Here is a 67848-nt window from a genome sequence, read left to right on the forward strand (position 1 = left end):
TAACCTCATATTTATAGCCTAGGCCACCCACTCCATTTGCTATCCTAAGCAATGTGGGACTAATTCAACCAAATTCTAACAGTTTTTTATTCGTTGTGCATGTATTTGATAGATTTTCTTAGGGATCTTTGGTGTATCTTTTAGCCTCAACATAGAATCACTTTTCGTTGGTGTCTGGGATTGCACTTATGGAAGTTTTCTTTGGTATAATAGACTATTAAAAAGGTAAGAGAGAGCAGTAGAGAAAGGATTTGTGTGTATTTAAGTTGTATATGGAATTATACAATATAAAAAGATATTTATAAGTGTTTGTTAAGAGAATCGAAATAATAAAGACGTAATATCTTATAATAAATATTTAGATATGTTAAATAATTCTAATGAAAGCTAATTGATCCTAATATATTTTAACATCACCCATCAACTTGAGTTTGAAACTTATTTAAAACAACGAAATAAAGAAAAAATGAATAAACTGATAGAACAGGTGCAGATAGAACTGCCAGAAGAAAGAGCAGATGGAACTGTAGGAAGGAAGCACAGAAGAAATTGCCGAAAGAAAGCGCATATTTTAAATTGAGAGTGACATTACTATCATATTTTTCAATGTGTTTTCATCATATTTTAAATTCTTGATTTTAATTTTCGCATTACTTCTCTACAACTTATATTTTCAATAAATTATTGACCGAGAGTTCGTGGGTGCCCGGACAGGGAGGTTTACCTCTCGGAGTCCAAGATCTGGCAGTTCTTCTTGGTTACCAGAGACGTTTTATTGCAACAGCGAAATTGATTGGACCTCCAACTTCCCATTTGGGTCTGTGGAACTCTTAACCTTTCGCAATCCCTAACTGTAATGCTTTCGTTCTTGCAACCCTTTTTGTTTCGGTCTTTTTCCTGTCTATTTTAAACTAGCATTTTATTGATGGGTTATTGCCTTATTGATTTTAATTTTTTTAATTGTGGTTTTATATGCTTTTAATTTGAGAGTGACTTCACTATTATATTTTTCAATATGTATTTTTAGCATGTTTTAAAATCTTGATTTGAATTTTCACGTGACTTCTCTGGAACTTATATTTCCAATAAATTATTCACTGATATTAAGTAACTCATTATTTTGGAGGCATTGTTCGGTATCTCCCTTTTGAGTTTTGATAATGGGGTTTGTCAGAGGTCTTGATTTTAGCTGTTTATGTGATCTATTCAGATTTGTGTCGTTATCGTAACCTGAGAAAGAAGAAACTGATGTCAGGACAGATCTGTATCATTATGTTGTGAATAAATGACTTTAGCTTTGCTTTGCTTAAGGATTTTATCTTAAATTTCCTTGCTGCTTGGTTTGGAAAAAAAGGGAAGAAATAATATTTTTTAAATCTGAACTGACTTGATGAGAATCTTTGGTTTAGGTCGAGTGTTTTTCCATCTGTGACGTGTTGAGCGTATAATTTTTGGTTGCTGTCATTGTTACTATCAATTTGTTTTATAGGTGCCTTTTCATCTTCTTTTAAATCTATATGGATTTACTGTTATTTTAGTTGCAATTCTTTTGGCATATGGTTGTGTATTGATCCTTTGTGTTTTCTTAGTATTTTGTTCGATGTGTTTTGAGTAAATACACATGAACTAATTGTTTTCTATTTCTTTTGCATTGCTCAAGGATTTTAACTTTAAAATAAAAATGCCTTGCTGCTTGGTTTAAAAAGAAAGGAAGAATAATATTTTTGAATTATGAACTGACTTGTTGAATATTTTGTTCGATGTGTTTTGAGTAAATACACATGAACTAATTGTTCTTTATTTTTCCCCCCTTTTATATTGAGGTCCAACTATGCTGATCCTGAAGTGTCGCTCTTGAAAAGTGGGCTGAACACAGCATAATTCAATTAAGGAGCACCACTGATATGTTTGTTGCTTTTATGCAGTGAACATGAATCAAAATTGTCAAAAATATGCTTCTGAAGTTGCTTGTGGATATGTTTTGCAGATTCCAGCTTGTGTTGCTTCTTGGCCAATGAACACATTCCAGAAAAAAAGACTAATTGCTCTCTGATTTCAAGGTCAGTTACTTAACCAAATAAATGAAAAGCAACTTTCAATATTCAAGTGCATTGTTACTTATACTTTGGTAGTTGCTTTCACTGCCCTATTCACATATTTTACCTATTTCTCTCACATTTAGTTCAAGTTATACATAGGTCTGTCTTGCATAGCTTGCTTTCCCACATTTTCTATGTTAATACACTCTTTAAGGGAAAGAAACAAAAGATTGGACAGTGTTGTTAATTGTAAGTGGCCAATGTATAATTTTAGAATTGATATTTGAATTTTAAATCATTTTTAGTTTGTTGGAAATTCAGGAAATTAGGGGCACAATTGTACAATTATTAAAATTCAGTTTAGATTCCAAATGTGAGTTTGACTGTAGATTTACTTTGCTTAAAGATTGTCTTTACAATAAAGAGATTTTGCTTCTTGATTTAAAAAAAAAAAAAAGATGAAGAATATTTTGAAATTTTAAACTTAGTTCATGAAAGTGAAGTTTTTTTGAAAGGAAAATTTAGCTTCTTTCTTTATAATAATAGCATTTTGTGTAAGGAAATTAGAAATTACTGTGCAGTGGACTTCAATGCTGAAGTACCAGAGGCTATAATGTTATAGGAGCCTTTTATATTTAATAAACTATAATAATAATAATAATCACAAGTAGGATTATCTATTGTAGGACCATGGTACGTAAATGCTTATTGTGGATGTGAGTACCTTGATTTTGGATTTGTGGGACATTGCTGGCGAGTTAGTTCACTACTTATCAAGTTTTGTTTTGGGAGGGTCTTCGTTTTTCTCATTTTTTTGGAAACAGGCCAAGAAAATTACAATAGATTAAGACCTTTAAGCTATTGTGGAGCTAATGAAAATTAAATATGATTATTATTCTTAATTATGCCTTTTAAATATTTTCTTTGATTTGGAGAATGTATCCAATTATTTTAAATATGGATAAATGAAAAAAACAATAAAAGTGACTTTGTAAATTTAGGGTTTACGATTTTTCTCTGCAGAATTTCAATTTTTGTTGGGTTATGGATTTACTTAATTGGTTATCTTTGCTGTGGGCAAGTGTTCTTTTTCTTGATAATTGATGAGGATAATATTTGATATAATCAATAACAATTGATTAAAATTGCATCTTAGGTTCTGCCAGAGCTGTTAACTAAAAGCTAAACCCTAAAAGCTATGAAGTATAATTTCATAAAGCAGTTTAGTTATAAATGATCTTAATTAGTTTATTGTTTGCTCTTGTTAGTTGTCTATCACTATGTTATTGTACTATAACTTTATTACAATTTACTTTTGTTTCAGGACTATGAATTACATATGGTGTTGATTGGATAAAAGTGGAGTTTGAGGATAATCAAGTTTATTTGGATCTCTCTGAGATGGTATTTTCTACTTATATGTTGAACCTATTTAATATTTGAGTTTTTCCTCTTGGAAAATGGGGATTTGATTTCATTCTATTCTGAACTTATTGCTCTTATAAAAAAAATGTGTTCAGGTCCTGTCCTAATATTAGGTGTTCTTCAGAATAATACCATTACATGAGTAGTGAAGCTAAATTAAAATACTTCAAATAATGAGGCTCTTTGAATAAAAGATTTTCTTTTTGTGTTTGGGATAGAGTTAAAATCGTGACAAGCTCTGAGTATTCGGAAAAAAATAATTGAATACGATTTTTGTTTACATACATGTAATTTATGAATTTGGTAGAGGTATATAAATCATCACTTTTATTTCATCTTTTTGTACAAGCATTACTTGATTTAGATCTTTCTTCCCCTTCACAAAAATGAGAAAATATAAATAAGCTTTAGTCAAAGAGAGTAGATATGTTAAGGAGAGTAGGTGAGTCAATTGGAGTGGGTGATATAAATTTCTGAAATGATCAACTCTTGACTATATTGTTGAATCCTAATATTCAAGCAAATAACTACTCTACTGTATACCAAAAATAGTCATTAATAGTTACTAGGTTATAGCCAATGTTATAAGCTTAGTTTCTTTATTTTTCAATTCATTGTCCCACTTTCTCTTTTTTATTTTCTTTCTGTTCCCTTTAGTGGGTGAGAGATTTTAGGAAGAAGTTGTGCTGTAATAGTATAGTAGGTAGAAGTATTTGATTGAGAAAAGAGTTGGACCATTGTAAATATAATCATATTTCTCAACAAATTTTTTCATTATTATTGGAACTATTCTTCCCCTTAAATTATATTTTAATATATAAATACATCTGTTTTTGTTTCAATTAGTTTTATTACCTAGCATTGCTTCTGTTCTTCACTGATCTGTACAAATTAATTTGCTTCTATTAATTGTCAACGTCATCATGTTGTGTGCAAAAGCAACAGGTTTCAATGAAATTTAAATTTGTGCCATGTAAATTAGATTGTTTAAACACTTATATCCTTATAATCCTTAATCACTGCTTCTATCTTAATTTTTATTTTATTAGCGAATTTAGCAACAGATCAAATTCAAATTTAAAATTAAACCTAAACTCTTTACATATTATTTCAGCTTGAATCAGCTTTGAAGCTACAACCTGAACATTGATATGATTCCATTGTGAAATTATAAATGAAGGGTGAAAAAGAGAAGAAAGAAATAATGCCCAAATTTCTCAAAATTTTGGGTGGGACTTATGCTCTTGACATGTTGGGACTTATGCTCTTGATCTGTACAAATTAATTTGCTTCTATTAATTGGCAACGTCATCATGTTGTGTGCAAAAGAAACAGGTTCAATGAAATTTAAATTTGTGCCATGTAAATTAGATTGTTTAAACAATTATATCCTTATAATCCTTTATCACTGCTTCTACTTAATTTTTATTTAATAAGCAAATTTAGCAATAGATCAAATTCAAATTTAAAATTAAACCTAAACTCTATATATTATTTTAGCTTGAATTAGCTTTGAAGCTCCAACCTCAACAATGATCTGATTCCATTGTGAAATTATAACTGAAGGGTGAAAAAGAGAAGAAAGAAATAATAGCCAAATTTCTCAAATTTTTTGTGGGACTTATGCTATTGACATGTTGGGTGTTAGTAGTGATAGAGGCAAAGTATTAGAAATATAAAGATCCAAAATTGTCATTAAATATTCAAATCAAGTATCTTATAAAAATGATGACTTTGGAAGAGAAAATTGGCCAAATGGTGCAGATTGAACGCATTGTTGCTTCTGTTGCATCAAGAACTATTTCATTGGCAAGATTTAACATTTGGTTTATTCTTTTGGGCTTGATTTGATTAGAAAGTATTTTTTAAATCTTTTTCTGAAAGAAATTTTTTATCACAATATAATTTTTTATTTAAATAAGACAACATATTTTATATTAATAAATAATTTATTTATTTAGAATTTTTCACTACTCAGCTTTGTGTTGCTAGCAATCTGCTACTATAATTAGTTTGCTGGTGAGAGATTTAGATACTATGCATTTGCATGAGCTTTGAAGTTTAAACTTCATTACAACTTTACAAGTAGGTGTTGCTAGCTGCTGCTTTAAACTTGGAGTAATGTACTTCAAAAGTTGTATCCAAGTGTGTATATATCATACAAATAACTAATAAAATTGGAATGTAGGTCTATTGATGTGAAGGAAATTGAGGTTTGTAATTTTAAAGGGTGTGTGGTGACTGGTGAGTGGAGATGGAAGTGTTCCAAAGTTAAATACTTCTCATGAGGATTGGGTTAACATGGTGAATGAACTTCAAATGGGTGCTTTATTCACTAGGCTGGGAATTCCATTAATTCATGGAATTGATGTTCATGGCCATAACACCAGATAGCCTGGTGAAGAAGCTCTGAGGAAGTTAAGGTAAATATTTTTCCCCATGTTTTTTTATATAAACTATGTTTGATTTGTCTTTTGTCTTTGTGTAGTTTTGTAGTCTATTTTTTCATTGAGATAACTGCATATTTGTATATTTTGAATCAGACTGTTAATTAACGCTCATTTGTGTTCGCTTCTCAATTTGATATACTCTGTTGTTTGCAGTTGTATTACCTATTAATAATTTGGATTTGTTCTACTTTAGCGCTTCTCTTTTTCCATATCAACTTTTAAATTGAGCATCTCTTATTTCTCCCTAGGTGTTAATTTCAAGCACGTGTAATAGGTTTTCTTATAGTATTTTTAAATAAATTATGTTTAATTTATCATGAAAATATTTTTATATTATTATACCCAAAACATAATTAATATTATCATCTTTGGTCATAAAATGGGTCCATTGTACTTTTTATAAATTTCTTATTAAATAGGGTGGAACTTTTGTTGTGCTTGAGATAGTTGAGGATGGTCCTTGGTGGTACTCTGTTTGTGTGTGTGGCAGAGGTGTTCAGGCAGAATCTGAAGTTTATTTCTGTCAATTCTGCAACATTCATGTTACCAATGTCACACCCAGGTTTATTTAATCAGAATATTTTCTTTGTTGTTTATTCGCCTTTGGTTCTTTTTTTATTATATAGTTGTGAGTTGTTATCATTTTTTTTTTCTGCACTATGAAAAAATAAATTACAGGTTTAGAATGAAGGTGTTGGTTGAGGATTCCACTGGTATGTCAATTTTCGTACTATTTGATCATGAGGCAAGCTATCTGCTGAAAAAGACTTGTGCTTAGTTGTTTGAACAACATCTCAAGGATGTGGATGTAATATATTTTAATCATACCCTTTTATATCTGTTCATTTTGGGTTATAGTATTTTTTTTATCCATGGTTTTCTGCTTATATTTTTTATTTTTGTTCTTTTAATTTTTTCTTTTTTTGGTTGTGTAGGTTGTGTTTGGTACACAATCTCCTCCTATCTTTCAAGAGATAGTTGAAAAAGATGATGCTCTTCAAAATTTTTAGTAGGCCTATTGGAATGGACAAGTTCAAAGGTACTTACCCTGTGAGGCGTGTTTGTGAGGATGCTGCCATAGTTGGAATATTTGAGTTTTTCGGATAAGATATGAGCCCTGATAAGGTATACAATCGAATTATATCCTGTTGTGCATTTTTACTGAGTTGGTTATCAGTTTGGCCCTCTTTTGGTTTGTTGATTATTGATAATGCGCTGAGATATATTGAATGTATTTTTTGTGTTGTGCAAGACTGACTTTCTTCCAAGAGGTGAAGGATCCTTTAAGGGTCCTTCAAAAGTTACCAAAATATCCAATGATGTGTTGACTCCTTCTAACTGTTCTTAGCTCATTGCTATTTCACCTCAATATACTCAGAATCAAGTAAATGTTGTTGACTTAGTAGCCGATGAAGATATGAAGATTTCTATTATATATTTCCCCCCTAAATCCCCTCCCCCTTTTAAGTTACTGCAAAATATTATTTTGTTTGTGCTATAATAGTGTCCTTCTCTTAAAAGAAAGTATGCTAATGTTAAAAGAAAGTCTGCTAATACTATGAGAGAGATGTCAAATGAAGGTAATCACTCAGAAAATGCATGAGATGAAATTGTTGAAAGTGAAAGGGTTAGTATTATATATATATATATATATATATATATATATATATATATATATATATATATATATATATATATATATATATATATATATATATATTGATAGATAATGTCTTGATATTTATTTATTTATTTTTTTTTTTGCATAACTATTTATATTGATGTAGTAAATTTGATTTCAATTATTTGGAATTTTTGAAATTAGGAGTATGTTATTGGGCTTAGAAAAGGCTGTGCTGAGGATGAACAAAAGAAAAAGGCTCCCGTGAAGAAGTTGAGAAGTTCCTTGAAGATTGAATTTGATGAATTCAGATGAGGCTGATACTATGATACTGCATCTGGACAAGGGGCTAAGTGACATGGGTCTTCATGTTATTTACCTAGAGCTAGTGATTAGGATTTATATAGGGCTATAGATATGGATTTTACACACCCTTTTTGTGAACAATATAAAATTTTTTGGTGTGTTCATGTAATAGGAATTGATATTTTAAGTTTGGGTTGTACGTTTTTATTTGTCTTATTGCTGATGCAATGCATCAATTGCTAGGATGTGGGTATTAAATCATTAGCCTGTAGGCAAAGTTAAGAATGTAGCTCGTGTTTGTGAAATTCGATAAAATGCAGTAGCCTCATTACTCTATATTCTCTTTGTTTAAGGTTAATATAATTTGTAATTTATTATAGGGTTGGTTTATAGTCTAAGAGTAGAGTAGCTATAATAGTCTAGGAAGTACCCGGACAAGACACGATTCAGATATGCCGACATGTTCTTTTTATAAAAAATTGGATATGACACGTTTAGGATACGTTGTGAAATATAAGAGTAAATATAAGAGTAAATATAGTTGCATAAAAAAGTCTTAAAATTATGTAATTATTAAAAAAATAAAAATGTTAAGATAGTGAGTAAGTAAGCTATCAAAGACAACGGTAAGTAGATTTAGGTTTTGATTTATTAATTATTTTATTTTTAAATTTAAATTTTGATTTGTTCTAATTTTAGAATATTTTAAAATTAAAAAGATAAAATTGGTTAATCGGGCTATAACATCACAAAATCAATTGAAGATTTGTAGTCTAGCAGAAAGATCCGTCTCATGAACATCTGAATCGAGTTGGACTCGTTTGGATTGAATCGAGTCGGACTTGTTTGGATTCGTGACAGCTCCACCAAAATTCTGTTCCGCAAGAAGACACGCCGTCGATATGCTCGTTTGAAGTATCCACCGCGTGTCGGTGTCGGATGATACGCTGGCACCATGAGAGAATCCGTGCTTCATAGATAATAGTACGAAGGAAAAAGGTAGACTCAATTTTTAGAAAGTGTATAAATCTTCAAAAGTGTATTTTTTAATCTTTTCATAATATTTTTCAATGATATTGAAATACTTATGTAATTAAATCAAGATAATAAAAAAGAATATTTAATTCTTGAAAATTGTATAAATTTTTATTTTCTTCTTATATTGGTTTATTTTCTTATATTCAATTTTTATTTTTAATTAGCAGATAAAAGGAAAATTGAAGGCCTTGTATTTTTATTAAATTTAATATTTTGGGACAAATTCGGATGATTCTGGGTTAAAAAGAATATAAGAAATAATTTTTGAATTACATCATTTTTTTTCCTTGGTATATAATAAAAATATTATAATTTAATCAATTTAAAAATTATGCAATATTCATTTATATGTAATCTTGAATGCATTTTTCAATAAAGCATAGGGAAAAAAAAGATAAAGCAATATGTTTTCGTTTTTCTATTTATTTTTCTTTTATGTTAAGGTTTACAATGTGAATTTTTAGTTTGTCTTTTATTTTTTTTTAAATTAGCAGATAAATAAAATTATAAGCTAAAATAGTTATATTTTTAAATCATATTTTCTCATCTTAAAAAAATATTTTTAGCCATAGATAAAATGATGTTTATTTTTTAAAAAATATTCAAGCTATTATATCTTGGTGATACTAAAATTTTACTGTTTTTTGGGTTAAATATAATAGGGTGGATATGTAGTTTAATTATATTTTAATATATGGTTTTATAAATATTTTTTAAGCAAATAATTCTCTATTATTTTGCGAATTGTAGATTGACGAGAAGTATTTTAGCAACAGATATTTTTCGCACGGTCTTTTGATGGTATATATATATATATATATATATATATATATATATATATATATATAGAGAGAGAGAGAGAGAGAGAGAATGATTGAGAAAGAGAGTAAGTTCATATTGGAAAGGCGAAACCCTAGTGGCTCACCAACAGCCGATTTTTTTGTTCCTTTTTTAACTTTCCAGTGCTTTACCCTAATCAGATCATTTTGCTGCCGCAGCACTACCGATCTCGTTCGATCGGAGAGAGTGATGGCGGAATTGGATGCTGCTGTGTCAAAAAAAGGAAAAACGGAGCAGGTTAAAATGGCGAAGGAAGCGTGCATTTGCCTCGTGTCGTATAAAAAGTTGTTCGTGATCAAACTAAGCAATTTAAAGAAACAAGAAGTTGATGTCAAAGATTGGAATTGTTTGCCTCCACCAGAGTTCGAGTTCGATTTCCATTTCAAACTTCCAAAACTTGATTTGTGTCCTTTCGAGTTCGACTCCAAGATCTATATGGCGGTGTCCGAGGACCCGGGTAGAAAGGGGATTGCGAAGGACTCCTGGCCTATCTACGAATTCAAATTTGGGGATGGGGAGGGCAGTTTTGAGCGTGCGGAATCACTGGATGATGCACCGCTCCCTTTTGTCAAAGCATTCATCGCAAACACGCCAGGCTCCGGCGATGTTTACTTCTGTATGAAATCAAAGGGCAAAGCTTCACCTGACTGTTACGTTCTTTGTTCTGGATCTAGAACTTGGAAACCCTTAATCGCTCCTCCGACCGTCAGCAACCCACCTTTCCGATATAACATGTTCGTCCTCGACAACAACCTCTTTCTTTCATCGAGGGGAAATAGAGACACCTGTTTGGCCCGCTTCGACCCCATAAAAGAGAATTGGACGACTGAGCCCGCCTCTGAGAACAATCTTTCGAACTTCATAGAGGATAGGCTCATTACCGGTGATAACTACGGTCGTTTTATTTATCTCCCGTACATTTCTGTGTCCCTTCCGGGTTTTGGCAGCCGCAACTACACCGTTTGCCTCACAAATGAGTTTGTGAATGAATCTCCTCCTGAGGCACCTTTGCACAAGGTCTTGGCCATTCTCGTTAACCCCCAGAATGGCCGTGTTGCATTATATCAATACCTTGATGAGTGTTTTGAGGGTATTGATCCCAGTGTGGGAGAAGAGGCCAGGTTCAATTTTGTTGACCTTGGCAACGGGAAGCTGTGTGCAATACTCTCTGGAGGTCTATATGGTTCCAAATCTAATACATTGGCGCTATGCTTCTCAGTTTTCACACTGTCAGTGGACTTTGCAGCATTGCAACTTGAGGGTGGGGCTCCTCCCATGGAGCGAGATTTCTTACAAGTGACTGTCCATAAGAAGAGTGCCTACACCATGGGGATCTCCATGCTTTCTGATCGTATACGCCACGCGTTTGTTTGGCCACCTACTAAGGGAAGAAGATTTTACCATAAGACAACTATGACATAGTAACATTTCTTCTTGTTTCTTGTGGCTTGTTATCATCTTTAGTCGTTTTCAATAAGATTATGAATGAACAATGAATTAAATATTAATGTCTTTCAGAAATATGACCTTGCTTGAATTGTGTCTATATTCTCTTTTGCTCATCATACAAAATTACCTCTGCGTTCTGTTTCAACTTTCAAAATACATGATGCATTTTAAATAATTAATTGAAGTTTCACAAAGTTAGAATGACTCTTGTTTGAAAAATTTAGTTTAAAAATTTGATTTGAGTCATATTTATAATATTATCGATTGATTACATTATTGATTTGACTAAGAAAACAAGAAAATAATAAGAATGACGATAAAGGAAAAATAATCTTCCGTCCGGGTTATAAAAATTCAAATCAAGTTTCTAAATGATTGAAGGAAAATAATGATGTTATTTTTAATTTTTTTAATGTCATTCCTGACATGATTTTTTTAACATTATCAAAATAGGTCATGTTCCTAAACAAAATAAGCTAAAGTCACATAACCCCCCACCCCCAATTTCGAAACCTAGCTTCTCTCAGTCTCGCCCTCGCACAATCTCACAGTCGCTTTCTGCTGCTCTCAGTCTCGCCCTCGCAGAGTCGCTATCCCACCAGCCGCCAGCAACGAAGCCTTCTTCCCAGTTCCCAGCGAGCACCGACCCAGCAGGAAGCAGCGTTCTTCCCAGCAGCGCCCAGCGTCGCCAGCGAGCACCGACCCAGGAACGTTCTTCCCAGCAGCTCTAAGCCACCGACCCCAGTGCTAAGCCTCATGTTTGTTTTTTCTATTCTGATTCTATTTTTATTTTTAAATTCTGGTTTAGTCTTCTTATTGATTCTAATTTATAATTAATACTTGGATAAGCCTCCATCGTCTTCTAATTTTGTTTTTTAATTCTAAACTTTTTGTTCTGTTTTGATTTAGGGGTTTAGGGTTAATTCTGATTCATGATTTTCAATTCTATTTGTATATTTTGGGTCACAGGTTTAGGGTTGTTGGTTCTGATTTTTTGGTTGAGGGTTGTTAGATTTTTATTCTCTGTTCTGATTTTATTTGTTGTTGATTTACTAAAATTGCTTCTGATTGTTGTTCATTGTTCATTGTTCATTGTTCAATGCCTGAATAGTTGTTTTTTCAGTTCCCATTGTATGGAATGGATGTTAGCAAGCAAAGTTGTATTTACTGATCATGATATCTGGAAAGCTGTTTTTGGTTTGAAGACCATATATTTAGAACTCTCCATGGATGAATCATAGGCCACAGTATGAAAATCAATTATTTTCAATGGTCTTTTTCATCCTTCCTTCTAGTCTATTCTAGAGTATACTAGGTGTTTTGTGTTGTTTGCATGCTTTAGAACTCTATGAGCTAGTGACCTTTTTCCTCTATTGATTTTAGGACTTTAAAACATGAAACCAAACATGTTATTACACATTTTTCAGTACCTCGTTATTGATTCATTGATTTCATTGTTGCTGGTTGTTTTATTTCTGGGTTCAGTGTTCATTGTTTTATTTGTTGTTCATTCTTTAGGAAAATTGCTTCTGATTGCTGGTTCACTAGTTCAGTGGGTTTCTCTCCATGCATCAATCCTAGACCACATGTTTTTTGTGTGATGGCATGCACATTAAGAAGACCTTCAACCAAAAAATTGACCTAAAGCTCTTTATATAAGGAAGATGGCTTTTGTTCATTTAATCATGCAGAAAGCACTATGGGAACGTCCTGTATATTGAGGCTGCAGAAAATGGCTGCCATCTTTACCAACTATTCCTGAAGTGTAGAACTATTGAATAGTTGTAAAATTTTTGCAGTTAATATTATTTACAACTCTTACAACATTTTCTGAGAGGTTCTGGGTTGTGCGTATCTACTAAATAATATCAAGGATGTTTACTTGCTTAAATTTTTAAAAGTAATAGCAGGGAGAGCCAATAGTTGTTTACTTTCATTACTTTAGAGATATTACTGGTAGAATCTGCATGTGTTCAATTGTTTTCAAATAAAATATTGTAATAATCCTTATGGCTATGCAATTTAGAATTTATATAGAATGAGTCTTGAGTCTTGAGATCACTCGGGAACAATTTTTTTCACAACCATCATAAAACAGAAATGTAACTGAAATTATTTTCTGCATATTAATGATGCTCATATTCTATTTCTTCTGTTTCTACTAAATAATCTGAAAATTAGTATCAAATAACATAAATTGCAATAAGCAATTAACTTAATCAAGAGTGTGTTTATTCACTCATATTGTAGTGATTGTTGTGACGAGTGGCATTTTTTTGTAATTTTGGTCAAGGATTAAGTTTTGAAAATTTGAATGATTCATTGACACATGTATCAAGTAAAACATGTTGAAACCCCTTTTGCAAAAGCTTCTTTGCTTTAATTTTTTTTTTCTGGTATCTATTGGCACTCATGATAATAGTGCAAAGCTTATATCTCATACATGTAAATTGACCTTGGTCAAATTAGACCAAACCATTTACAACACAAAACAGAGTTTCTATTACATAACAAGGTAAGCCTACCCTCTGTTGTTAACCTACAAAAGAAACCCAACATCAAATTCTTAGTAATTGATCTCAAATGGTAATATTATAATAAACAAATAATAAAAATTACTACACATGTTTAATTATATTGATCCTAGAGGACAAAATCTCTAATCATTGATTTCCAATTTTACACAAATATTTATTTGTACCAGATATTTCTACAATAGATTTGTCCTACGATAATTCAAGTGATCAATACATTGCATCCAAATATTAAAATTAAACATCCAAGAAGCACAAAAACTGTTCTCAATATAAGAAATATATGATTTCCTGAGGGAAAAGATGAGAAGACTGCAATGTAATGATTGAAACAGGATCAAAATGTAACAAATGCTATGTTCCAATAACGTGTACAGTAAGTTGTGATTATAACCAAATAAACTCTCACCTCTATAGTCTTTCTATTTGAAGTTGTGACAATGTCTCCAGGCCTCATACCTTTTCCACTAATCATATTCTTACAAGCTGCAACTACAAAATGAACCTGCATATGCAGGACTTTAAACTTGGGCATAGCATGAATTATTAATTATAATTAGCAATTGTACCACAAAATGCAGTAACTCACAATATTCACCAGCAACTCCAAACTAAACATTCCAAAAGAAACTAGAACGAAATTTCATATGCAATATGGAATGCAATAGAAAACTCGATAGTGTTAAATAAGAAAATAAATGAGATAAAAAAATTTCCTTTAGTTCTGTACAAATGAAACTATGTTCAAATCAATCAATTGAATTTTATTTTTTACAAAGGGGAAAAATTCATGAACAATGACATAAATTACTGACCTCAACTCCAAGAGGTTTGATTTGACCAAGAGCTTTTGCTGCACCCAAAACGGCAGCGACCGGCGACCCAGTTCTGGCAGCGATCGGCGACACGACGGCGAGAGCAGATACGACGGCATGCAGTGACTCGATGGCAAGCTGCTCCAAGCCACGGACAGAGAAGCCAGTGAAGATGGGGACGACGTGCCGAGCTACCTGGGTTCCGGACAGAGGGAAGAGGAAGAAGCGGAAGCGCTCTGAGACAGGGGACGGCGGCGGCAAAGAACCTAGGGCTAGGGTTTTGTTGTTTTGGTTTGGGATTTTCACCGTTTTGCTTCAGAACAGGGGGAGGGGGACGAATGATATTAAGGAAATTGGAGAAGACGAAGAACGATTGATTTTTAGTTTTATAGTCTTATTGATATGTTTTGCTTTGCTTTAGAGGGAGACAGGAATGATTAGGGGAATTGGAGAAGATGAAGATCGATTGATTTTTGGTTTTTTTTTTATATGTTTTTGTTTTGTTGTTTAAATTATTTGAAATTATAAAATTATGATTAATTGAATTCTAAAATTTGATTAATTTAAAAGGATATTTTTGTCTAATCAAATAAAGTAAGAATGTTTAAGATTTTTTATAAAATTAAATAAAAAATATTTTTTATTTTTATTTAATTAAAAAGGGTGTATTAATAAAAGTTGTGATATAATATATAATTAAAAAAGAAAAAATTAAATGCTGACGTGGAAAATAAATTCCACATGACTTATTACTACTTGTTCATATTTTTAACATATCGGTACGTATGAATTTATCATCGTATGAATTTTAAATAAATTCATACGTACCGATACGTTAAAAATATGAACAAGTAGTAATAAGCCATGTGAAATTTTCTACGTTAGCATTTAATTTTTTTTAAATATATATTATATCACCACTTTTACTAATACACCCTTTTTAATTAAAATGTGTGATCTGAAATTAAGTTTGCCATTTAAAAATTAGATTGAATAGAAAACGAGCTAATGCATGTCGTGTTATTCACAAACACCCTGGAACTTGACAAAGGGGATGTCGAGTTCTTCACTCCCCATTCGTTTTTTTTTTCTATCGTGTCATACATTATTGCAAATGTTAATTAAACTTTAGTGATCAAAATTTGATAATATCAGTGTATTAATTAAAATTAAAACAAGCAAAAGTTGATGTAACACTCTTTAATTATTGACAAAGAACACAATAAAAAAGAAAGAGATGAATTACACATGGTGGTGATTAAGGGGAAAAAATTGATTACAGAAATGAAAAATTTTAAAAATTGTTACAAAAATGTGATGTTTGGGATCCGTGCCTTAATTGATTACAAGAAACATGACATGCTACATGTAGGCTGTAGCGTTCTAATTGTTAAGAATTAACCAAAGAACACGACGTGTCGGATATAGGGTTTAACGCATATCATTAATTAAATACTAGTCTTGTTAGTTTTTCACGGTATTCTCCGGCAGGTTAAGAACTAATCCACTACGGTACTGAGTTCCACTTAAGGGTTTGCTGCTGGCCAATAAATTGCTACATGCACAAAGTGGGAGATTGGAGGGTGATTTGAAAATATATCAGTTAGAAGGAAGCCTCGTATACACAAGGGCAACTGCTATTTTTCCTTGCTCGTTCCCTGGTTCCATTTCAACTATATTCGATTAGACGCAAATTAAAAATAAGTTGAAAATTCAGGTGCAGTCGACTTCACGTAAAGTTGATATTTGAGAGCCGTTAGATGATTTAATTGATTTGACTAAATTTTCATCTCACGGCTATCAAGTATAAACTTTACGTAAAGTCGACTTCACCTGAGTTTTTACCTAAAAATAAATATATATTTTTTTGTTATAAGAATAATAAGTTCTACTCAAATTTAGTGAATAAATTGTCTCTTGACTCTCAAGCCCTATATTGCATATTGGCTTACTTGTACAAACATAGAAATTTTTGCAATAGTGTTGCAAACTCTAAAGATCTTATAATAACAAAGGAACCGAATTGCAATTGAATTGTTGCTTTTGACAAAGAAATATAATAGGATCATATGAAATTTAGCACTACAAGATACAAAATAGATTGAGAAGGCTGGCAATCAAATAGTCAACGTTATGCAACACAACGAAATGCAAGCACCAACATCCTCAGATCATGTCATCCTATATTGCAGAATGATATGGTAAATCCAGTAATCCACCAGTGATTTTTTCTTTTCTTTTTACTTTTTTAGTCAAATATTGCCACCACAACATGGTAAAAGGAAAATAAACTATAGGTACTTACAAATACAAGCTATAAGGTTACAGATTAATTTACAAGGACTTAAAAAAGATAGATGTTATAATATAATATATTAGGATCAATTAACTTTTATTAAAATTATTTAGTATATCTAAATATTTATTATAGGATATTACGTTTTTATTATTTTGATTCTCTTAGCATTTATAAATATCTTTTATATTGCACAACTCCTTTTTCTAATGTTCTCTCTTACTTTTTTCAACATGGTATCAGAGTCATGATATCCTCCTTGAAAAAGATAGATTGTTTTTTTAGTGAAATTACCTTATTTTTCTTACTTTTTTTCCATGTCATTTTTTTTCCTTCTCTTTCATCAATGCTTTGATGCCTTCTCACATCACTGATTAGCTCATTCACTACTTACGTATTCTTATGAAGAAATCATATGTTTTTCGTCACCTTCCGATAATTTGTCATCTCTTCGCACTATCACTTTTCAGCAGTTTTCTGGCAGTTCGCCATCTTTTCAACAATTTTTCAGCAGTTAGCCACTCTTGTGGCAGTCTGCATTCTTTTTCGGCAGTTTTGTCTGAGCTTCCTTCCGGTAGTTCCGTCTACGCTTTCCTTGTGGTAGTTCTGTCTATGTTTCCTTGTGGTAGTTCCGTTTGCGTTTCTTTGTTGCAGTTCCGTCTGCGCTTCCTTGTGAAACTTTCGTCTGTGTTTCCTTGTGGCAGTTCTGTTTGCGCTTCCTCGTGGCAGTTTCGTCTGCGCTTTCTTTCGGCAATTTCTTCTGTGCTTCCTTCCTACAGTTCCCTCTGCTCTTTCTTCTGGCAGTTCTATCTGCACCCGTTCTATCAGTTTATTTATTTTTTCTTTATTTCGTTGTTTTAAATAAGTTTCAAACTCAAGTTGATGGGTGATGTTAAAATATATTAGGATCAATTAGCTTTCATTAGAATTATTTAACATATCTAAATATTTATTATAAGATATTACGTCTTTATTATTTCGATTCTCTTAACAAACACTTATAAATATCTTTTTATATTGTATAATTCCATATACAACTTAAATACACACAAATCCTTTCTCTACTGCTCTCTCTTACCTTTTTAATAGTCTATTATACCAAAGAAAACTTCCATAAGTGCAATCCCAGACACCAACGAAAAGTGATTCTATGTTGAGGCTAAAAGATACACCAAAGATCCCTAAGAAAATCTATCAAATACATGCACAACGAATAAAAAACTGTTAGAATTTGGTTGAATTAGTCCCACATTGCTTAGGATAGCAAATGGAGTGGGTGGCCTAGGCTATAAATATGAGGCTAAATTCTCCATAATTTTTGTATCAGTCGGAAACACTTAAAGCTTGTATCTGACTTTTCTTTTCCTCTATACTTTTTATATGTTTTTGTTTTGTTGTTTAAATTATTTGAAATTATAAAATTATGATTAATTGAATTCTAAAATTTGATTAATTTAAAAGGATATTTTTGTCTAATCAAATAAAGTAAGGATATTTAAGACTTTTTATAAAATTAAATAAAAAATATTTTTTATTTTTATTTAATTAAAAAAGGTGTATTAATAAAAGTGGTGATATAATATATATTTAAAAAAGAAAAAATTAAATACTGACGTGAAAAATTCCACATGGCTTATTACTACTTGTTCATATTTTTAACGTATCGGTACGTATGAATTTATCATTGTACCGTAGTAAACACCTTTTTCTTTTATTGATGACAATTTCTTCATATTCGCAATCATCTTATTTATTTCAATTTATTCCTCAAATTTATGACTTTCCCTTATTTAACTAGTTTCCTCCTTATTTTGGAAATCGGAAGGAAGGAACGTCTGTGCATGCATGCATGTTCGTTGTATATAACATTTTTATCCTAAACTGCAAAATAATAACGTAAAAAAAAGATGTAATATTCAATATATAAAGATCAGATACTAATGTTCCACTAACTTGCTGCATTGAAGTCATGATGAGTTAAGCATGCGTGTGTGGTTAGATTGTGTTCATGAAATCCAAGCTTCACGACAGATCAGATCAGAGACATACGATCATTAGCTTCCAACCTAACGGGACAAACCCTACAACTTCCTATGATCCTTCACTGAGCTGTGACAATCAAATCCCATCGATCAAGCTCTCTACAGATTGCATGATTCAACATCAAATAGCATTGACCATGTCCGTGTAGTTCCCTTAAGTTTCACGGAGAATAATGTTCTTGCTGGGGATCATGGAATCCCGCACTTCTAGAAGCCAGAAGCTCAACCACTTCTATTGACCACGAACAAAAGTTAACATGCAATGCATCATATCATATATTTAATTCATTCGAGAAGTTGTAAGATAATAACCAAATAAATCATGGTCAATCACATTAATGGCAGGTCAAACCTACCTTCTTCTTCATCATCTTCGTTTTGACTTGTAAAGAATGGGGTGAGGTAGTTCTTATCTAATGCTTTAAAAGATGCAGCACTACACAGATAAGAAAAGCAGAGAGCAGTAGTCAGAAGTAGAAAAGTCATGAAAAAGAGCAGTTACTTGAACTCATTTTTTGTCATTAAGATTCAGAACTCATATAATACCTGTTTAATTCTCGAAGCTTCAACTTGATTTTGCTCCCTGGTGATAATTCTTCCTTCTGAGGAGAAACATAGCTGCCATTGCTTTCCTCAAACTTGTGTAACAAACGAAAAATATTAGTTAAGATAATTGCTATTGTCCTTTACTAGGAAAACACATTAAATCCAAAACAACCATGTATAAACGGACACATACAATTTGTAAGGATTCAACACCACATTAAAAGCTTCCTTTCCACATGCATATCAAACACTTAGGCTATATCACGCAAGGAACAACACTGATGATTAAAGACAGCAAAAGAGGCTCATCTTGAAAAGCTTACCTTTGTGATCTCAACTGAAGGCAAAGGGCTCTCCTTGCTATTAATTTCACCACCTACAACTTCTAAAGCTTCCAGCATGGTACCTGTTGAACCACCAATCAGCAATACCTAAAAGAAAGTAAACAAGTTTATGTCAAGCAAGCATCTTACTCAACCTCTTTTTTAGTTTATTTATTATTTTTGTGCAATGTTTAGCTTATTAGATGACAACCATAAATATGCATACCGTCAACATGACAATTGCTGTAGTTGCAGTGAATATGGTCTGCCCATGTCCTTCAGGAAGATCATGAACTGATTGTAGAGCAAGGGCAAAGGCCATTGCTCCTCGAAGTCCTGTTTGTTTTCATGAAGTGAAAAACCTAAGTGATCTGGCAAAGAATTAAAGATCACACCAAAAGCAGCGGCCAACCAAACTTCCCCAATATAGTCAATGGTTTACACTCTTACCACTATACCATAGTGCTTTCTGGTGCTTTGGTGGTATCTTTTGCTGTTGAGGTCTGACTAAGTTGATCAGATATGCGCAACAAAAGACATTGGCCGCCCTGTATAAAGCCAAAAAAAAAAAAGAATAGTAAACAGTTTTAGGGAGAAATGTAAAACCAAAGCATCAAAGTGTCTGAATTCATGCAATTCATTGTGTTGTAATCAAACTAAAAAAGCAGAAATGTACTAATGTCTCTGTTATTTTATGAATTCATGCAAATCATTGTGTTGTAACCAAACTAGCTCAAAAAGCAGAAATGTACTAATGTCTCTGTTATTAGTAGCTTATGATGATAGCAACTGGAGCTCAAATACCTTGCAATTCCAATGGATATCTGAAATACCCAACAAGAAAGTTAAGGAAGAAGACCGAAAGGAACTTAAAATAAATAGGCTAATAGAAATCAATGGCAATTCAAATTAAAAGATAACATCCAAGGATCAAGTAAAAGGATACAACTGAGAAGCAAATAAATCCAACATGTGACCAGCTATGTTTCTCCATGGCAATATCAATCCCCATGTATATAAATCTGTAGATCATATGAAAAAATGGTTTATCAGTTGGAGGAAATATCAAACTCCAAGAAGTATAATTCTACTAACAAATCCTACTTACACAAATGTCTCTGCTAATGATGATATTAACTCGAAGAAAGAAGAGACAAATCTCTGAGAACTTCTAGACAAGTTTGAATACGTGTAGTGCTTCATGACCTAAAAAAAGCAGAGACATTGACAGAAATGCAATAAAACACAGATATAAACTTCAATCAAAGCATAATAAGCACTTACCATTCCCGTGAACAATATTGATACAATACCAGACAAGCCAAGACCTTCTGCAAGCATGTACCTAAGAAATGAAATAGCTTGTAAAAGAACTTTTTCTAGGCTTCTATGACAATGTAATAAAGAAATAAGCCGGAGATTACTTACGAGAAATATGGGAAAAGTACAAAAAGACAGCTCTCCAAGTTCTGAAGGCTAGATAAAACCGAAAACTTCCTAATCAGTATTTTCCATAGATATGATGCGAACTATCCAATCTTGAGCCGAAGAAAAATGAATTCATAAAATACTTACCTGTCAATACTCAATCCTGCATACTTAAATAGGTTCTGAGAGTTAAGGTTCCTCAATCTATTTTGACTTCTAAGTATCTAAAGAATCATGCTGCACATATATTGGACAAGTATAGACTTTATTTAAAAGGATATTAAAGCAGATATGAATCCAACTACACCACCTGCAAAGCGAACAAACAGCTTAAGAAAGGTGAAAAGATATTAGATATCAGATCACAGTAAGTTCACCCTCTTTCTCAATCATCATCTTTCAAGAAGATTTGGTATACAATAAAAGTGATATGAAACAACACCAAACCATAATACAAGGTAATAGAACAACCTTAACTATTGCATGAAGGCTACGTTAGGTGAAATTTGTAAAACTTACCAGCAGACATCGACCCAACAAAAGTCTCCAAGAACCTAACAACCACCATGAATAAGTTCTGTCCAGATGGATGAGTTTTAACCAGTGACATTGTTCTGAAAAGTAAGTGTTCCAGTTGGAGGGAAGTCTTATGATACTTGGGTTTACTTTGAAAAGAGCATAATATACTTTAGAGGTCAAGATACTTAGATACATACCTGTACAATGAAATAGCCATCTGCCAATTGCCGAAAGGAGATGACGAAAGAAAAGAAGAAAAAGATCAGTTAGTAAGTAGCAAGACCCAAACTTAAATCCCAGATAATCAATTACTTTCTTAAAATAAAAATTATGATAATAATAATAAGAAAAGTTTATGAAAGGATCATACAGCATCATTCAGAACAGACTCTCCAAAAACCAGGGCATACAAATTGACATCAGTGCCAAGCTCCTACAAACAAGGCAGCATGAAAAAGCAAACTGAAATGGATGCTACATATTTAGTGTGGATAAATACAATAATAATGTTGAGTCACTGATGTGGAAGAGTGGAGAATAACCTGAAATATGGAGAGAACGGTAACTGGATCAGTTGCAGAGATAAGAGCACCAAACATTAGGCACTCAACGAAAGGTAGTCCGTACACGAGGTGTATAAATCCACCAAGGAAACTGCATGCATTGCATATTATGATCAGAAAATTAAAGCATTATTGAAGTATTGAATATTGATAATCATAACTCGTAATTAATGTACCGTGTAAAAGAAAGAAAAACTTACACAAGGACACCAGTTACAACAGAAGCTAGAAAGGTACCGAATATAGCAAAGGTGATAATGGCTCCAAAATTAGAGAAGAAAGGTTGCTGTGGAGTCCATTACAATGCAATGCTGGGAATTAATAGGTAAACAAAAAAAGAAGAAGAGAGAGAAATAGAATAACATAAAAAAGAACAGAGGTGTAAGAAAGGAGGAGCTTACGGGTGCGAGGCTGAAACCAGACTGAGTAAATTGAAGGAGGGTGAAGGAAACCACACAAAGAAATTGAGGAATGAATGAAATTAAGATAAATAAAAAAGAAAATAAAAAAAGGATATAATATTATGGGAGGAAGCAAGAAGAGGAAGAAGAATTCCTCGTGGAAATTGAACCAGGCTCTGATGCTGGTCTGAGTGTGGGAGATGTTGGCGAGGACGCCGACAAGCAAGCCGATGAGGAGGGAGGCGCTGGCCTCCGGAACCACGTAAATCTTCTTGCGGCGGAGGACATGGCCAAGCACGAAGGCCAGCACCAGCATCATGATCTGCAGCAGAATTCCCAGCCCTGCCGCCTGCTCCGCTTTGCTCGCAACCGTCTCCGTGACCACATCCGCCGCTCTTGCCGGTGATATATCGACATCCTCAATCACCATTCGCATATCCGCTCACGCTCGCTATTCTATACATTCAGTTAGAGTGAGAATCAGAATATGGTCATTATTTGTGCAGGAAGCCAGGAATATGGTTGGGCAGTGGGGCCCATTTGTGTTTCGGTTACTGACGTGGCACTTGAAGTAGCACCATTCTGTCCTCTTAGTTTTCTCTTTTTCAGTTTCGTCCACTTTCTCAATCATCATAAAGCTGCCTATCTCTAGCTACCTAGCTACCTTATTGTCACAAAAGTGCACTTATGACTTTTATCTCTTTTTTCATCTTTATAAAAAATTCAATAAAAAATAATGTCTTGTAGTTAATTGGCTAATTTATTCAGTAATTGAGACTTAGCATGTATTATGTACAGTTATAGAATCATAGCGTGTTTTTTTATAAAAAATCTAAAGTTGGATTTGTGGCGTAATAAACAAATCAAAAATTCGTATTTGTTTGAGATACAGAATTTAAGATCCAATTTATATATTTAAATGTAAATCTAACTCTCAAATATTTATTTTTTAAAAAAAAAGCCACATCAAATCTCTACATGGTTTAAAAACACATTTAAAGAAGTCACCAAAAAAAAAAACACATTTAAAGTCTAATACCAAAACTAAAAAGCATAATTAATCCGGACCAAATGTTTTTTAATGATTTTTTATATTTACGTATGAAATTAGTATGAGAACTGATATAAAAATTAATATTGCATCCTTCAATAACGCTGCATTTTAAATTTACGTATGGAACTAGCATGAGAAATGAAATCAATTTAAACTTTTTAAAAATATTACTAAACAAATCAAAACTAAATTAAATCTTCTAATAAATTCTAACAACAAAACAAACTAAACATAGACTTTTTTTATTTTAAACAAAAAAAGCTCAACACATTAGAATGAAGCAATAAATAACAGAAAAGAAAGAACAAAAGGATCAATCTTTTATCATCTCCAACATTGACATCAACAACCAAAAGGGTTAAAACCAGTCCACTCGTTATAACTCAAAAATGTCCTTCCTTAAATGTCCTCAACACCTGCTTTTCTTTTGTTAAAAATTCTATCATTTCGTTCTAACCAGATATTCCAGATCATTGCAAAGAATCAAGTCAGCAACATCTTCTGTTCCATAACTCTCAAACTGCCCTCTCATGATTCCTGGAACGGCCCACAGTCTATCTAAATATCTCAACCAAGTGCACACCTGCCACGTAAACTCACACGAAAGAAACAAATGGTGAGCAAATTTCATCTCCTTTTTACATAAGACACAAAGATTGTCATTCTAATGAATAACGCCTAGTCTACTTGACCGTTCTTTAGTATTCACCCTGCCGATTAGAACAAACCAACCAAAAAGCTCAATCCTGGGAGGTACCAATCATTTCCAAATTGAACTAGTAAAATTGTAGCTCGTAATCTCTTCCGAAAGAGTCTCCGATTGCTACACCTGCACAAAAGAGTTAGTAGAAAAAATGCATTTATTATCAAATTTTTACACAATATTATCCTCTCTACCAGCTGATAGATTCATCGGCCTTAATCTTTCATAAAGTTGATGAACCAATTCCAACTCCCATTGAAACAACTCTCTCCTCTACTGAAAATTCCAAATTCATTCTAACCCATCCCAAAATCCAATCTCCTAAAACTAAAAAGTCTTCCTGAACACATATCATTATTAATACGGAACTAAACCCAAGATAAGATGGAAAATTAAAATTAAAAAAGAGACTCCTCTACTTGAATTTGATTTTCTGATGCAACAGTTAAAAAAATCATTATACTTCTTCTATTCACAACCAAATTTCTAAAAAAACTCAAAAATTTGCATTCATTAAAATTTAATTCAAAAAGAATAATAAAGAGTCTTTAAATAAGCTCTTAACAAATCAACACGAGAGTGAGTCAAATCTTCTTAGATATCTAATTTGAATTTAAATCTCAAAAGATAATTTAATTTAGGGGGATGCTACATATCCATGTAACCATGTAACCAAGTTGACCCAACACAAAAAAAAATCCAATACCATTAAATGAAACGTGAAATACACGTGTCCAACACACACGAAATCGCTCTTGCCCAATGTTTCTTCTCCCCCACGCTTCTTCTTCTTCTTTTTCTTTTCACGTTCATTTACGCACGGAGCGTCTTCTTCTTCTTCTTCGCCTTCTTCTTCGCGTTCCTCCTTCTCCTCCTTCTCTTCCTTTTTCGCGTTCCTTCTTCTTAATGTGTTTTCTCCTTATCGGCATTCTTTTGTTGTTGTTGCTGCTATATTTTTTTGTCTTTTCCTCCTTCTCTCTCTGGTGAAGAAGCAGTAGAAGGTGAGGAAGAATAGTTTTGAATAGTGCAGGATGAACCAAACACAATACTCATGGTGAACCGAACACAATACTCATGGTGAACCGAACATAGTACTCATGGTGAACAGAACACAATACAATTGTATAGTACTGAATGAACGAACCCTGAATGTTAAACCCTAAACCCTGAACCCTACCATAAACCCTAAATCCCTAAAACCCTGAACCCTAAATCCCTATACCCCTAAACCCTAAACCCTCAACCATGAACACGGTGAACCGAAATTAATACACGGGGCGAACCAAAAGTTTGAAACACACTGAACTCCTATACACTGAACCCTGAACCCATAAACTCTAAACCCTAAAACCATAAACTCTGAAATCCTATCGTCATTCTTTTGTTGTTGTTGCTGCTATATTTTTTTGTCTTTTCCTCCTTCTCTCTGGTAAAGAAGCAGTAGAAGGTGAGGAAGAAGAGTTTTGAATAGTGCAAAATGAACCGAACACAGTACTCATGGTGAACCGAACACAATACAATTGTATAGTACTGAGTGAACGAAACATAATCCATTATATTAAATCATATTCAAACAGCTTTCTGTAAAATGAACCAAATACAGTACTCATGGTGAACCGAACACAGTACTCATGGTGAAATAATTGTATAGTACTGAGTGAACGAAATATAATCCATTATATAAAATCAAATTCAAATAACTCTGCCTACAATTTACATATTATCAATTCAATTCAATACACCTCCGTCCATTTAATTCAATTCAAATTAGCAATTGCATTCCATTTAATTCGATTCAAAATTGAATAATCCAAACTTTGTCAGTTTGATTTGTTTCAGAAGAGTAATCAAAATTGCTCTCTTAATTTGAAGTTGAGTCATTTATTGTTTTGATTCAGAAGTGTAGATCGAAGAAGAAAACAAAGAAGAATAGGAAAAAGATAAATGCAACGTAACCAGATCAAAATAAGAAAACGAGAAGAAGAACGCAGCCAGAGGAGAACGACGAAGGCAATGCAGATTAATAAGGAAGAATGCAAGCAAGAAAAAGAGCTTTTCCGTTTAATTTAAATCAAGAAGAAGGAGGTTTATGTTGCAGCAGAAGGTTCGCGTTGAGCAAAACTTTAGATTCCAGCACGTTATATGTAGCACGTGTACGACAAACGAGTGAGGGGTGGAGACGCGTGTGTGAGAAAAATTACTTGATTAACAACCAAAAAATACATAGATGCAGAACTTTTTCATTTAATTTAAATCAAATTCGATCTTTGTTGGATTTGATCCGATTTAATTTAAATTTAAATTTTTTAAAAATGCTACAAAACAAATACTATAAAAACTAAATTAAATTTTCTAACAAATTTTAACGATAAAACAAACTAAATATAGACTAAAAAGTCTTTATGAACACACGTATCATCAAATCTCTACATTGTTTAAAAACACATTGAAACCAATACCAAAACTAAAAAGCGTAGTTAATCTGGACCAAATATTTTTTAATGATTTTTAAATTTACGTATGGAATTAGTATGAAAACTTATATATATAAAAAAAATATTTCATCCTTCAATAACGCTGCGTTTTGAATGCTGTAGCCACGCTTCGCTTCTCATCTCAATGCAGGAAATCGTTTTCTCCAGTTTGGGGATCGTGCAGGTTCATCATCGTAGACATTGTGGTATCAAATTTAAATGCAAAACAAAAGCGGTGAAAGATTTCTCTCTGCATTCACTTTTTTTAGCTCATAAACCCTAAATGCAGAAAAAAAAACTTCAGGCTTAGAATTAAATTTTATTTATTATATAAGCTTGCTTATTTCATTGTTTTTTAGTTATAATTATAAATGTTCATGCAGAGGATCCCATGCTGATGAATTTCTGAAATTCCATTCTTCAATCTTTGTACGTAATTCTGCATCTGCATGCAGTTACAAGGCATGCACAACATCTTCGTTCGGTGCACTCTTGTTTCTGTTGTAATGTAATGTGGATCTCATCTGCCAGCAACAATAAGACTACACAATTCCCGGTATTTTGTGATTCTCCTTTCAGAACGTTAAAAATGTAAACTAGACATGTAATTTGAATTTCGAAGCATAGAATTATTAGACTCTCTGCAATTTGCTGATGTTCTGCTTTTGTTTCCCTGTATAGCATTCTGGAATCACAATGATCACAGAAGAATCGTCAAAGATGTTGGAAAATATTGATAGCGAGTATGATAAATTGGTCTTACCTGATACACCAAGGGCTGAAGAAGCCGAGATGTTGCACCCTCAAGCAAAATCAAAAGTTAAATCTTTGTGTTGGTGGATGAAAACATTTTTATGGTGCTGTCTCGCTGTTATACTTGCTACTGTTCTTGTGAAATGGGGAGTACCATTTGCTTTTGGAAAGGTACTTCCTCTTCTTACAATGATTCTGTTCTGGTACTACAGTCGCATGCAGTGAGTTATCGCCAACTTTGCTATTTCAACATTTCATATTATGACTATTACTCGGGTTTTAGAATGATATAATACCATTAGCATTTGATTTCATATGCTAATTAATATGTTGTGGCATGGATGAAATTCAAAGGAGCAGTGTAATAACTAATAAGGATCTTTTTTCAACATGTCACTAGGAAACTTTTTCTGGTAATTATCTTGAAGGGCGTGAGAAAAATACTCAATAACACCGTTATCTTTACTCCTATTCTATCATTTGTATATGAGCAAGCAGCTTAGTATGGACCTGTGGATATTCTTGGCCCTGTGTATCGTCATGCATTCACGATGGATGAGTTGGAAAACTATGATAATATTCATACTTTGAAGCGTTGAGGTTTCTCATTGCAGGTTCTTTACCCAATCATGGAGTGGGAAGCTACTTCCTTTGGCCATCCTGTTCTTGCCCTTATACTTGTTGCTTCTCTGGCTTTGCTGCCAGTATTCTTGCTTCCTTCGGGCCCCTCTATGTGGCTGGCAGGGATGATTTTTGGTTATGGCCTTGGCTTTGCTATAATAATGGGTGGAACAACCATTGGGATGGTCCTGCCTTACCAAATTGGACTACAGTTCCGTGACCGCATTCATGTAAGTCTCTCTGTTTCTTATATGATAACAAATCCTCTAAAATTTTGGGTTGTGTTTTCTCAAAGTAGGTTTTACATTTTATTTTGTGATCTTTGGTTCTGTATTGTGCAGCAATGGTTAAAAAGATGGCCTCGTAATGCAGCAATGATTAGGCTTGCTGGGGAGGGAAACTGGCTCTATCAATTTCAAGTGGTTGCTTTGTTTAGGCTCTCACCTTTTCCCTATACTATATTCAATTATGCTGTTGTGGTGACTAATGTGAAGTTTTGGCCCTACTTATGCGGATCAGTTGCTGGAATGGTGCCAGAAGCTTTCCTCTACATATACAGGTTGGCCTTTGGCCCTTTAATGGCTTAGTGTGTACTGTAGTAAACTTCTACCAGTTTCACCATTTTATTGAATATAAAATGTTCTGAAGAAAAATAAAAGGAGCTATCGTGGTAAAGAACTCGTGTTACTTCTTTATATCAAAACTGGAGTACTTTTTTTTTTATATTTCCATTTGTATGAAAAATATGAGAACCTTGTGAGTTTTCATGGATCTCAATGTGACAGCTTCGAACTGGTTTCTTTAATTTATCTTTTTGAAATAGACTTACATATGTATGTGTGTTTGTTTCCTGCAGTGGTCGATTAATGAAGACATTGGCAGAAGTAGGGTTAGGGAAGCGTCACCTAAACACTGTGGAAATTATATACAGCCTTATTTCTTTCATCATTTCAATTGTTGCGATTGTTGCCTTCACCGTTTATGCAAAGAGGACCTTACGTGAACTCAAAATGATAGAGTTGAATGATGAAGTTTCCTTGAATGGTGAAGTTCCCTTAGTATCTGAGGGAGGTAGTTGTGAAATGAGGTCACGTCCTCTTGTGAAGTCCAATAGCTCTCCTCAATTTTCATGATTGTATATATAACAAGTTGCTATAGGATACATTCTTTTTGAACTCCAGGCTTTCTTTTTACGTCCCATGATTGATCAGCTGATCACTGTAAATAGTTTGAGGAATAGAAAAGCAAATCAGCTAATGCATTCCGCTGATTTTGATTTGTTGTAAGAGTAAGTTACTGACTCATTGCAGAAGACACGCTTGCCACTGGCCATCTTGTCGAACGTATGCTATGCAAAAATAACTAGTTATCTCTTGCCTCCTATGAGGGAAAGGGTTCCTAAAATCTGTTCTAATCTATTTGGTCATGTATAGACTCTGCATGTTTTTTGTTGGTTATTTCAGGCTAAAATCGATTCTGACTCCTTTCTATATATGACGAGGGTTTCTTGTTTCCAATACTGCTCAAAGTGGAATTATAAAAGGCCAAATTGGTTTCTAGCTGCTGGGACTGAACTGTCCCCGTGCAGAAGAGAACCACAGGCAAGAAATTTAAAACAAATAAATTACGCAAACCATGAGTTATTTATAATATAAAAAAGGTAAAGAGAGTCTGAGATAGGTAACTGTAAGATTGTAAATTGTAAGTGTCAGACTTCCATCATGTTCATTTTGCAAGTTTAAAGAATACAAGATTTGATACATATGTACTAAGTATATAACAATAATGTTTAAATGAAGAAACACTCACAAGTACCTCTATAAATTCTTAAGGCTAATCTCAAGTCGAAGATGTTCTCAAAGGCCTTATCCCACAACTTCCAATTTGTCCATGCCAACCAATGAACTGATGTCGCTACAGTACTTGGTGGAAAGCGATAATGAACGGCATAGCACCTTATGGTTTCCATGGTGCTGGAGGTGGTGGTGCTGTAGGAAACATTGGGGGTACCGCAGAGAAAATTGTATTTTTGTCAATCCCTATGTTTTTATCACCTGACAATGCTACAAGTGCAGCAACTAAACCTGCATTTCCTGCAAGAGTCGGCTCCGTGTAGTTGTAGTTTTTACGGACATCATGGAAACCATCAAACTTGTCAGGACCAGCAGCCATAGCTCCAACAATTGTATTTGGGTTTGCCTTGGATGTATCCCTCCATTTCCAGCCTCCTTTACAGCTATACTTAATGTGGTTCTTTGGTATAGAAGCACCTCTGTGATGGACATGTTTTGGATAGTGGTTACCAAAACCAACAACATAGCTCATTTTCCGAGGGTTCTTCCCAAGGATGTAATTTATCTACAAAATCACCCCAGGAAATTGGCAAAGGAAGTTAGCACAGAGTTAATGTTGACAAAATTTGAAAGCAGAATATCACATACATACCTGGGTCCTTGCAAAGTCTCGAAGAGTATCAACCGAAAAGAAATTGGGCCCGCAATACCATCCAGGTGCATCAGCAGCTTCAAGATAATCACTGAATAGGGTAGCCAAAAAGGCTGCATTTACAACATATTGGAGAGGCTGAGGCCTACCATGGTTTAATTGAATCAAGCCCCCTGAGTGCCAAGAAAAAAATACCCAATATTCACATTAGAGTAATAATTGGAGGAACTTACAGAGAAGGAGCCCAGATACAAGTGTTGAAGTAGAATTTTATTTTTCTTTTTTTTTTACCTCTTGTTCTGTTAAAGCTTGAGAAAACTGGTAGGAAGGAGCACATAAAAATCTTGGTCTGATTGTGAAATGTACTTAAAATTTCTTCATATGGATAACCAGGACTCAAGAACAACCTCAACCGGCTCAGAAGAACCTATATGCAGGATGACAAGATTAAATTACTAACTCCTGTTCATATGACTAGAACTCATAGCTTCAGAAAGTCGAGCAAAGCAATCACAAGTATTTGGTCAAAATGCTTATGAACTACAGCATGATTAAAAACAAGGGAACATCCTACATATTTTGCAGCAAGCCAGCAATTCAGTCCAAAAGTAAAATGAAAACAGATTTCATTTCTGCCTAAGCTGTAATTATGGAAACCAAATAGATAAGCCAGTGAACATGAATATGTCTTATGCCAAAATGAAGTTAAGATCAGAAAAACAGATGACAGAGTAAAATCCAGCACATTATTCAGCTCAGAACTGAGCTTGAAATGCAAATTTAATAAACTTCCTGCAGTATAGATTTCTCCATTGATATACAAACAACTTGGGTAAGCTTCGGACACCTTACAGGTTATAACTGAAGGAGCACTAAAAATTACCTGAGCACCAGGAAGCTTGTTATCCCAGCTCATTACACCATAATCAGGGCCTCCCCAGAAAGCACCAGCATGCTTGGCAATGCCAGGTTTGGTGGCCAGATTAAGGTAGGAAGAATTACCAGTGGCAAAATACATCCAAGCTCCTCCCCAGACAAACTCATCCCAGTAGCTGGTTGAATTGTAGAATGTTGAAGCCTCGGTACCACGTGGACTGTATCTTCCTCTGCGGTCCCTCGAGAACTTATAGAGTGTTGTGGCACCATGAACAAGTTTCTGCGAATAGACTTTATTGTCCTTAAACACAATGGAGGCAGAAGCTAACGCAGCAGCCATCTCTGCTGCAAGATCCGAGCAACTCGAGCATTCGGTGACAGGTCGTGGATAATCAATGTCCTCCGGACGAGTCCAGCAATAATGATCATTTGGAGTGGTGCTCCCTCCAGAAGTATCCCCAGATCCAACCTGCCAAGATTGAAAATAATCACATATGAGATGCATAGTTCAAAGTCAGTTAGTTAGTTCAAGGCGAATAAATCTACCTGTGCAGCAAGAGTGTCAATGGTGTCAGCAGTACTGTTGAAGGTCTTGAGCAGGTAATCAGTCCCCCATTTAATGATGTCCTTAACATGGGCGAGCTCGCCGGCAGCTTCGTATTTGGCACTGTATTCAATAACACTCCAGCTGAGCATGGTCAGGGCAAAGGATTTAGGGAAGTGGAACTTGATGGCGTCTCCGGCATCATAGTAGCCACCCACCAGATCCTTGATGGCGGCAGATACCCCGGGGCCCTTCCCATCTTGCAGACCAGAGTTCCCTCTCCAAGAAACATTGTTATGCTTTGGGAGTTTTCCAGCTACACGCAACAACAACCACACAACAAATCAATATCAACATGAAAAAATGTTCAATCTTCAGTGACTGACTCTGACTGATGTTGATAATCTAACCCTAATCCTAATCCTAATTGATTTAGCGCGGTGCCATCAATCAACATCAAGTTAGGTGAAAATGAAAGTACTGAATTAGGATAAAGTGAGATCTAATTAAGGAAAGAAAGAGAAAGGGTGGGGCTACATACAGCGTTGAGCGTTGAAGAACATGAGAGCCTTGTGGAGGGCGAGGGTGTAGTTGTCGGGAGGAGGGGCCTTGTGGTGGTGGCGGGGGACGGTCTTGACGATAAGAGTGATGAATCCGGCGAGGAAGGCGGCGACGGCGATGGTGCCGACGGTCCAGACGAAGATCTTGCGGCTGACGATGATGCAGCCGAGATCGACATACTTCTTCTTCTTCTTGGTCTCAGTGGGGCCCAGCAGCCAGCTCTGCTGTGTCTCGTCGAGCTGCCGTGACAGCGCCGCCCTGTCCAAGTCCTGCAGGTTGCGGCTCCGGTCGTCGTCCGTGGCGGAGTCTGTCCCATGGATCTCCAGTGGTCCCCCCCACGGATCCCTACCGTACATACTCATCTACTCCTCTTCCTCCTCCTCTTCTTATTATTCAGTTCAATTCCAAATCTCCAATGGAAGAAGAAGACAGTCTCCAATCTACTCGCTACTAACTTGCTTACTTACAATCATAAAGCATAGGCATATAAATAAAAAAATGGGATTCTCCGATCGCCGACTAAAGAAGACTAAATAATGAGTGGACTTGCTAACTATCGAATATTTGATGAGCTAATATTCCATTCTGTTTCTCTCCGTTTCTTACTTTCTTCTCTCTCGTTCACTTTATTTATTTTCCTTCACAGCTAATCTCCTTGTCTTATTTTATAATGTAGATAGCTCCCGACAAAAATAAATAATTTTCTATTGTTTAGTTCAATTAAAGTTTTTAACAGAAATGAAAATATGAAAAGGGATGGATATTAGGAAATCACATAGTGGCGGTGGTGCCTGGCTGGTGTTGGTGAACGCGGACAAGTGGTCTAAAGTCAATAATGTCATATTATCATGTGAATTGAGAGAAGGACTTCATTCCAACTATGCCTTTTAAATAATATTATATTATTTGAACCGTTGGAGACACTGGGAATACAGCTCACTCATGGACAATGACCCTAGCCCAACCCAACCTTCCTTAGCATGTTTTTTTCCCTCTTTTATTTTATTCTACACGAGTTGTCATGTTAATTGAATACATTGTTACATTCAGAAAAATTATTTCAGGATACACAACCTAAACCGCCGGTTGATGAATTATTTTTAATTCGTTTATTAATATCCACATGCAATTGATTTCACATTTAAAATCTAAAGAATACAAGAATTAATGTCCATGTATCCATGTGCATATTTGAAGAAAGACGCTTATTATGAGTGGTGACCGACTGACCGGACCGGGGTGGATATATATAGCAGCTTGTTATGGTTTCCATGGTGCTGGAGGCGGTTGAGGAGTGGGAAACATTGGAGGAATGGCAGAGAAGGTATTTTTGTCAATAACGGTGGCGGACGTGGTTTTAGCATCATGATGGGCAGAAAGGGCGACAAGTGCAGCGACTAAACCTGCATTTCCAGCAAGAGTTGGCCTTGTGTAGTTGTAGTTAGTACGGACATCATGGAAGCCATCGAACTTGTCCGGACCGGCAACCATTGCTCCAACAATTGTATTTGGGTTTGGGTTAGATGTGTTCCGCCATTTCCATCCTCCTGTACAGCTGTACTTAACGTTGTTCTTTGGTATGGAATCACCTCTGTGATGCACATGTTTTGGGTAATGGCTACAAAACCCTACAACGTAGCTCATCCTCCCAAGGTTCTTCCCCAGTATGTAATCAATCTAGAATAGACGAATTCATTATCATTATTTATTTAAGAGTAAAGAACATTTTCGTCTCTAACCTTTTTTTTTGCGGATATTTTTATCATTATGTAATGAAAAATACATTAAAGCCCCTGATCTCTGAAAGATGTGGACATTTATGTCCTTCTGTTGAATTCACCCGTTTGCACTGGCAGAGGTGACACGAAATAGAGGCCAGGTGGCATGGAGCATTTTGTAACAGGACATATAAGTCCCTGGAGACGAAAACGACGCCGTTTCGTTTCCTCCCCTAATCTTTTAAATTTCTCTTCCCTTTTCTTATTCCTCAGCCCCTGCTTGCATCACTACTGCACAGCCACGCTTCCGTCAGCCACCATCAACACCGGCAACCTCCTCCTTCCTTTCTGTTGGCGTTTTCTTCCCTTTCTCACTCCCTTACTCCCATTAGTCTCTCTCTTCTCACCCTCCTTCCAAGGTGAGATATATGAGGGCGAAGAAACAGAATCTGGAGAGATATACGAGAGAGAAGATGATGATATAGATGATAAGGATGGAGATGAAGTTTTTGTTGAATGAATACACAACATAGAATCGGAATAAACCCTTGGGAGAGATGACTTAGGGACTGTGACAATCTCCTTCATATGAGAAGAGGAAACTTTACGCCTTAAGGCACTCCAACTACTCTCTCTTGCAGAAAGATGGGTTTCATGTTCATCCTCTGATGATGGAAATGGTGGCACAAAACCTCCAATAATAGCTTTTTGAAAAATTTCATAATCAACATCATAGGAACCCACTTTCCTCTCACCAGGCCGAACCTTAGCACTTGATTTGAAACTTTCTACTTTACTGTAAGACTATCCATCAAAGGCAAGAACCTTGAGAAAACTTTCCAAAAGTCAGCAGGTTCATGAGCTTCCCTAATCACTTTAACGGGTCTTTCCGCTTTCTCATAGCGAATAATCTAACCAACAGCACCTCTGGCATCCCTTTCCATCTTTTGGCACTGCAACAACTGGCAAGCAAACCCCATATTCGGATCGGTAATACCCCTTGCAGCATTCACCAACTGAAAAGCATCATCAAAGCTTTGTCCTTCCCTCCACATGAGGTATGCAATCACCAACGAAGTAGACCTAGACACACCTTGACAACAGTGCACAAACACCCTACCACCTTGTTTCCTAACATCCTCAAAGTAATCAAACACATCATACAAGATACTAGTAATATCCTCTGAAGAACTATCCTGAAGCCACAATGTTCTATACACAAAATCAGCCTTAAAATACTCGAGGCACACAAAACCAACACAGTTCAAGATCTGAGTGATCCCATTCTGTTTCAATATATCCCTATTCTTAGCAACAGCATCACCACCAAGGTAAACATGTTCAGCAACCTTTGAACACTCCTTATCAAAAAATGCAATTCTATTCCTCTTCAAGAGTCCACTAACACCATTATTGTTACAACTATTATTATTATCACTACTATTGCTATCATTATTGCAATTCCTATCATTGTTCATCTGAGTTGAGGAGAGATCAAGTTTCAACCTTTCACCATGGTTACCTCTCATGCCGCCACCGGGGATCAACGACGGCTGTGGGGGCAACCACTCCCCAATGTCATCAGAGCTCAATTGGGACTTGGAACTCTGTTGCGATCACGGCGTAAGTGACGGCAGACAGAACTTGGGATTCTAGCCCGGTGACAGTGTCTCCGCCGCAGGAATTTGGATCCGCCTCACTGGATGGGTTATTGCTGGAAGCGGTGCCGGTGCGAGAGGAAGGAGGAGGTTGTTGGCGTTGATGGTGGCTGACGGAGGCGCGGCTATGCGGCAATGATGGAGGCAGGGGCTGAGGAAAAAGAATGAAAGGGAAAAAGGACGAAGGAAGAAGACAGAGAAATTTGAAAGATTGGGGGAGGAGACGAAACGGCGTCGTTTTCGTCTCCAGGGACTTATATGTCCTGTTACGAAATGCTACATGCCACCTGGCCTCCTCAGCGCCACCTCTGCCAGCTCAGCCTTTTCCGTCCAGTGCAAACAGCTGAATTCAACGGAAGGACATAAATGTCCACGTTTTTCAGGAGTCAGGGGCTTTAATGTATTTTCCATTGCTTGAGGACGAAAATGTCTGCGAAAAAAAGGTCAAGGATGAAAATGTCCTTTACTCTTTATTTAATTATCACCTTGATTTAATAATAACGATCACCTATACCTGGGTCTTAGCGAAGTTACGAAAAGAGGAGAGTGTACATTTGTAAAATAGAGGGGATGAGAGTATTATTTTAGCATTTTACAGGAGACGGGAGTGAAATTTTCTCTAACATTAATTATTGGAAGATTATGTAGTGGATGGATCATGGATGTATGCATTTTATTATTTACCTCTTATTCTGTTAAAGCTTGTAAAAATTGGTAGGTAAGAGCACATAATTATGTTGGTCTGATTGTGAAATGAACGTTAACACTTTCTCATATGGATATCCAGGACTCGGGAACAATCTCAAACGACTCAAAAGTACCTAATGATTAATGAAATAAATAATATATTACGTTGCTAAACTGAAAACAAAGTCTAATTTATAAATTTAATTATGTACCTGGGCAGCAGAAAACTTGTTATCGCAGCTGAGAACACCATAGTTGGGACTTCCACGAAATGCACCGGCATATTTGGCAATGTCGGGTGTAGTGGCAAGCTTCAGGTACAATGAGTTGCCGGTTGCATAGTACATCCATGCCCCTCCCCAAATAAACTCATCCCAATAACTTGTCGAGTTGTACAGCCTCCCAGCCTTCGAACCAGCTGCACTGAATTTCCCTCTCCCATCCCTCGAAAACTTGAACAGTGTTGTGGCCCCATGAACGAGTTTCTCCGCATAGCTTTTGTCGTCCTTGAACACAATGGAGGCCACCGCTAAGGCCGCAGCCATTTCTGCTGCAAGATCCGAGCACCCTTGATGGCATTCCGTCACAGCTCGCGGATAATCGATGTCCTTCAGACGCATCCAACAGTATTGCTCATTCGGAGTACTATTACTATTTTCCCCGCTTATCCAACCTAACTATATAAATAATTAATTAAGTAACCATGTATTAAATTAAAAATAACAGAAGGTAAAAATTCAGGTGCATTCAACTCACGTGAAGTTGATAGTTCAAAAACGTTAAATGATTTGACTGATTTGACTAAATTTTCATTTAACGACTCTCAATTATCAACTTCACATGAAGTTAACTGTATCTGAGTTTTAACTTTTTCAGACTTACTTGTGAAACAAGAGTGTCGATGGTGTCAACTGTATTGTTGAAGGTCTTGAAAAGGTAGTCAGTGCCCCATTTGATGATGTCCTTGACATGGGAAAGCTTCTCAGTAGCTTTGTATTTGGCGCTGTATTCAATGACGCTCCAGGAGAGCATGGTCATGGCAAACGATTTGAGGAAAGTGCAACTTTGTGGCATCTCCGCCATTATAGTACCCACCCACAAGATCCTTTATGGTGCCAGATACACTAGGGCCCTTTCCGTCTTCAACACATGAGTCACCCCTCCACAATACATTGTTATGCTTTAGGAGTTTTCCAGTTGAGTCAATAAATCACCACACAAAAAAATCTCAATTTTAAGAATCTTTTAGGTCATAATCGTATCAATTTAAGTAGTTTGGATATATAATTCCCAAGTTATGTATATGAGTTCCCACATCCAAGCAATTTCACATTCAAGTTCATCCAAGTGATTTGAGTTACGCGTCTTTTTTCCGTTTTCTCCCCTTGAGCTTCCTCTTTTTCTTCTTCTTGTTTCAAATTCACTTCTTTTTCTTCTTCTTCACTTCGAATGCTACGTCTTCTTCTCCTCCTTCTTCTTCCAAACCATGATTTACTCTTCGGAATCCGGAGTGTGGAAGCGCGGGTGTTCCTTCCTGAAGGAAGAGTGCATGAAGGATGACATGCCTCCGTTGTCGCCGGAACCTTGTCATTTTGGATACGTTCTTGCGCCTGCATGCGGTTACATAAATTTGGCTGGATTTGAATCTGGTGAGTTCTCTGTATGCGTCTTTCGGTTGAAGGAAGATCATTCTTCACTAAGGTGGGTTCACAGGCACAGCATTGATCTTCGATCTTTAATTTTTCAAACTGCTTTTGATAGAATTGGATGCCCTTATACTTGTAGAAGCGACGACTTGTTCTCTGTAAGGTACGGATACATTTACAGTATAATACATCTCATTGAAGATAATGAGGATGACATGGGCTTGTTGATACACCTACCAGACAAAGTTGTTGTTCTACCGGTCTCCAGAGGCATCCTCAAGTGTGGCATCACTTTCTCTCTCTTCGATCTGACTCCACCCAGCTGACACCCCCATTCGTCCGTTGACGTTGCCTAAACATCTCCGCGAATGTCCGATCGTGCCATGCGTTATTTTTTGCGCTGCCCATCTGCGTTCCGACCGTACACCAAGCCCGTCTTTATTGTTGCAGCTCACCACCACTGTTGACAACAACGACAGCCACCTCAATGCCAACGCATTGTTCAAAGCCATGTGCACTCCGTTCTCGCCTCTCACGGCTTTGACCGCAAGATTTCATGGCGGTTATCGCTTTTTCCTTCCCTTCTTCCTCTGCCATCTTCGCCACGAACCTCACAACACCGCACGATATGGTTGTAAAAGGCTACGTCTACAGCAACATGTTGGACGTGCTGCGAGAAGGTATGCAGCAGAAGTTTTATATACGCACGTGGGTATTTATTTTGCATGTGAATGAGATATTTATTTTTATTATAAATGGGATGTTTATTCTTCATGTGAATGGAATGTTTTTTCTTCATACAACAGTCGAGGGATTAGAAGAAAGTATAATTAGAACTAAAAGGGAGGGGGATAGTTAAAATTTCCAATAGTAGAGTTAAAAGAATTATTTTTAACTTGATTTGTGGTGATTTTTTTTAATCCTCTGTAGCCTACAAATAAGCTCATTGTTTATGTTGTTCATATTTTTAATTGTCTAGCGAAACCCATATAAATAATACCAGTTGACATAAATTGATTCTAATTATACCCTAATAATATCTCATTAATTCTTAAAATTAAAATTAATTTTTCTTTTTTTACTTTACATTGTTAAAAAAAACATTCTTCCCTATCTTTTCTCAAATTCAAAAGTTATCTTGCTTAGCTCTCTATCCTAATTGAAAGTGAGATATATATAAATAGTAACACACTCGTGAAAGATTGAAAGCAAAGTGAAGAACAACCATGAGTGACAACAAAGAGTTAATCTCTTTTTTTAGTGGAAACAATTGAAGGGAACGATTACTTACTCATTCAAATTCTTATTCGTGTGCCTCTCAGAGATATCATAACCTTCAAATGTGTCTCCAAGTGGTGGCTTTCTCTCATCTCCGATCCTTTCTTCAGCCGCTGCCACGCCAACGTAAAACAAAGAGTTTTCGGTTTGTTCTTAGATCTCGCCCCCGACATTGGATTGTATCAGGAAGTGAAATTCTGCTACTTAGACAAGAAAACCTATCGCTCATCCTTTTCATTATTCTTCTCCAAAAATCCCAATCTACGTTCTTCGCTGACAACACAATCTTGCAACGGCTTTATGCTGCTTGAATCAGAAGATCCCGTGTTTATTTATAACCCTACCATCGAAGATAAGAAAACCTTGCCCTCTTGCTTTCCATCATTTGATCCATTAAATTTGCATTACTCTCTAGCTTTTGATCCCATGCGTTTTCTCGGTTATAAGGCTATCTGCCTTTTTATGGCGTGAATTCAAAGAACGAATGCTTCCAAAACGTGATTTACTCTTCAGAATCCGGTGTGTGGAAGCACGGGTGTTCCTTCCCGCCTACCTTCCCCGTTGATTTCCAAAGGGCGACCTATTTCAAGGACTCAATTTATTGGATTGGAAGTAAAACGACACTGCGTTTTGATCTGAAGGAAGAGTGCGTGAAGGATGACATGCCTCCGTTGCCGCGGGAACCTTGTCATTATGGATACCTTCTTGCGCTTGCATGCGGTTACATGAATTTGGCTGGATTTGAATCTGGTGAGTTCTCTGTATGCGTCTTTCAGTTGAAGGAAGATTATTCTTCACCAAGGTGGGTTCACATGCACAGCATTATTCTTCGATCTTTATTTTTTCAAACTTCTTTTGATAGAATTGGATACCCTTATACTTATAAAAGCAACGACTTGTTCTCTGTAAGGTACGAATACATTTACAGTATAATGCATCTCATTGAAGATAATGAGGATGACATGGGTTCGTTGATACACCTATTGGACAAAGTTGTTGTTCTACCGGTCTCCAGAGGCATCCTCAAGTGTGGCTTCATTTTCTCTCTCTTCGATCTGACTCCACCCAGCTGACACCCCCCGTTCGTCCGTTGACGTTGCCTAAACATCTCCGCAAATGTCCGATCATGCCGTGCGTTATTTTTTGCGCTGCCCATCTGCGTGCCAACCGTACACCAAGCCCGTCTTTATTGTTACAGTTCACCACTACCGTTGACAACAACGACAGCCACCTCGATGCCAACGCATTGTTCAAAGCCCTGTCCACTCTGTTCTCGCCACTCACGGCTTCGACCGCAAGATTTCATGGCGGTTCTTGTTTTTCCTTTCCTTCTTCCTCTGCCATCTTCACCACGAACCTCACAATGCCGCACGATATGATTGTAAAAGGCTACGTCTATAGCAACATGTTGGACGTGCTGCGAGAAGGTATGCAGCGAAAGTTTTATATACACACGTGGGTGTTTATTTTGCATGTAAATGAGATATTTATTTTTTATATAAATGGGATGTTTATTCTTCATGTAAATGAAATATTTGTTCTTCATACAACAGTTGAGGGATTAGAAGGAAGTATAATTAGAACTAAAAGGAAGGGGGATAATTAAAATTTCCAATAGTAGAGTTGAACAAATTTTTTTTAACTTGATTTATGGTGTTTTTTTTAACCCTCTGTAGCCTACAAATCAGCTCATTGTTTATGTTGTTCATATTTTTAATTGTCTAGTGAAACCTATATAAATAATACTAATTGACATAAATTGATTCTAATTATACCCTAATAATATCTCATTAATTCAAAATTTAATTCTTAAAATTAATTTTTCTTTTTTACTTTACATTGTTAAAAAAAACGTTCTTCCCTATCTTTTCTCAAATTCAAAAGTTATCTTACTTAGCTCCCTATCCTAATTGAAAGTGAGATATATATAAATAGTATCACACTCATGAAAGGTTGAATGCAAAGTGAAAAACAACAATGAGTGACAACAAAGAGTTAATCTCTTTTTTAGTGGAAACAATTGAAGGGAACGATTACTTACTCATTCAAATCCTTATTCGTGTGCCTCTCAGAGATATCATAACCTTCAAATGTGTCTCCAAGTGGTGGCTCTCTCTCATCTCCGATCCTTTCTTCAGCCGCTGCCACGCCACCAAAAAATAAAGAGTTTCTGGTTTGTTCTTAGATCTCACCCCCGACACCAGATTGTATCAGGAAGTGAAATTCTTCTACTTAGACAAGAAAACCTACTGCTCATCCTTTTCATCATTCTTCTCCAAAAACTCCAATCTACGTTCTTCGCTGACTACACAATCTTGCAACGGCTTGATGCTGCTCGAATCGGAAGACCCCGTGTTTATCTATATCCCTACCACCAATGACAAGAAAACCTTGCCCTCTTGCTTTCCATCGTTTGATCCATTAAATTTGCATTACTCTCTAGCTTTTGATCCTATGCATTTTCTCGGTTATAAGGCTATCTGCATTTTTTATGGCGTAAATTCAAAGAATGAATGCTTCCAAACCATGATTTACTCTTCGGAATCCGGTGTGTGGAAGCGCGGGTGTTCCTTCCCGCCTACCTTCCCCGTTGATTTCCATAGGGCGACCTATTTGAAGGACTTAATTTATTGGATGGGAAGTAAAACGACACTGCATTTTGATCTGAAGGAAGAGTGCATGAAGGATGACATGCCTCCATTGCCGTGGGAACCTTGTCATTATGGATACCTTCTTGTGCCTGCATGCGATTACATGAATTTGGCTGGATTTGAATCTGGTGAGTTCTCTGTATGCGTCTTTCAGTTGAAGGAAGATTATTCTTCACCAAGGTGGGTTCACATGCACAGCATTATTCTTTGATCTTTAATTTTTCAAACTGCTTTTAATTGAATTGGATGCCCTTATACTTATAGAAGCGACGACTTGTTCTATGTAAGGTACGAATACGTTTACAGTATAATACATCTAATTGAAGATAATGAGGATGACATGGATTTGTTGATACACCTACCGGACAAAATTGTTATTCTACCGGTCTCCAGACGCATCGTCAAGTGTGGCTTCACTTTCTCTCTGTTCGATCTGACTCCACCCAGATGACACCCCCATTCGTCTGTTGGCGTTGCCTAAACATCTCCGTGAATGTCCGATCGTGCCGTGCTTTATTTTTTGCGCTACCCATCTGCGTGCCGACCGTACACCAAGCCGTCTTTATTGTTGCAGCTCACCACCACCGTTGACAACAACGACAACAACCTCGACGCCAATGTATTATTCAATGTCATGTCCACTCCGTTCTCGCCTCTCACGGCTTCAATCGCAAGATTTTATGTCAGTTCTCGCTTTTTCCTTCCCTTCTTCCTCTGCCATCTTCACCATGAACCTCACAACGTTGCATAATATGGATGTAAAAGGCTACGTCTACAGCAACATGCTGGACGTGCTGCGAGAAGGTATGCAGCAGAAGTTTTATATACGCACGTGCGTGTTTATTTTGCATGTAAATGAGATATTTATTTTTAATATAAATGGGATGTTTATTCTTCATGTAAATGAAATGTTTGTTCTTCATCCAACAGTCGAGGGATTAAAAGGAAGTATAATTAGAACTAAAAGGGAGGGGGATAGTTAAAATTTTTAATAGTAGAGTTAAAAGAATTTTAACTTGATTTGGGGGAAGTATAATTAGAACTAAAAAAATATGTTGTTCATATTTTTTATTGTCTAGCGAAACCCATATAAATAATATTAATTGACATAAATTGATTCTTATTATACCCTAATAATATCTCTTTAATTCAAATTTTAATTTTTAAAATTAAAATTAATTTTTCTTTTTTTACTTTACGTTGTTAAAAAAAAAAAAAACATTCTTCCCTATCTTTTCTCAAATTCAAAAGTTATCTTGCTTAGCTCCTTATCCTAATTAAAAGTGAGATATATATAAATAGTAACACACTTGTGGAAGATTGAAAGCAAAGTGAAGAACAATTATGAGTAACAACAAAGAGTTAATTTCTTTTTTAGTGAAAACAATTAAAGGAAACAATTACTTACTCATTCAAATCCTTATTCGTGTGCCTCTCAGAAATATCATAACCTTCAAATGTGTCTCCAAGCGGTGGCTCTCTCGTATCTCTGATCCTTTCTTCAGCTGCTACCACGCCACCGTAAAACAAAGAGTTTTCGATTTGTTCTTAGATCTCACCTCCGACACCGAATCGTATCAGGGAGTGAAATTCTTCTACTTAAACAAAAAAAACCTACCGCTCATCCTTTTCATCATTCTTATCCAAAAAAAATTTTACACACATAATTAATTGTGATTGACACATGAATAAAACAATTTCTACCATTGAAAAATTTTTGAGTGTCCTTGCTGTAGTTCTATAACTTTAAGAATCTTTAAACACGAGACTGATATCCCATGGTAGACTGAAGACCCAATTAAGTGGAAAGGTTGGTTTTATTGCAGGTTAGTAATTTTGTGTGCCACACAATTTATCTCTCGATTCACCCATAAAAAACTCATGATGAAAACTTTTCTTTAACTCCAACATAGGGGTGGAAACAGGCCAGGCCAGGCCAGGCTTTGCTCTCAACAGGCCTGGCCTGTCATACAGTTGATTGGCCTGAGCCTGGCCTGTAGCCTGTTATAGGCTCTTTATAAAGTACTAGGCCTGGCCTGTTATTCAGCCTGGCCTGGCCTGAAGCCTGTTAAAAGGCCTGATAATTTTTTTTTACAAAATAAAAATATTATTTAAAAAATTATTTTTTAATAAAAATTGTTATATATAATATGTGATATATTTAATATTTATAAAAAATTTTAAACTTCTAACATATTTAAAATATACAAAAATATTTATAATAAAATATAATAAATTTAAAATATCTCATAATTTTATTAATAATAAATAATTATTTATATATTTAATTATATTTTAACAGGCTCAGGCAGGCCTGACAGGCCTATAAGGCTAATTAGTAAGTTTGGGCCTGGCCTATTAATGTATTAAGGCTTTTAAAAGAGCCTGGCCCTGTACCTATTTTATAACAGGCCAGGCCAGGCTAGGCCAAACACAGACCAGGCTGCAGGCCCCTGGCAGGCCGCCTGGCCTTTTTCCACCCCTACTCCAACACATCCTTCAAATAGGATCTATTTCCCACAATTCAACATTTCCTCTCTACGCTTCCACTAATTGTAAGCAAACAGACTCAATAAGCATTTGCTTCCAGTCTAGATTTTTGTTTTTATCTATTTTATTTTTGCTAATATTGGTTCAAAGGATATTAATTAACAGAAAAACTCTGTATATAAGCCATTAGGGCTTGTATGCTTTACAAGTTCATTAAGCAATAAACTCACAAAACGCGCTGCATGCCCTACGTCCAATACACGCGCTATATAAAGATCCCGCGTATATGTAACTACCAAATTTAAAAGATTTGTTTCCTTCTTCGTTCTCCTTATCGTTCTTCTTCTTCTCGTTCTTCTCTCCTTATTTCTAGATTTGTTTTCTTCTTCGTTCTTCTTCTCGTTCTTCTTCTTCTTGTTCTTCTCTCTTTCTAACTCCAGCTTCGTTTTCTATCAATTTTTGTTTACTGAAATCAAATTTTGGATTCATTTTGAAGATAATGGATGATTCAACCTCAGATTCTCAGCTGAATAAGGGCGAAGTGGATTATGAATTTGAATCTAACGAAGTTCCTGAGGTTTGATTTACATATGTTTACTCTGAATTTTGTTGCAGTAATTTGTATAGCATTGTGTAGCTGAATAATTCGTGAACATTGACTGTGAAACTAATGCGTCAACATAAATCTGTGGATTGAATGTAATGTATTAGTTTTGATTGATTATCTGAAATTTATAGCAGACGCTCGGGTGTAGATCAAAACTTATTTGGGTGTATTTTTTCGGGAGTGTGGGTGTATTTACAGTTTATGGCTTTTTTTGTTATTTTAGCTGAGTTGTTGTCGTTCGGGTGTATTATATGAGACATGATTGGGTGTGTTTTTAGATTTCGTCATGGTGTATTCTGCAGCCTGTGTATTTACAGTTTATGGCTTTTATTGCCATTTTGGTTGAGTTGGTGCCGTTCGGGTGTATTATATTACCAATGATTGGGTGTATTTCTAGTTTTTGACATGGTGTATTCTGCAGCCTCTCTCTGTTGTTGATGACCAGTTTGTTCCAAAGGTTGGAATGACCTTTACCACCCTTGAAGATGCTGAAAAATTTTACAGGAACTAGTATTTCGGAGATGTTATTTCATTTGACACCACATACAATACAAACAGGTAATAAACTGTTCCTTTTTATGATTCTAAATTAATGTGTTTTATGAATCTGCCGCAGAGGTGTATATTGGGTGTTTTTTGGGTGTATGCAAAACATTTGTTGGGTGTACATAATGATTTTCCATTCTGCACTATGGTAATTTGTTTCAGGTATAATTTGGTTTGTGGTTCTTTTGTCGGGGTGAATCACCACGGTCAGTCAACACTTCTTGGATGCTCTTTGATGAAAAACAAAGAAATTGAATCATTCAAATGGTTATTTCAATGTTGGCTTCGTTGCATGGGAGGAAATGCTCCGAAAGGGTTTTTCGCCGATCAATGCGCATCAATGAAAAGGGCTTTAGAGGTCTGTATGCCAACAACAATTCACCGTTGGTGTATTTGGCACATCATGAAGAAGATTCCAAGCAAATTAAACGGGTACAAGGGACATGCAGAAATTGAACAAGAAATGAGTGAAGTTGTTTGGAACTCTCATAGTAAAGACTTATTTGATAGGAATTGGAATGAATTTCTGCTAAATTTTGGTCTTGTGGACAACAAGTGGCTTTCAGGTAATGTTTGTTTAAAATCTGCAGCAGAGGTGTAAATTTAATTTTCTTCGGGTGTATTTATAGTCTGTGTTTGGGTGTATTCTGCAGATCTCTATGAAGACCGTCATATATGGGTTCCAATCTATCTGGATCACCACTTTTGGACAGGGATGAAAAGCACGCAAAGGATCTCTATGTTATAAAATACTGTTTATTTTTTTACAATGGTTTAAGGGTTGGGTATTAGGGTTTAGGGTTTTATGGTTTACGGGGTACGGGTTAGGGTTTAGGTTTTAAGTGTTTCGTGTTTAGGGTTTTAGGGATAAAGCATCAGGAGGGTAGATTTTTGGATGTATATTCAACGTTCTTTAGGTGTAAAAAATGGCAAGTTATGGATGTATATTTGGTTTGATTTTTTTCTTCATATTATAGTACATGTAATTCATACATTTTGAATACAGTAGAGAGATTTTAATTATTAAAAGAAATTTTACAATAAACTGAACTATAATTGAAAATTTTTTACAGCATGTGTTCAATTTGTTACAGGACTATATAACATTTACATTAAACAGTGTCAATATCCTCAGAATCTATCTGACAATATGGACTCAATAAAAATGAGGATGGCTTGGACAGTCTTATTGCATTACTTTTCCTAATGGCTTCAACTTTGTCTAGATTCATGTCATGGAATAGAATCCTGGAAGCATATTCCACTCTAAAGTGGTCCACCTCGTCCTACAGTTAAAAAGAATATTCTGTTTAATCAACCATATTAATTGAGAAATGTAATACAGAGTTATTTACTTTTTAAACACATTTACCTAGCTGACATTTATTTCATCTAAGCACACTTACATTTCTTCCAACTTGGTTTTTGTCTGCCATTTTTTCTGAAATAAAAAATACACGCATAGATATCAGCAAAATACACCCAAGGATATAAATAAGATACACCCGTAGATATCAGTCAGATACACCCATAGATATCAGTCAGATATCACTCAAACATGCATTAATATACAAGGGCAAGCAACATTACAAGGTCAGGCAATATATACCCATGGACAATCAAATATTAGAACAGTGCAACTGTTGAATATATATTACAGTATATCAGTTCAGAAAAATACACCTATAGATATCAGCAAGATACACCCAAGGATATAAATAAGATACACCCATAGATATGAGTCAAATACACCCATAGATATCAGTTAGATATCACTCAAACATGCATTAATATACAAGGGCAAGCAACATTACAAGGTCAAGTAATATACACCCATGGACAATCAAATATTAGAACAGTGCAACTGTTGAATATATATTACAGTATATTAGTTCAGAAAAATACACCCATAGATATCAACAACATACACCTAAGGATATAAATAAGATACACCCATAGATATGAGTCAGATACACCCATAGATATCAGTCAGATATCACTCAAACATGCATTAATATACAAGGACAAGCAACATTACAAGGTCAAGTAATATACACCCATGGACAATCAAATATTAGAACAGTGTAACTGTTGAATATATTACAGTATATCGGTTCAGAAATATACACCCAACAAAGTATGTGATATACACCCAACAAGTTACTCCATATACACCCAGCAAAGTACGCATTATATTCCAAACAATCAATTACCAGAAGAACTAGAAAAACAACTACAGTAATACCTAGAACAACTAAGAAGAACACTATAACCTAGAACCAAGAATAACAGTAAAACGTAGAACAAGTAGAATATTAAAAATTGTAAAATGAGACTTAGAACAAGAACAGTAAAACCTAGAAGAATGTATAAGAACAGTAAAACCTAGTTCTTTGTTTTCGAAATCTGGAAAATATAGAATATGAGTAAAATAGTAACATAACATACCTTAAGTATTATAACCTCGTTTTTTCTTGAGATTCTTGATCGAGAGTTCTACGTTGTGTTGATGGAGAGTTCTGATCTTCGCGACAAGTGCTATCTCTGCAGTTTGGAATGTTGCTCGAAAATGGACGGTTTGTGTTTTCTTTGAACGGGTTGGAGAAGTGGAAGAGTGCGCCATTAAGGAGCGCTATTTGCGAAGAGAAACCGTTTGAGTGAGGCGCGTGTAATTTACGCTCCATTCAAAGTGAGATGAGTGCGCGTGTGAATGATGTGTGGGTTGGGAATTTGTAAAACTTGTAGGGCCTTTTTGCTTGTATGTGTAGCAGGCTCGATTAATTAAATGTAATTTATATCTTTAATGTATTGTGGTTTTTTTTTTCATTAAACTACTCACGCATGACGCATTTATATTTTGAGACCCTTGGACCTAATCTCATTCTTAGTGCGAAGTTAAACCTGGTGCAGTTTGTTTAAGAAACAATTTCATTTGCCATTAGTCTAAGTTTTTGCTATTTTTTTTGTAATTTAAAAGAAATTAAACGAAGAGCAAAAAGAAAAATAATTTTTTTTTTATTTAAATAGAAATAGAATCACATTTAAGATTATTCTCAAATTTCTTTTAAAAAAAAAATTCTATTTGATGATGATATAATTTTATTATTATTTTTGTTATAGTGTCTGTCACTGTGTTTGTAATTTTTATGATCAAACGAAAGTTTATACATCGACTTCAATACATGATATTCTTTATTTTAAACACTAAGAGATCAATAAATCTAAAACCGTCTTGATAATTAGAAACAAGATTAAACGTCTCCGCAAAATCTGTTTTACAAATAACATCTTGTTGATTTATATCTCGCGCTAAGAGATATCCTCTCTAAATAATAAATAATTCTACTTAAAAAATATTATTACTCTCAATTATTTTCAAATATTTTTGTTGTCAATTTTTATTATAATGTCTGATAACACAAGTAAAACCAAAATAACTAGTATCATAATTAATATTAAAAATATTTATAGATAAAGAATTTTAAGAACTATTTAATGTAAAAGGAGATACATATATTTTTTTTTATGTATGATCAAATTAGATGAATAATCTACTGTACTTGATGCATAAAAAAAATTAAAAGATTCAACCTAAAATAATTCTACATATCAATTCTTTCGATTTTCACCTTTTAATTTAGGTTGTGATTGATAAATTCTTTGAAAGTCCCTTTCGAAAACCCAGGTTACTAAGGATTAAAAAAAGGATAAAAACAGGTGTTTAAAAAGTTTAATAGAAAAATTCTTTTTCTATCAAATTCTATTTTCGCTACTAATTTTTCTATCTATTTCGTTTTCATCCTTCGTTCTTATCACTCGGCTTAATGTATTGTGTTTGTTTTTCAATTTTTTTTTTGGTGAACTTGTTTTTCAATTTTTGCTCCATCATATTTTGGGGTCCTGAATAGTGGCCCAATGCTAAAATGTATACTTGGGGAAACTGGGTAGCCCAATATCATCATTTTTAAAATAAACTTTGTTAGGTTGACAATAATTTTTGTGAACGATGTGAATAATAAATTCTAAAATTATCCAATAAGATAAAAATACACTACCCTCTAAATTTTAATATTACGATAACTATCCATACATAACACACCACACACCTAATAAATTAAACATCCAATATATCTATTATTTACCTTATTTAATATCTTTACTGTCTACCTATATTTTTTCTTTCAAATTTATTCAGTCATAAGTCATAGTACGGTATTTAGAAATTGAAATCAAACTTGTAATTGCCATCTTTTTTAGAGTGAAAGGTGAGAAGTGTCGTTTAGTTGTTGTTGTAGATGAGCATTGAGAAGTGAGAAGTGAGAAGTGCAGAGAGAGACGGAAGCGGCGTAGTGTTCGTCCCTTTGAGTTATTTGGTGCATCTTGGTCGCCATGGTATGCAACCGGTTCCATAATAATTATTGCTTCTTGTTATTTTCCTGATTTGCTGGATTGAACTTGTGAACTGTAAATGGTTTGGTCAGGCAAGTGATAATAAGAAGCTCAAGTTGTATTCATATTGGAGGAGCTCTTGTTCCTTCCGAGTCCGAATTGCTCTCAACCTCAAAGGTACCCTACCTACTCTTGCTTCTTTCTTCCTCTCAATATCATTCTCATTTTCATTCTTTTCAGGCCTTAAATATGACTATATACCCGTCAATCTCTTGAAGGGAGAGCAATCTCATCCCGGTTTGTTCCCTTCCTTTTATTTTTGGAAACATGGGGGTTTTATTTAATAGGGGTCAAAATGGTTATCTTGTGCAGTATGATTGGTGTTTACTCAATATTTTATTTGATCATGTTCAGAATTCCTCAAGCTCAACCCTGTTGGTTTCGTGCCGGTTCTGGTGGATGGCGATCTTGTGCTTGCTGACTCCTTAGCCATTATTATGGTCATCCCTCCAACTTCATATCTAAATGCTTTCTTTCTGTACCCCTTTCCCCCTTTGTTTCCCTCATTCATATTGTTGTTTTCTATGTACGCAGTATTTGGATGATAAGTATCCTCAGCACCCTTTGCTGCCTAGTGATATTCACAAAAGAGCAATCAATTTCCAGGTACTCCTGCTCTGTGTCAGTTACTGGTTGCAGACTCTAATGAATGCGTTGCCTTCTAAGTTCTAATCATGTCATCTCATCCACAGGCTACCCACATCGTTTCCTCCTCCATACAGCCTCTTCAAAACATAAGCTTTCTGGTGTGCATTCGGTTCCTGATTTTCTATTACGAATGAAGCCGCTCTTCCTGGATGTTTCAGCTTATACTTTACACACTATGTCCACTGTTATTTGCAGAATTACATCGGGGAAAAAGTCAGCCCTGACGAAAAGCTTCCTTGGGTACAAAGTGTCCTTAGAAAGGGCTTCACAGGTGATTTTTGATTAACTTGCTTATACACTAAAGGCTTCAAATATGCATTTCTGTTTATTTAGGGCATATTCTAATGCTATCTTACTATTACTACTTTTGTTTCAGCACTTGAAAAACTCTTGAAGGACCACACGGGAAGATATGCAATGGGAGATGAAATTTTCCTGGTATGTTGGTATTTTAAGGGGGCAGATGATTCCTTTTCCCGCTATCAAACTTTCCTATGTATTACCACAGGAGATAATTAATCAACATACTTTTGCTCTGAACTTTGGAGTTTAAATTGGTTGTAATTCAACAAAGAACTCGTTTGATTGTTCATCCAAAATTAATAGGAGTAGCCTTAGAAACAAGTTCTTGCTAAATATTTTTTGGAATATGCTTTTCAACTTAGCGTTACACATCTTAGATTCTTATAAAACATGTTGACTATTATCCTTTTCAGGCTGATGTGTTTTTAGCGCCTCAGCTTCATGCAGCATTTACAAGGTTCAACATTCCCATGGTAGTATTCTGTCCTTCTCGTTTGTTTATCTTTAGTGTAGAATATAAAGGATAGCAATTTCACTTGTATTTCTATGGTACCATTACTGTAGCATCTAATAAAGGCAATGATTTTTACGCATGCCATTTTTAGTCTTTTGTTTTGTCCACCCTTTAAACTTAGGCTATTGCCTTGAACTTTGAGATTCGGTACATTTAAATTATAATGATCAAGTGCCAAACCATTTATAAAGGTGTCTTTCAAGCTAATAATCTGAATGTGGAAGATGCAACATTGATTTAGAGTTGGTTAATATCTCTTTGATAGTGCTTTACTTTTATAAAAGACTAATAATCTGATAGTAGGATTCCACAGAATTGCACCACTTTCCAAAGGTTTGTGCACCACTTGCATTGCAACCAATGTTTGGAAAGTGTAACTGGTTATTCAATCATAAGTAGGTGTAGTTAATAGTGAAATCATCTATGTTATAAATTCTAAAGTTTCGAAATTTATTAGATGTCAAGTTACTTATCTCTTTCTCCCACACAGAATGAATTCCCCATTATGTCAAGATTGCATGAGACGTATAATGCTACCCCAGCATTCCAGGAAGCTTTGCCGCAGAACCAACCAGATGCAGTACACTAGTCAAGCCAACAATCTGGGAGCAGTACGCACTTTGGTTGATTTGTAAAATGGATATGCATGTAAGGTAATTAATGTATAAATAAGGTTGATAGGGATATTGCACATGGCACCATGGACAATGGATATATAAATTATAAATACCTTGGTTTTGCTTGTCCATAAAGGTAAGGTTAATTGGTGTTTAAATCTTTATGTATGTAGCAAACTGAAGAAAATGTATATATATATGTGTGTTGTGGAAAGTAACAAAATGAATTATTATAAACTACCCTGGAAGGGTGAGAGCTTATGTTTTTCAATTGAAGCAGTGATAATTTAATTCAATCAAGCAAAGTGCAACTCTGGTGAACTCATCTGGCAGGGAAGTTCTGATAGATAACCATTGCATATTGTTATTCTTGGACCGAAGATGAAAATATTATTCTTAAATTTAAAAAAAAAAGGAAATAATGTTTGCCTTCCATATCTCTCTTGTAAAATGTAACCTATGGCTATGGGCTTTCTGCCTTTAACTCTTATAATATCAGAAACTTGAACAGCTGAACTAAAACATAATATTTTGTCCGAAAAACAAGAGCAAAAGAACTAGTACATAATATCGTGCTTTAATTCTTATTTAGAGATTTTTAGATATGAATTATACACATGGAAAAAATATTTTAAATAGTGCCAATAGAAATTATGGGTTCTTTGATCTCTAAAAATCTAGGACATATATATATAATTATTTTTTATATTTTATTCGAAACAATCCGATAACTTTTTATTTTCTTTAAAAAAATAGTTTGCATTAAAAACCCTAATACTTGACAGTGTTGTTGTAATGAGAAAATAGAACTTGATCGTTTTTTCTTTTGTAATGGGAGCACGAGTTCGAAAATAGCATTGGAAAGATAAGCAAAAATTGTGAAGAATAATCTGTATGTAACTTCCAAAACAGAGGAATAACGTTAGTTAGAATATTAGTTAGTGATGTAACTAACTCAAACTACTTACACTATAGCAGTATCAATACCTATAAGAGTGTATGGATGAAATCTAAGTGTGACTGTGTGAGAGTGAAAGAAACTTCATGTGCTGAAAATTCAGAATCATCCTTACCTCTTCCAAATAATGAACGGATAGATAAATAAAATGGATAAAATAAAACAGTTGATTTGTTTGACCGTTGAAAATGAAGAAGGAAAAGAAAAATATATATATATATAGAGCGGCGATGTCTGGATAAGAGTTGAATGAAGTGTGCAGAAAGAGAAAGTAGTTTTGCTGCATCTCCATCTCAATATGGTATCCTTATGCAAGCAATTCCAGAGTCTTGTATTATATTATTGATTGTTTTGATGTAAATTGAATTGAAAACGATATGGTTTGGTGATTCAGGAGTGTGAAGCTGTGAATCTGAAGCTGTATTCACACTGGATGAGCTCCTGCTCCTTCCGAGTTCGAATCGCTCTCAACCTCAAAGGTATGATATTTATATTCAATTCTACTTCTACATTCACATTCCTAATCAATTCTCATTCTTTCAGGCTTAAAATACCACTACGTAGCTGTCACCGCCTCCTCCAAATCTGACCCCGGTTTGTTCTAAACCTATGCTATGTATTTATTTCTGTTACATGTATTGTTAAATTGCCTTGTTTAAACAATCATCAGAGTTCCTCAAGTTGAATCCTCTTGCTTTAATTCCCGTTCTGGTGGATGGCGATTTTGTTCTTGCTGAATCCTTAGCCATTATTATGGTTGGTCCTCCAACTCATGATTTAATTCCCCTGTTTCTCTTATGTATTCAATTATTCATGTTCTCTATGTATGCAGTATTTGGACGATAAGTATCCTCAATACCCTTTGCTGCCTCATGACATTCCCAAAAGAGCACTCAATTTTCAGGTACACCTGCTGCATAATCTTAAGCTCTAGTCCTTTTTGTTACTCGGCTTTCTAATCGTGGTATTCACTCTCCACAGGTTGCACATATTGTTGCCTCATCCATACAGCCTTTTCAAAACATGGGGTTCTTGGTACCTATCATGTTCATGCAACCCGTTTTTTTATGCAACAGTGTGTATCAAACAGTAAAAATGTTACGTGCACACCAAAAAATCAGTCACCAAATTAATTACTATGTATTTGTGTATAGATATTTATGTTGTTTAACTCATTTTCAATGTCCATTTTGTCTTTCAATATGTATTCTATATTGATGGTTGATTTTTAATGCACACCTAACATCATTGATCAAACAGCTTAATTTTATGTTTTGCAGAATAACTTCATCGAGAAAAAGGTTGGCCCTCATGAAAAACTTCCTTGGGCACAAAGTGTCATTAGAAAGGGCTTCACAGGTGACACTTCACTGAATACCTTTCTTACTTCCAAACCAATTATTCATTTGAGTGGTTTTTTTTCTTGCCTTAATTAAATGCTGCATATTTTGCATTATTTTCAGCACTTGAAAAGCTACTGAAAGATCAGGCAGGGAGATATGCCACTGGAGATGAAATTTTCCTGGTATGTGACCGACTACAAATTCAGTTATCACAAGCTTTTAAAAATTAATAGGATTAGCTGTGTCAACAAGAACTCGGCCCGGTCCCAAGCCGAAAAACTAGGAAGGTTGTTCGGTGTGCGACTGCCAATGTAAAACAACATCACATCCCAATACATGGCCACGACGCAATGACGTCCTTGAAGCCATGTTGGGTTGTGTTAGGCCTGCGACAGCCAACGTAAAACAAGGTCGCATCTCAAAGCATGGACACGATGCAATGACGTCTTGATCCATATAGCCTACCCCACTTGATGAGAAAATGCTTTGTTAAATAAATAAGCTAGCTGTGTCAACAAGCTTCTTGGTATATCTTTATAGGCTTCTGGTTAATGCTAGTTTCACACCAGAGCTACTTTCAATTAATATGACATGTTGATTATCCTTTGCAGGCAGATTTGTTTTTAGCACCTCAACTGTATTCAGCATATAAGAGGTTCAACATTTCCATGGTAGTATTCTGTGTATTAATTACCCCATAAGAAATATGTTATCCATGTTTGACATGATATGATATCTTTTATAAATTCTAAAAATAGCTGACAACTTTCTTATCTCTTTTATTGGCCAATCAGAATGAGTTCCCTAGTCTATCAAGATTACATGAGGCATACAATGGCATCTCGGCATTCCAGGAGGCTTTTCCAGAGAAGCAGCCAGATGCTGTAAACTCTGATTGAATTGATTCATGCTATACAATGAACACAGATCATCATTTGATGGATAACTTTGACGACTCCTTAAAATGTAAAGGCTTGACTCTTGAGTCTTGAGCAAGTTACCGTCAACGTTGGGAATCCAGTGAGACATGCTCAATGTCGTCGAAAATCAACCATGTGGCTGAATATTATTGGCCAAAGATTTGCGCTGAAACGTTCAAAGATAAAGATAGAACACACTTTTTCTCTCCTATGCATAGAGAACAACTTCCTACAAAGGATATATAAATTTAGCCCTTTTCTAATTTAATATGAATGTGAGATAGTACCAAGTCGGTGATAGTACTTAAGTCTTATTGGCCAGTGTTTATTGTTTTTCATTTAAATGTTTCAGATTTCAATAATGAATAAATAAAAAACATGAAGTGGAACTTGTTATAGTTGACTGACTTTTGGAATAGACAAGTGAGGAAGGGTGTCAAAGTAGATTAGTATACTACTCTCTATCTTCAATTATTTGTTTGAATATAATACCAGTTACAAGTGATGTACACTGTGAAGGAAAACAAGAAGTAATAACATATATGTAAATATAAGTACCAGAAATAAGCAGCAGCATGTATATGTAAATATCAGCAGACGAAAAAGAAAAAGAAGAACCACTGCAATAAACTCAAATAAGCTCTTAGGGACTGAAATAATGGTGCAATAAATGCTAAGCATTAAAATGGAATAGTTGGTTGAATTGATGCCATGACATTCAAAGGTGATCTACATAGCTAGCTAAGTAGCACTCCTAGGTCGATGGTGGACCAAACCTTTTTGTACTACTTATAAACTTCACTATTCAATTCAGTGTCTCATTGTTCTTATCTGAGTAATATTTCTTGGTCTTCTAATAAGACAACATGTCAATGCTGCATAATTAACTGTATTATATACTGTATTGTCTTCTTTTTAATATATTCCAAAGGCGACTTATTTAACGCGTGCTCTAGAAACATTTTTATTCTTGAGTTTTATATATATTTTTTAACTATTGAAAATGAAAATAAGTGTTTTTAATTGTACATAGAACACGTACTAGGACCACTGCAGGAAAATGCAAGAATTTGTCTGTCTTTGCTGGTCCTAACTGTATTACTATTGGGTATTTATAGTCAAGCTGTTCATTATGTAGCTGATACTCCGAGATTCCAAAACAAAAACATTACTTCAACATTTCTAGATTCAATGTGACAGAAAATGAGAAAATAAGAACAAAAACAATTTCAACATCCAGTTAAGCATTTCTTGACTTTTCTTTCTACTCTTTTGGCAGCTAATTCTTGACTTCTCCTGTATTATTGAATGAGGTGGCGAGTGAATTTGGATATGAAAGGCAGATACCAAGGAAGAGTTATCAGAGTTGAAGATTTTAGAGAGCTAGCTCTTTGAAGTTGATAATGAGAGAAAGAACACTAGTTCTTCTGCTGCTTGTTTTTAATTCTCTGTTGGTTGCAAAAGGAGAAACTGCTGATGAGGATTGTGAGTTCAGTTTACTAGCTATATAACATCCTATGTATCATATCCCCTTCATAATTTTTGAATGTATTATTTAGTATAAGGTTCTTTTATTAAATATTTGTCATCCATAGAACTTAGTCATTTCAAAACCAGAAGCACCAGAGTTATTTTAATTGTTAAGAAACTAAAACTGTGTCCTCAAGTTCTAGGAAGAGTCTGTTACTGTTAGTATTAAACATTTCTGCAGAACATCATGACCTTGTCTCTGTACTTTCTAATGCAGTGGTCACTCTAAAGTCTCTTATGGATACCTTGAAGAAAACCCCTCCTAATTGGGAGGGTTCGGATCCTTGTGATGTTTGGGATGGAATTAAGTGTGAGAATTCACGTGTTACATCCATGTAGGTTCTCTCTTTCAATGATCACACTCAGTTGCTTCCTTCTCCTGAATTTACTGTTAAGAGATTAACCTGCTATCATTTCAGAACATTGTCAAGCATGGGTTTGGAAGGTGAACTTTCTGGAGATATCGGATCACTATCCGAATTGGAGACTTTGTAAGTATTTTGTTTTCGTTGCTTGTATACATTTCATTTCAATGTTTTCTTGCTAGCAGTTTGTGTGCAGTTTCCACTCTATTTGAATCTGTATTTTTTTTTTCCAACTAGGGATCTTTCTTACAACAAGGACTTGACTGGGCCACTTCCAAGAGCCATTGGAGAGTTGAGGAAACTGTCAACCTTGTAAGACAGTACTGGTTGTTCAATTAGTATCATAAATCTGAATTGATTTTGATGAAACAATTCTTAACAAAGAAAGATGGTTTCTCGTTTATCTTCAGAATTCTTGTCGGCTGTAGTTTCAATGGTCCTATTCCGGATGAAATCGGATTTCTGCAGGAGCTTCGCTTTATGTAAGGATCGTCAACTTTGTCATCTGTTGAAAGTATCTAGAAATGTATTCTGGTTGGTCTGACTGAAAAGTCACTGAACGGTTGCTTCATGTTTAAGAAACTTGTTTATATTTTCTATCAGAGGCCTTTTCCTTAGTATCTTTATCTTTTGTAACTTAATGATTTCTTGGATCATGGTCTAAATCAGTTACTTTGAATTGCAGATCCTTAAATTCCAATAGCTTCACTGGGAGGATTCCACATTCTATTGGTAATCTATCCAACCTATATTGGTTAGATTTAGCTGACAATGAGCTTCAAGGACCTATACCAATTTCTAGTGGCAGTGTACCTGGTCTTGATAAGTTGCACCATGCCAAACATTTGTGAGTCAACTCTTTTATTTTCTGCAATAAATGGCTTACTACTTTTATGTAGAAAAATCCATCTAATACATGTTACATGCAGTCATCTTGGGAAGAATAATCTCTCAGGCAATATTCCTCCTCAACTTTTTAGCTCGGAAATGGCTCTGATTCATCTGTAAGAATTCTTCTAATATTTTTCATATAGTGTCTGCCATTATAGTGACACTATTCCATTGTTTTGGTTTTCCAAGTAAAATTATGTACTTATCTACATGAAGACCTTTTTGGTCAGGCTTTTGGAAAGCAATAAACTCATAGGCAAGATTCCATCTACACTTGGATTGGCTAAGAACCTGGAGGTCTTGTGAGTGTCAATTTTTTCTTTTGTTTAAAAAAAAAGATTCAATGCCTTTTGCTTTTGTCATTAATGTGCTTCGCGGGTACAGGCGCTTGGATGGTAATTCTTTAAGTGGACCTGTGCCTTCAAACATCAACAATCTTACCAATGTTCAAGAGCTGTAAGCATACAAATCAAACATGCTAACACTTTTTTTTTTCCTTTTTTATACTGTTTCTGAGAAAGTGAGCTTTGTTAGTTTTAAGTCTTAACTTTGAACTTTATGCCGGTCAGGTACTTGTCGAACAATAAACTTTCAGGCACCCTGCCCAGCCTTAGTGATATGAGTGCCCTCAACTACCTGTAATTTTGCATAACATACATCTTTTGTAATTGGATTTTTACTGTTGTTATCATTGAGATATATTTTTTACTTCATGACACCAATCCCAAGTAACTTCAATTCTGTTTTTGGAGGGATTTGAGCAACAACACTTTTGAGCCACTGGATTTCCCGTCGTGGATTTTGACTCTTACTTCTTTAACAACGTTGTATGTCTTTCCTTGTGCACTTCTTTGATCTCTCAGTACTGTATGTGTTTTTTCCTGCTATGAATCAGCTCTTGTTTTCATGGCAGAAATATGGAGAACACACAACTTCAAGGAGAGATTCCTGATTCTTTGTTTAGTTTAGTCAGTTTGCAGACTGTGTAAGCACACCTATCTTGACTAGTATAGTTTTCCATACAAGTAGTTACACACTAAAATATGATTGCAGGGTGTTAAAAGACAACAAAATAAATGGAACCTTGAATGTTGGCTCCACCTACAGCAAGCATCTGCAACTTATTGATCTTGAAAATAATGCAATTGACAATTTTGAGCAAAAACATGACCATTTAAGTGTCAGGATAATGTAAGCCAAAACTTTTGTATCTGCCATTGCATACTATTGTTTGAGATTCATTATTGCTGTATGCAGTAGTAGACCTAACTATGGGTTCACTTACCTGCAGACTTAAGGGTAACCCAGTTTGCTATGAAACTGTAGAGGGGATAGCTACTCCCTACTGCTCCGATAATCAGGCTAATCAACTGTCATATAGAACTCCATGGAATAACTGTCAGCCTAGTACCTGCAGTTTGGGACAGGTTGCTAGCCCCAACTGTGAATGTGCTTATCCATATACAGGAACTTTAACTTTCAGAGCACCTTCCTTTTCAGATCTTGGAAACAAGTCTTACTTCCAACAGCTTGAGAAGGGTCTAATGCAATCTTTTGAGTCTCATCATCTACCTGTTGATTCTGTTTTGTTGAGTCATCCAACTGAGGATCCAGATCACTATCTTGAATTGAGTTTACAAGTCTTCCCAGCAGGGCAGGATCGTTTCAATCGAACAGGGGTTTATACCATTGGTTTTCTGCTAAGTAACCAGACTTTTAAGCCTCCTAAAGTTTTTGGACCATTTTACTTTGATGCAGATAAATATGAACACTTTGGGAACTCAGGTAAGTCTGTTTCCTTCCAACATGGTTAACTTATTAGTAATATAGCGAATATAATTACCCAGAAAGCTCAGTCTCTTACTTTCTCTTGATGCACAAGGTACTATGGAGTCAAGCAAATCAGTTAACATTGGAATCATAGCTGGAGCAGCAGTTGGTGGTTGTGTGCTGGTAGTGTTATTAGTGGTAGCAGGTGTTTATGCTTTCTGCCAAAAGAAAAGAGCCGAAAGGGCAATTGGACAAAGCAATCCTTTTAGTAAGTTAGCATTGAGTTGCAGCATTGTGGTGGATCAAGCATCCATCTATGAATTTTCTTACATATTTAAATTTAACAAAATGCAGGACGATGGGATACAGCTGAGAGTAAGGGTGACATGCCTCAGTTGAAAGAAGCACGTCGGTTTTCTTTCGATGAGCTTAAAAGATACACCAGAAATTTTTCTCAAGCCAATGATATTGGATCTGGGGGTTATGGGAAGGTCTTTATTTTTATTTCACTTTGAAAGATACAATGTCTACAACATAGTAAGTTCATATTTGTTCATGATAATGAAAATGTTGACACTACTTCACAGGTTTACAAGGGAACCCTCCCCAATGGACAATTGCTAGCAATAAAAAGAGCTCAAAGAGAGTCTAAGCAGGGAAGGCTTGAGTTCAAAGCTGAGATTGAGCTCCTATCAAGGGTCCACCACAAGAATCTTGTTACCCTTATAGGATTCTGCTTTGAGCATGAAGAACAAATGCTGGTTTATGAGTTTGTTCCAAATGGAACATTAAAGGACACTCTCACAGGGAAATCAGGGATTAGATTGGATTGGGTTAGAAGGCTAAAAGTTGCACTTGGAGCTGCACAGGGTTTGACTTATCTTCATGAACTTGCTGATCCTCCCATCATACATAGGGATATCAAATCAAACAATGTTTTGCTGGATGAGTGCCTAAACGCCAAAGTTGGTGATTTTGGTCTCTCCAAGTCTATTGTTGATCCCGAAAAAGATCACGTTACCACTCAAGTTAAAGGAACAATGGTGGGTATATACTATCTTCTACTTGTACACTACCATGTTCACTTTATAAAAATGTTAGTACTTAACAGTAAGAAATGGTGTTGTGGCAGGGTTACATGGATCCAGAATACTATATGAGTCAACAACTGACAGAGAAGAGTGATGTATATAGCTTTGGAGTGCTGATGTTGGAGATTATATCTGCAAGAAGACCAATAGAAAGAGGGAAGTACATTGTGAAAGAGGTTAGAAATGCAATGGACAAGACAAAAGTGCTTTGTGGTCTGCATGAAATTATTGACCCCAGCATTGGTCTAGGGGCCTCTAGCAACATTGGGCTTGTTGGTCTGGACAAGTTTGTGGATTTGGCTATGAAATGTGTTTCAGATTCAGGTGTTGAGAGGCCAAAGATGAGTGAGGTTGTGAGAGAACTAGAGAATATATTGCATCATTCATTAGCAGCTGGTGGTTCAAATGATGAATCAGGTTCCATGATTTCTTCCAGTTATGAAGAAGTTAGCAGAGGTAGTTCTAGTTGCCATCCTTACAGCAGTGAGTCCTTTGATTTGAAAGCTGCACTTTCATATCCAAAAGTGGAACCCAAGTAACTAAGTCACTCTTCACTTCCAAGTCAACTTGTTTATCATCTAAGTGTATATAACATAATATAGCTGTTAGCTAATTATGATAGATATTATTGTTGTGTTATAAAAAGAAAACATATATTCATATTACAAGAGTGAGTAGGTTGCAGCTATGAAAAGGCCAACTTTACTACAGAAGAATAATCTAATCAGAGTAAGTACATAATTTCTAACTAATTCATTTATCATCATCAAGTTAGCTATACCTCAGGATAAGGGTTCAATATTCTCATATAAATCACCACATGCATTCAATTCTTGCCTTGTGGAGCTGCTTCCAATCCTTTCAACCTTACCCACTCTCCATTATACTGCTCATATCTTCATATAGGAAAAGGGCACCTTTAACATGTGCACTAATTATAGTCACATGCACATGTTTCTAAGATAGCATGTGAAATTTTCAACTTAGTTACGTCTTACTTAACTTGAACACAGATATGTACATCCATCAACTCCCTGATTCTCCACCTTTGCCATTTTCTTGTGTCCCATTCTTTCGTAAAACAAAAGATATGTAATATTATTAATGAAGTACAAGTTAGGATTAGGAGGCCGGGATTTGTAACAATAAAATCATATGTGAATGAACTTAATAAGTGCAAGCAACTATTGATAAACTATATAGAAAATTATATATAGACATATAGCTGTACAATATAATAATTATGAGTCACCCTAAAACAATAACTTGATCTTGTAATGATAAAGTTAAACCTAGCTTCTTGTTCGTAAATGGATTTTCTTTTTGTTTCATCAGAGGGAGAGGAAGAGGATTTGCTGGCATACATTATTGACTTCTTTAATTTTGTTCCATACTACTACAAAAAATACTTTGTGCACGCCAAAATTACTTTTTTTTTGTGGCTGATTTTGGTGTACGTGTAGCATTACTCTTATTGTAATTAATGAGAATGAATTGTGAAGCGTTGAAGCGTGACTATCAAGTATTAACTCCTAGCTATTTTAAATTTTGAAGTAGAAGCACTTCCTAAATATTAAGTAGCTGAAATGCATTATTATTCAGCCACAGTAGTTCCCACAGGAATTTGAAAAGCAAATAAAGGTGGAAATCAATTGGAGGCAGTCCCAGCAATAAAGTTTCTTTAAGTTCCTTCACGTTCTTCCTGCCTATCTTCTTCTCAAAAAGATGATCGAATAAACGACAAATAATAACGTCAACGGCGGCATCTAATTCCAAATTAAAACTTAAAAGTAAGATGCCGTTTTCTGTTACGTACTTAGTTCCTCCCACTACTTGTCCTTGCTTCAAACTTTAAACTAAATAACTGATACACACACACACTCATTAAATTGACAACATAAAGCAAAGGCTTATTGGTTATCACTAATAATTAATTAAACATTTTTTTATATATATTGCAGTTGCAGTGCCAAAATTGGCTCACTTGATTATAGTATATATATATATATATATATATATATATATATATATATATATATATATATATATATAGTTGGTGTTACTCTCCCTGGCTCCGATCTGTTCCCTCCAAACTTTACAAATATATAGAAGTAGGAATTATTTTTGAGGTTCAATTGGAGGACAAGCTTGCTGGGCCAATTTTCTAAGGTTCTCAATAATCATGACCAGTTTTGTGTTAAACCGGTTGACAAAGCACTTGGGCAACCATCCAGCAGGATCCAGCTGATCATCAAATTAAACATGATTAGTTGGTCCATAATGAAAGAATAATTACGTAGATATATTATATATAGATATTATCTACCTGAACAACATAAGTAACGACACATGAATTATCTTCAAGCTTGTCAACGACCCATCCAGATTGTAGCAAGAGGGCTCTGATGGCATTACTTTGCTTGGGATGTAAGCCAGCAGCAATTTCTTTTGGCAGTGAAGCAACCGCCACCACCAAGGTCCCATCTTGCATGGTCTCACGCCGCTCGTACACTATGAATTCTCTATTCCTGAACAGAGGCTTCGAGTTTTCTCCAAACCTTAGCCGAATTATGCTCAGATTCTCTTCCAGATCTTTTATGTACCGAGCTTCCACCAGATCCGAGTCCCATTGCTGGCTTAATTAATAATTCATCATAAAATTAAAAAAAAAAAATTAACCCAACCAAAATGTATTTTAAAAATGAAAAATAATCGATTTTAACTATGTGAGATATACACTAAAATCAATTACCAAAATCTACACATTAAAATACAAAATATATATTAAATACTAGTTAAACTATACACGTATTTATATCGACTAATTTACTAACTAATTTTTAATATGCCTACAGAGATAGAATGGTTGATGTAAATACAGTGTGTGAATGTTTTGTCGTGTTGTCTGTTTACAAATAAAGCCTACACAAGCTGAATTAGCTAACTAATGAGAAGCATGTGTAAGGAGAAAAAAGGAATAAAAAGTGGAAAACGAAAATAGTAAAAGACAAGGAAGCATGTATATTTGGTATGGATGTGAGGCAGAAATTAAAACGAAGAAGGGATAGGATTAAACAGTAGAGTAGATAAAGACAAAAGTTGTCTCGTGCTGTAAACTGTAATACCTTTGCAGCGTCAATGGCGTTGGCGACAGTGATGAATTGTTGGGGAGAGACAGAGGGAAGAACCCAGCGGCTGCGGAAAGTGTGGAGCGAGCCTGACCTCCGTTTGGAAATCTCTACACCGTTGTCGAGAGTCAGGAGCTTCCAACCACCATCATTATCGTAATTACTATTAATAATGTTAATATTGTTGTTCCCTTTGTTATTATTGTTTGTGTCTGAAGCAGCCAGAAGCTCCTGAATGCAGCTCTCACTCGCGAACTTCACATACCTTCTAAGTGACTCCTCGCTTATTGACCTGACCAGAATTCAATTCAATTAGCTCTATGAGAAACGAGGAGAGAGCCTTTAAGTTTAATATACATACTCACCAGGATCGACTGCACGGTGTGGGACTTGGACTGTTGCTCATCTCGATCTATAAACTAAGGATAGATGTATGTATCAATATATATAAAGAAAAGAAGTAATTAAAGAGAAAGTGTGGAGCGGTGATTGCAGCACATGCAGTGCCAGAACAGAAGAACACTTACATGATTAGATCAATAACAATAACCCCTCTCTCTTCATTCTTTGTGTATAAATAAAAGTAAATAGATAGATTCTTTCCTTCTCCAAAAGCAGCACCAACAAGAATGGAAAATATGATGCACATGGACTGTTGGGGGAATTAAATTACAAGATTGATAATTAATTAATTAATTAATTAATTAAACCGAACTGCGGAGATGGACTTGGAACTCTCAACTTTGGAACCTTATACATACATCACATTAGTGTAAAGGTGTAACGTATTCTTTCTTTTATTGGCGTGTGATGGTTCCTCTGCAATCAAAAAACCAAACCCTACCATACAACTTTCTGTAATGGAGGGAGGCCCCAGTCACGTGCCATGATAGAGCAGGCAGAGAGGAGGCGGTCCCAATTGGACTTGTTATTTGGGAATTGGGATTGTCCTTAGCATAACGTTAGGTATGCTTATGTATGTAAATGTAATACTTCCCATTCCTATTTCTTTCTTTATCAATTATCACTACTACACTTCTCTCTTCAATTCCACATGCCTCTTCGCTAGTGTGGACCGGGGGAGTAGTTAGTTCAATACCAAAATGCCCATCCACTTTGCACTTTTTTTATTCCTATATTTACCAATACACATTTAAGACAGTGGCTTTCTAAAAGACACCTACAAGTATAATGAAAGCAACAAAATATTATTACTCCCACAAACCTTATCACAAATTAAATAAAACAAAACAATAATTGCTCTTCTGCCTCCGGAGACATTAAGAATAAGATAAATAAAACAAGTTCGCTGCATGAAGCCCTTAATTTGCTCTCCGCTTATTCTGGCACTTCGATATAAATCGTCAGACCATGAAATTTTGTGTACATTTCACAACCCCATATATATTGTAGTAAATTCAAAATGGTATGCAATCCCAATAATGTGTTCCAGCTTGCTTGATTATTTAAATAAATCTATAAAATCCACGTTGTCCTGTTTCCTACGTTGCATACAATGCCAGCTGATCCTACTCTAAATTGCATAGAAATATTTTTGAAGGCATTTATGATAAGGCACATATCATCGGACCGCTTTTCTCTAAACCAATGATTGCCCATATGTCCAACCAAAAAATGGGAAAGGGGAAGGGGGGAGATTTCGAATATTGAGCTCTTAAAACAATTATTCATACATAAAGGGACATGTCTGCGATAACTCTCCATAAAAAGGCCATACATATACAGACGCAAGGTAAAGAGACCATATAATGATTTTGCTCATCAATCATCACCATGCTTTAAAGTTCAAAAACAAAAATATTGCGCGCTTCATAAAATTTAACGGTAAAGGTTCAATTTTCATGAACAAGAAGACAAATTTCAGTGTGTTTAAGAACGTTTAAAGATTAAACATATTTTAATATTTTTATTTTTATTCACGAAAGATGATCTTGATGTAGTAAAAATATTTATACATTAATTTTTTATTTATAAAAAATTTGTCAATAGTTATAGATAATAATTTACTTATTTTTGTAGGTATAAAATTAGTTTTGTTCATTCACAAGTTTATTTGTCAAGTTTTTAAACTTTTATGATGTATATTATTCTGAGGTGTTATCTAAAACTAGATGAGATTTCTGGCCTGAATGTAAAGTTCAAACTCTTTTAGATAAAATTTTCAATTGATATATCAGAACGATAGTGTTTTCAACGTCCTTATTTAAATAATGATAAAAGTATTTGCAAATAACTTTAATGTCTAAGTTAGCAAAAATTTCAACAACTGCAAATGAGAATTGGATTAAAAAAAATACCTGAATATTAAAATATTTATAAATGATCATGAATGATTTATTTCTGTAAATAGTGGGGGAACATTTACCTTGCTCTCCAAGTTAGTCGGATACAAGCTATGGAAAGTGGAAACTGGTATCTTAGTCAATGTGAATTGTGTGATGCCACATGGATTGGACTTGACTACCATTGGGCCTAGTTGTTCAAAATGGCCCATATCCATTTGCTGACAAGTGATTTCTTGGACTGTGCTATATTTGTAAGCCCAGGTATGAACAGATATAAACCATTTTTTTTGTTTGACTACACATATAAACCATTTAATACTTAAATAAATAACAACAAACACTTAAAAAGGTTAAAATAAAAAGTAAAAGTATACCAAAAAAAAGTTTTGTGGTCAGGATCTAGAATCATTTTTAAAAGATGAGAATACGGCCCAATAGAAATTGAGGAAGGTTCAGCCCAAATAAAATAGGATGACCAAAAAAAACCCAAATAAAAGGAGAATGCAAGCAAGCCCAAGTGAAAAAAGGGAAAGAGGATACGGTGCTGCAGTGGCTTACTTGTCCAATTACGAACCAACCAGTTGCCGGAGAGACTAGAGAGACTAGAGAGTTGGAGTAGAATCAGTGCTGATTGGACATTGGAGCTCCAAGGCTATGAAATGAAACTGAAAACACCTCCATCATCTTGTTCCTTAACAGCACTGTTTTCCAATCACACTCATAATCCACGGAATACCATCACAGTCGCCAAAAGCAAGAGGCACTCTCAGGTTCCTCCCTCGAACACCTTTCATATCTTTTTCTTATGCATATTCGATTCAAATCAAGCTTCGTATCTGTTCGCTAGGGTTCTGATTCTGAACCAACTCCTCCCAGAATTACATCCAATGTCAAGCAAAACCTCCAATTCCTACGCTTATGGAAGGTAACCACTTACAGTTACCGCTTGTTATTCAATTCTCTCTATTTTATTTAATAATAATATAATGCTGCGAATGTAGGAGTTCCAAAAACGAAACTCCAGCAGTCCCAGACCATCTACCAGTTATCGCAAAAAGAAGGTGGAGA

General features: G+C 35.2%; 8 protein-coding genes, 1 long non-coding RNA gene and 2 pseudogenes across 34 annotated transcripts in view; 5 read left to right on the forward strand and 6 right to left on the reverse strand.

Annotated features, from left to right (window-relative positions):
• Window positions 1-433: 433 nt before the first annotated feature.
• On the forward strand, window positions 434-8177 carry LOC112706651 (uncharacterized). Of its 12 annotated transcripts, none has more exons than XR_011869237.1 (9): window positions 434-817; window positions 1988-2060; window positions 3364-3443; window positions 4579-4799; window positions 5653-5887; window positions 6334-6476; window positions 6593-6722; window positions 6850-7039; window positions 7740-8177. It is a non-coding gene; the product is annotated as an uncharacterized lncRNA (long non-coding RNA). The 12 variants fall into 12 exon arrangements; XR_011869239.1 differs by having other exon boundaries at window positions 6362-6476; XR_011869132.1 differs by having other exon boundaries at window positions 526-853; window positions 1926-2060.
• A 1531-nt stretch (window positions 8178-9708) lies between these two features.
• On the forward strand, window positions 9709-13059 carry LOC112706680 (uncharacterized). Of its 3 annotated transcripts, none has more exons than XM_025758106.3 (3): window positions 9709-11140; window positions 11740-11926; window positions 12687-13059. In XM_025758106.3, exons 1-2 carry the CDS (start codon window positions 9750-9752, stop codon window positions 11897-11899), a joined length of 1551 nt encoding a protein of 516 aa, XP_025613891.1. In that variant the 5' UTR covers window positions 9709-9749; the 3' UTR covers window positions 11900-11926; window positions 12687-13059. The 3 variants fall into 3 exon arrangements, 2 of the variants coding, with proteins under 2 accessions (XP_025613891.1, XP_029143990.1); XR_011869242.1 differs by having other exon boundaries at window positions 9711-11140; window positions 11622-11926; XM_029288157.2 differs by having other exon boundaries at window positions 9725-11140; window positions 11696-11926.
• A 467-nt stretch (window positions 13060-13526) lies between these two features.
• Window positions 13527-15594, reverse strand: LOC112706694 (uncharacterized). The gene is made up of 4 exons (XM_072233155.1): window positions 15560-15594; window positions 14518-14830; window positions 14112-14207; window positions 13527-13707 (listed from the first exon to the last, which is right to left on the reverse strand). Exons 1-4 carry the CDS (start codon window positions 15592-15594, stop codon window positions 13690-13692), a joined length of 462 nt encoding a protein of 153 aa, XP_072089256.1. The 3' UTR covers window positions 13527-13689.
• A 3010-nt stretch (window positions 15595-18604) lies between these two features.
• LOC112706700 (sodium/hydrogen exchanger 6) lies at window positions 18605-22660 on the reverse strand. The gene is made up of 19 exons (XM_025758131.3): window positions 22636-22660; window positions 22435-22520; window positions 22214-22325; window positions 22042-22104; window positions 21869-21888; window positions 21672-21766; window positions 21434-21462; window positions 21300-21331; window positions 21153-21200; window positions 21009-21069; window positions 20833-20930; window positions 20671-20746; window positions 20529-20548; window positions 20175-20272; window positions 19951-20060; window positions 19725-19832; window positions 19402-19493; window positions 19212-19291; window positions 18605-19087 (listed from the first exon to the last, which is right to left on the reverse strand). Exons 3-19 carry the CDS (start codon window positions 22268-22270, stop codon window positions 19017-19019), a joined length of 1158 nt encoding a protein of 385 aa, XP_025613916.1. The 5' UTR covers window positions 22271-22325; window positions 22435-22520; window positions 22636-22660; the 3' UTR covers window positions 18605-19016.
• A 6359-nt stretch (window positions 22661-29019) lies between these two features.
• Window positions 29020-33614, reverse strand: LOC112706709 (endoglucanase 25). 2 transcript variants are annotated; one of them, XR_011869243.1, is made up of 7 exons: window positions 32647-33614; window positions 32108-32421; window positions 31569-32030; window positions 30977-31112; window positions 30686-30858; window positions 30056-30598; window positions 29020-29458 (listed from the first exon to the last, which is right to left on the reverse strand). XR_011869243.1 is itself a non-coding variant. In XM_025758142.2 (6 exons), the coding sequence occupies exons 1-6, from the start codon at window positions 33026-33028 to the stop codon at window positions 30197-30199; spliced, it is 1869 nt and encodes a 622-aa protein (XP_025613927.1). In that variant the 5' UTR covers window positions 33029-33614; the 3' UTR covers window positions 29918-30196. The 2 variants fall into 2 exon arrangements, 1 of the variants encoding a protein (XP_025613927.1); XM_025758142.2 differs by lacking the exon at window positions 29020-29458 and having other exon boundaries at window positions 29918-30598.
• Window positions 33615-33724: 110 nt separating this feature from the next.
• Window positions 33725-36576, reverse strand: LOC140177394 (protein-tyrosine-phosphatase MKP1-like; annotated as a pseudogene).
• LOC112765929 (endoglucanase 25-like) lies at window positions 33725-37936 on the reverse strand (annotated as a pseudogene).
• Window positions 37937-49784: 11848 nt separating this feature from the next.
• LOC112706755 (glutathione S-transferase zeta class) lies at window positions 49785-56097 on the forward strand. 4 transcript variants are annotated; one of them, XM_025758215.3, is made up of 10 exons: window positions 49785-50339; window positions 50429-50513; window positions 50577-50633; window positions 50751-50836; window positions 50931-51002; window positions 51089-51142; window positions 51240-51315; window positions 51421-51482; window positions 51761-51820; window positions 52352-52749. In XM_025758215.3, exons 1-10 carry the CDS (start codon window positions 50337-50339, stop codon window positions 52448-52450), a joined length of 654 nt encoding a protein of 217 aa, XP_025614000.1. In that variant the 5' UTR covers window positions 49785-50336; the 3' UTR covers window positions 52451-52749. The 4 variants fall into 4 exon arrangements, 3 of the variants coding, with proteins under 3 accessions (XP_025614000.1, XP_025613978.1, XP_072066673.1); XR_011869247.1 differs by lacking the exons at window positions 49785-50339; window positions 50429-50513; window positions 50577-50633; ... (5 more) ...; window positions 51761-51820; window positions 52352-52749 and adding exons at window positions 53271-53737; window positions 53831-53915; window positions 53980-54030; ... (5 more) ...; window positions 55391-55450; window positions 55574-56097; XM_025758193.3 differs by lacking the exons at window positions 49785-50339; window positions 50429-50513; window positions 50577-50633; ... (5 more) ...; window positions 51761-51820; window positions 52352-52749 and adding exons at window positions 53271-53737; window positions 53831-53915; window positions 53980-54030; ... (5 more) ...; window positions 55391-55450; window positions 55574-56097.
• A 110-nt stretch (window positions 56098-56207) lies between these two features.
• LOC112706717 (leucine-rich repeat receptor protein kinase HPCA1) lies at window positions 56208-62011 on the forward strand. Of its 4 annotated transcripts, none has more exons than XM_072210491.1 (19): window positions 56208-56423; window positions 56979-57184; window positions 57447-57564; window positions 57649-57720; window positions 57832-57906; window positions 58005-58076; window positions 58280-58441; window positions 58524-58598; window positions 58716-58787; window positions 58870-58941; window positions 59055-59123; window positions 59238-59312; window positions 59399-59470; window positions 59539-59676; window positions 59777-60270; window positions 60368-60523; window positions 60610-60746; window positions 60843-61298; window positions 61388-62011. In XM_072210491.1, the coding sequence occupies exons 2-19, from the start codon at window positions 57103-57105 to the stop codon at window positions 61883-61885; spliced, it is 2895 nt and encodes a 964-aa protein (XP_072066592.1). In that variant the 5' UTR covers window positions 56208-56423; window positions 56979-57102; the 3' UTR covers window positions 61886-62011. The 4 variants fall into 4 exon arrangements, with proteins under 4 accessions (XP_072066592.1, XP_072066597.1, XP_025613939.1 ...); XM_072210496.1 differs by lacking the exon at window positions 56208-56423 and adding an exon at window positions 56461-56534; XM_072210490.1 differs by lacking the exon at window positions 56208-56423 and adding an exon at window positions 56672-56807.
• Window positions 62012-63426: 1415 nt separating this feature from the next.
• On the reverse strand, window positions 63427-65587 carry LOC112706737 (uncharacterized). Its single transcript, XM_025758182.3, has 5 exons — window positions 65002-65587; window positions 64840-64893; window positions 64472-64766; window positions 63673-63978; window positions 63427-63590 (listed from the first exon to the last, which is right to left on the reverse strand). The coding sequence occupies exons 2-5, from the start codon at window positions 64878-64880 to the stop codon at window positions 63465-63467; spliced, it is 768 nt and encodes a 255-aa protein (XP_025613967.1). The 5' UTR covers window positions 64881-64893; window positions 65002-65587; the 3' UTR covers window positions 63427-63464.
• A 1718-nt stretch (window positions 65588-67305) lies between these two features.
• Window positions 67306-67848, forward strand: part of LOC112706763 (uncharacterized) — a 3197-nt gene continuing 2654 nt past the window's right edge. For 5 of the 6 annotated variants that reach the window (XR_011869248.1, XR_003155861.3, XR_003155862.3 and 2 more), the window contains exons 1-3: window positions 67306-67550; window positions 67628-67705; window positions 67782-67848. The exon at window positions 67782-67848 is cut by the window's right edge and continues 61 nt beyond it. Coding sequence is in view for 1 of the 6 variants with exons in the window: in XM_025758227.3 (XP_025614012.1) it covers window positions 67440-67550; window positions 67628-67705; window positions 67782-67848 (256 nt within the window). In the remaining 5 variants the exon portion in view is untranslated. The remainder of the gene's footprint in view (window positions 67551-67627; window positions 67706-67781) is intronic. The other variant, XR_003155860.3, reaches the window with a different exon arrangement.

The sequence above is a fragment of the Arachis hypogaea genome, chromosome 1, assembly GCF_003086295.3.
Source record: "Arachis hypogaea cultivar Tifrunner chromosome 1, arahy.Tifrunner.gnm2.J5K5, whole genome shotgun sequence".
Classification (NCBI taxonomy): Eukaryota; Viridiplantae; Streptophyta; class Magnoliopsida; order Fabales; family Fabaceae; genus Arachis; species Arachis hypogaea.

Excerpts from the sequence above, each read along its gene's own strand:
- LOC112706680 (XM_029288157.2), top strand. The coding sequence starts at position 9,750 with ATGATTGAGAAAGAGAGTAAGTTCATATTGGAAAGGCGAAACCCTAGT. Across the intron at positions 11,141-11,695 it reads CATAAGACAACTATGACATA|TCTCGCCCTCGCACAATCTC; the intron begins GTAACATTTCTT and ends AGCTTCTCTCAG. Across the intron at positions 11,927-12,686 it reads ACCCCAGTGCTAAGCCTCAT|GAAAATTGCTTCTGATTGCT; the intron begins GTTTGTTTTTTC and ends TTCATTCTTTAG.
- LOC112706694 (XM_072233155.1), bottom strand. The coding sequence starts at position 15,594 with ATGGGGAGTGAAGAACTCGACATCCCCTTTGTCAA. Across the intron at positions 14,831-15,559 it reads CTCGACATCCCCTTTGTCAA|CAAAACGGTGAAAATCCCAA; the intron begins GTTCCAGGGTGT and ends CCTGTTCTGAAG. Across the intron at positions 14,208-14,517 it reads TCAAACCTCTTGGAGTTGAG|GTTCATTTTGTAGTTGCAGC; the intron begins GTCAGTAATTTA and ends CTGCATATGCAG.
- LOC112706700 (XM_025758131.3), bottom strand. The coding sequence starts at position 22,270 with ATGTTTGGTGCTCTTATCTCTGCAACTGATCCAGTTACCGTTCTCTCC. Across the intron at positions 21,332-21,433 it reads TTGGATTCATATCTGCTTTA|CTATTTAAGTATGCAGGATT; the intron begins ATATCCTTTTAA and ends AACTCTCAGAAC. Across the intron at positions 20,061-20,174 it reads GAAAGCACTATGGTATAGTG|GACTTCGAGGAGCAATGGCC; the intron begins GTAAGAGTGTAA and ends GAAAACAAACAG.
- LOC112706709 (XM_025758142.2), bottom strand. The coding sequence starts at position 33,028 with ATGAGTATGTACGGTAGGGATCCGTGGGGGGGACCACTGGAGATCCAT. Across the intron at positions 30,859-30,976 it reads AAGCTTTAACAGAACAAGAG|GGGGCTTGATTCAATTAAAC; the intron begins GTAAAAAAAAAA and ends CTTGGCACTCAG. Across the intron at positions 30,599-30,685 it reads GAGACTTTGCAAGGACCCAG|ATAAATTACATCCTTGGGAA; the intron begins GTATGTATGTGA and ends GTGATTTTGTAG.
- LOC112706755 (XM_025758193.3), top strand. Across the intron at positions 54,341-54,417 it reads AAAGAGCACTCAATTTTCAG|GTTGCACATATTGTTGCCTC; the intron begins GTACACCTGCTG and ends CACTCTCCACAG. Across the intron at positions 55,451-55,573 it reads AGAGGTTCAACATTTCCATG|AATGAGTTCCCTAGTCTATC; the intron begins GTAGTATTCTGT and ends TTGGCCAATCAG.
- LOC112706717 (XM_072210491.1), top strand. The coding sequence starts at position 57,103 with ATGAGAGAAAGAACACTAGTTCTTCTGCTGCTTGTTTTTAATTCTCTG. Across the intron at positions 57,565-57,648 it reads AATTCACGTGTTACATCCAT|AACATTGTCAAGCATGGGTT; the intron begins GTAGGTTCTCTC and ends CTATCATTTCAG. Across the intron at positions 58,442-58,523 it reads TTGCACCATGCCAAACATTT|TCATCTTGGGAAGAATAATC; the intron begins GTGAGTCAACTC and ends TGTTACATGCAG.
- LOC112706737 (XM_025758182.3), bottom strand. The coding sequence starts at position 64,880 with ATGAGCAACAGTCCAAGTCCCACACCGTGCAGTCGATCCTG. Across the intron at positions 64,767-64,839 it reads ACACCGTGCAGTCGATCCTG|GTCAATAAGCGAGGAGTCAC; the intron begins GTGAGTATGTAT and ends AATTCTGGTCAG. Across the intron at positions 63,979-64,471 it reads ACGCCATTGACGCTGCAAAG|CAATGGGACTCGGATCTGGT; the intron begins GTATTACAGTTT and ends TAATTAAGCCAG.